At 34.7% G+C, this 59,135-nt stretch overlaps 1 non-coding gene across 1 annotated transcript; it reads left to right on the top strand.

Moving 5' to 3' along the window:
• Positions 1-16,382: 16,382 nt before the first annotated feature.
• On the top strand, positions 16,383-16,454 carry TRNAS-GGA (transfer RNA serine (anticodon GGA)). The gene has a single exon. It is a non-coding gene; the product is annotated as a tRNA-Ser (tRNA).
• Positions 16,455-59,135: the final 42,681 nt, after the last annotated feature.

The raw sequence follows: 59,135 nt of genomic DNA, 5'->3' as shown, positions 1-59,135 counted from the left end.
CGGCCTGTCCCAGACATTCTGGATATCACATTCCAGGAAAGTCAAAATCTGAAAGGGAGAAAAAAATTCGATAAAACTTGAAATAAGTTCAATTCGATCCTTAGAAAAGAAAGATATAAAAAAAAAAGACGCAATTCTTTCTTATTGTCTGGAATAACATTCAATAAGAAAGAAAAGAGTTTAATTTAAAATCTCTTCACGAGTGACAGTAATGAAGACAATTTTCTACGGACAAACGTCTCGTTTTTATCGGAACCTGAAGAACTTCACAAACTATTGTGATTTCTAAGGAAGGTTTCTTTCGCATAGAAAAGACAATTTTTCTCGTGAATCGATAAAGTAGCCGAATGCTGCCAATTTACTCTCATTCATTTGTAAGCTAAGAGAGAAAATGCGATCCAAAACACGTGTAAGTACAACTGGACTTTAAAAAGATCTACCCGGTTGAACACTTGTAAACATTGGCACTTTTATTATTTCTAGAGACCGATTCCGTATCCGGTATCTTATTGGCATTAATTGGTCACCAACTTCCACTTTAGAAAGTAGTAGTTCAGGCGGAAAGATATTCTAGGTCCAACTTAAGTCAGCACAAAAACTCGTGAATGGTCCAGGGAACAGGTCCTGTTGTTGACACCGAACAGGGACGATTCCCCACATATTTTCATACAAAAGAAGTTTCTGCAAACCAACTTTGTATGTGGTAAGATCGGATATCTTACGCCACAGATTGCATATTCACAAAGCAATTCCATTCCCGTACTTCAAATGAAGCAAATATAAAACAACGGTGGAGCGATATGCGAACGATAAAGAAGCAGCTAAGGGAATACCGAAATTGATGCAGTTAGTGGAAAAAGAAATAAGGACATTGCATATTGAATGTTGCATATAATAATGTTGTATAAAGTTGTTTATGTTACCCTTTATGCAAATTTTTGATGTATCATGTAGTATAAACGACATTATACAATAATTATATACCATTACACAACAATTATATACCATTACACAACAATTAAACACCATTACACACAATTAAATACCATTATACAACATTTAAATACCATTATACAACATTTAAATACCATTATACAACATTTAAATACCATTATACAACATTTAAATACCATTATACAACATTTAAATACCATTATACAACATTTAAATACCATTATACAACATTTAAATACCATTATACAACATTTAAATACCATTATACAACATTTAAATACCATTATACAACATGTGAATAATTTCTTAAGTCAGCCAACTCGTTGGACAGTTTGCCTGTTGTGGCGTTGTATTTGTATTTAAATACCATTGTACAACAATTCAACATCATTATACAACATATATTATCGATAATTTGAAATTATTCACATGTTATCCCCAAGTCGTTATAGTAATAAAGGTAAATATCAAATCGATAGTAAATACTGACGTTTAATGCTACTAAAAATTCAATTTCATATCAATTCATTTACAAAACGATATTGGGGATCAGTCGTTGTCTGAAAACTACACCCTAAGCAAACTATGTAAACGAACGTATAGCGAAGTGTGGTAGAAGTTGATGTGTTGTTAAGTCGATTGGGTGGTTGTTAGAGTCTGCAATATTAAAATCGTATTCGAAGGATTTTTCAAAAAAAAAAAAAAAAATGTTTATTCTTAGTGAAGGAGTTCTTACGTTCATAGTTTGCTTAGGGTGTAGTTTTCAGACAACGACTGATCCCCAATAACGTTTTGCAATTGAATTGATATAAAATTGAATTTTTAGTAGCATTTAACGTCAGAATTTACTATCAATTTGATATTTACCTCTATTACTATACCGACTTGATGATAACATGTGAATAATTTCAAATTATTTACGCTAAAAATACATATTTTATACCATATAGGACTAGATAATATCTTGCATTACTAACTTATATTCTATTGTATATTTCAAGAATAAAATGTATCAATATATAGTTTAAAAATTTGTGAAAAACATCTATATCCAATCTTTATATTTTAACTTCATATTAAGATCTCTCATGTATTTAGAATTCCAACATATGCTAATAGAACTTCGCTAACGAACAGGAAAAATACTGATATGTATCCGTACATATAATTCCACGCATTTCCACGATCGTTATGCCAAAAGTTCATCTTAAAATTTGAAGTATCCTTCAACGACCGTAAAGTTTTCGAAAACTCTCTCCGTAGTTCTATAATGATGTAGTGGCCGTAGGCCATTCCATATTTCCATATATAAAGTGAATGAGGAAAAACGAAGAAAGATAAAAATATTGCAAATATTTATTCCCGGCTTGTTACTAATAAAAGATACATACCTTAATATGAATATTTGATGATGTCTACATTCCCATCGACAGTTAATCTTCTGTTTATTGGAATTTGTATCATAAAAAAAAGGAGAAAAATTGCATTTCTGGATCATTCGCGACATCTCTTTATGAACTTAGAAGAAACTGACGAGATTTTTATTTTTTTTCTCTATGAAATACAAGATAAGAAAATAGAAAAAACTTTGTACATATAACAAGTATATATATCTTCTCTCGAAGGTTTCACTTAACTTTAAGTTGTCTTTTGCAGTGTATACCTAGTTGTGGAAAATACACTGACAACTTCATATATATATATTTTGGAAGTTTTCAACATCCAAGTAACATGACTTACAAGCAGCAGTTTTTCCCCTTCAGGGAAAAAAATACACCAAAAGAAAGAGAGTTTTGACACGTAAGAAGACAGATTTCCAATCGCAGTTGGCTCTTCTAGCCTCCTCTTACTCTCAGACCTTCTCTCTAATACTTCTTGCCATATTTGGTACCATTTCTTTTACTTATTTTTCTTTTGCTTTGGTAAACACTTCTCTGGAGTTTTTTTCTTTATTTGTTTAAGTACGTTTTCGAACACGTATCAGAACGGAAGCATTAAACCAGACCGACTTATAGATTTTTAGTTTAATATAACATATGTCAAGAAAGAACCGTGCGAAAACATTTTTGTATGTGCAGTTTTTTGAAAATTCGGTGTGTGTTTTATTTTGCTATCAGAACTCTGAATGAAATGCATACATGTACTTACAGTGCTCTAAGTAAGTATTTTTTTTTTGTTTTATTTAGAGTTATTTTTCTATATTATCATCTATAACAAACTTAATGGGAATTTGTACACAATCTCTTCAATGTAAAATAAATTCTTTACGTGGTACAAAACCGTTTCTATTAATTAATTATTTATTATTGAAGAACCTGCGAAAGGCCACTGGACTCTAACATTACTTAGCACAGACTATACAAACAACAATCAATAAAAATTGGGGAGAAGTAGAAGGAAATCATAAATATAAAAACAATGAAACTGATCAAACGCGAAATGCAAGGCAAGGAGGAAAATAATGTAAGCAAATATGACATAAATTATAAAAAAATAATTGAAAATAAGTATAATATCAAAAAGTATTCGAAATAGAAGGAAAATCACAAAACAGTGATTACCAGGAAGACTCAAAAAACAATCAAATATTCAAAATCGCAATATACTAGGGGGAAAGTTTCATCGAACACATAAAATGAGAAATTCACCCAAATAAAACAAGTAATCTAAATTCCCATCAGCACTATTTTGTCAAGGCGAAAAAAGTCTAATGAATCGAGTTTTATAGTGAACAACTTCAATGTCAGAGAAGTTCTGCCAATCCTTGAAAAATAATTTTATTGATTATTGTAACTTTATACATGTAATTTTTTTTTCGACGGACCTGTCTACTACGGTAACCTCCTAATAACGGCTACATTTACAAGGTCCCGTTAGTGGCCGTTGTCTGGAGGTTCCAAAGCATTAAAAATTTATTAATAGCTTTCTCGATGATGATAACACTGCTCAACACTTATTTTGTTCCGAAAGATATTCCAGTGATTTTTAGGAGCTGATTTAGAATCTGGCATTGGTTTTGTCAGATTAGTTCTAATTTTTGAGATACGTGGAAAATTTTATTTTAATGGTAATACATAAGCAGCAAACAAATCACATTGAGACTGTGTGAAATGTAAACCTCTCATTAATAAAAATTTAATATCAATGCACAAAGACAAATGATATCTGATAATGATATTAATGTGACTGAAAAGCCACTTCGACAAAACCAACACCAGTTTTGAAATTAACAGGCCCAATGTACCCTAAACCTAAAGCCATTAAGATTTCCTTAAGAACATGAAAAATATTTCAATTTTTTTCATTGAGCACACACAGCATCATTTGTCTGAACATATTATGTGAATCTTTACATTATGTAAAAGTATATCCAGTTATAATATCTTCCAGACATGAAAATATGCCTACATTATTAAATTAAATGCGTGTGTCTAAAACAATCGACCATGTCAAATATCAAACTGTATAGAACAAAATATTTATTTATGAATATTTTGATTATATTACCCGAAAAGTATTTAATTTATTATTTTCATTTTTAATACATATGTATATATCTACATTGAACAAACATTTTTTATTGAATATTTTAAAAATATCCAAGTTCTCAATACAACTTACTTAAATTGCTCTTCTTCCTTTTTTACATACCTAAAAGCATACTTATGGAATTCAGACTTTTTATTAGAATACCCATTCAGTACGGATGGAAGAAAGCCCGTACTTTATGATATCTTTCTCGCAAAATTGTTATTACAAGCGGGGAAAAAAAACCATTTTCATCCGGATTTTTTATTCGTCCGAATTGTTTTCCCATTCATTTGCTTTTGTACGTTCCAATGGTACCCCATTAATCTTCTTTATCCAAAAAAATCATGCTCATTTTGTTCCGCCTACATAAGGAAAAAAAAAATAAATATATTCTCAATTCATTTGATGCTCATAATTTCGAAAGTCTAATTTGATAATGCAGTTATATTGGCTCGATTGAATTCTATCAAGAATTATGCTTAACTCTTTGCTGCGATCGCAAAACGAGAAGAAGAATAAGAAAGGAGGGGGGGATTAGGGGAAGAATGAAATGAAACGTATAAATATATATTTTTGTTCCAATTGCTGGAAATTCCTAATCTGATTACATACATTCTTCTGACATAATTGCCAGAAGAATGATCCCATTGTTTTCTTTCTTTTTTTTTATTTAGTTCGGAGAGAAAGAGAAATCCATGTTCCGATCTTGACTGGTTTATTTCGTTTTTATTTCTTGTGATGGATGTACGTACCGTAAAAACAAATCAATTTACGACGTGGGTTTAATTCTTGTTTTTTAGGATTATGTTATGTTGGTTTTATTTAGGAAAACGCAAAGTCGGCGGTGTATTACGGTATTCGGCGACGTTATTCAAATGATATTTAGTAAGAAAATATGTTTTCGAAATGTATAAAAGCTATTATGGTCCGTTTGTTTTTAATGCCAAACGTTTTAGTTTTTTATTATATGAACTGATCTTTGTTTTTTGAGGGAACTTTTTTTTTTTATATCGTGAAAAAATTTAATGTATTTGAATATTTGCGTTTAAAGAAGTATTAAGTTAGATAATATACTGAATGTTCAGTGCAGTTGTTTCTTTGTTGCCGTCAACGACAAAGAGAAATCGATGTCTCAGTTTCCATATTGTGATTTGATATCGAAATATTTCAATTGGCGGTATGCAGTATTTATAGATGAAGAGTCTGATTCAATGTGCGTACGAAATTTTAATATGCATATGTCACGGTAAATATGATGAATCCGGTTATTATGCGTAATTGCCGAGCAAATTGGTAAGTTTGATAAATTTCCCTGAATTTATCATTTCTGCTGGCGTCTATGTATAGTAAGCCCTAATCGTTTTTTTTTTTTTTTAATTTGATCAATTTCCTTAAATTAATCATTTTTACCGGCGGTTATGCGTAATAACCAAGCTTCCCGACGTTAGTAAATATGATAAATCGTGCTTTATGATATACTATACATGATAATTCATACATGCATTGTATCATTATATCGGGGTTCAACTATATTCATTACACATGTTAGACTCATTTGGAATGTTTTTCATATTTATCAAATTCAGCAATTACACCAGGATAATACGCATAATCACAGTTATAGTCGATAAATTTCAAGTACTTGTCAAATTTGCCAACTGCGCTTGGTTATTATGCGTAATCTTCGGTAAAAATAATTTCTCTTGGTTTTTATTTAAATGCACCAACGCCACTTGCGGGTATTACGCATAATCTCCGGTTAAACTGATAATGAATACACATTTCAGCAAATATACATTAAATGGATGAGACGTAATTAACGATTGTAATTAGCCGGGTGGTTGTCGGCGTACAAACGGCACACGTCCAAATGCCTCGAATCCTAAGAACTGCGTCCAAACGGCCACGTGCAAATGTCCTGCTGCGTATAATGTCCGCTTGTCAACTGAAATCCTTGATCATAATTTGATAAAATCCTTAATCATGATACAATAGAAACTCGATGGCAAAAAGCTTTGCGCAGTTTTTTTTAAAATTAAAATGCTCAAGAATGTTTTTGATTCACCATACATCACCATACCTGTGAATAATTACGTTTTGTTCTATTAATCTCAGGAACGGTTACTTGTTCTATCTCGCCTCATATCGCGCAAATATATTAAAAAATTCCCCACTTTATATACGTGTGTCAGTGTGTATTAATTTTTTCGTTTTTTTGGTCTTTTATATTATGTTTTTGTGTTTGTGTATGTTTTTTTCTCTTTGTCACTACTGTTATAACACTGGTGCCTGTTGTGAGTGAATAAGTAAATAAAAAATAAATTTGTCTGAATCATTTTTTAGAAATACGTGTGAGTCGGAATATATATATATATAGTAAAAGTTTTATATTTTAAATGAGTATATAATATAATATTTTAAATTTACTGCAAACAAATAAAGTGAACTGGAAAGATACAGCAAAAGTAAAATTCAAAAAGGAATGAAAAATTCAAACAATAATTCAAAAAGGAATGAAAAATTCAAACAATAATTCAAAAATGAAAAAGTTATAGCCATTGTCTAGGGCTCTCATTAGGGGGGGGGGACACCCTGACATTGGCTTAACACAGAAAGTTTCTGAGAGCATTTGACCTCCATAGCCTAATTATATGCTCGATCCCCCCGACGTTCTGCTGAAGTACCATTCAATTCAAAAATCGAAATAAAAGCAAAACAAATGGTTTTTTTTTGTAAATTTGAAAGAAAGCAAAGTACCAGTCAATATAAAAATATATAAAATGGACGCAGAAGGTGTGCAAGTACATACCACGTGTTAGTCCTACGCGGGTTGTGTTCAAAGTGAACAGTTATAGTTATTGGTGTGAGGAGGAAGTACGCCCAAAGAGTAAGGAGGAAACCCGTTGCATATTAAGATTTTTTTTGAGATTATTTAAGCATTTTGAAAATCGTTGGCATTATTACATATATGTTTGATGCGAGGAAATTGGGAAAACACAATGATATATTTGCTGATATTTGAATTGTGATTGGTTAGAAAATTAACTTTGAAATTAGTCTTTTCTTTTGTCGTGGATACCAGTGTGTGGAGTTTCGACAAAGAAATTTTTTTTTCCTAATGTACATTTTTCTATATAGACATATATATATATATATATATTATTTATTTAGTTCACAAATACAAACATATAATACACAAACAATACATACACACACATATTACAATCAAACACTTTGTAGCCTCAAGGGACTCAAACGTCCTTCCAGCAGGCCTAAAGGAATACGCTATAGAGTATATATATATATATATATATATATATTGCAACAGCATATTATTATATTTATATTTATTAGATATGTGTTCAAATATATTTTCGTTTATGTATATACCTGAGTAAAGTTCATAATTAAGTTGCTTATCGCGACAATATAATATAATTATCGTACATCATTTCTCTTTTCGATTATTGTATTCTTTACATGTACATAGTTCAATATTGTTTCTATATACTCTTTCAATACATTCATCTAAATGGTTTCGTAATCTATGCGTTATTAAATTATTATCTATTATTTCAAAAATTGATTTCTTAAGAATAATTTCCCATGAATTTATAGGTAGTTATGTATGCGAGTTGAAAAATCTGAATTTTTTGCACAAAAATGTGACTAACAACTCCATCCATTATTTTAGGAATCATTGTTTATGAATAGAATTTGTAGATTTGAATCATGAGCCAATGGGTAAGATGGTGTATGTATATTTTTGTATCACAATAAAAGTAAATAAAACGAATTGAACAGTAATTAATACAAATGAATCAAAATGTGCGTGTACACTATATATTCAAGTATTGAGTCTTGTTGACGCTTCAGATTACCTAATGTTAACTTATTAAGCTGACAAAAAATAAGTTTGGTGATGCTGAATTGATAGAAAAATACGACACAAAAAACAACCTCTCCTTAATCAACAATAAATATAAGTCGTTTATAACGACACCAAATATTCCGCGAGATTTTCACGTTATAAGCGAGTTTGACGTTTCCAAGTTTTTTTTGACGAAAAATTTAAATTGATACAATCAAATATTATGTATAAATTGTTGTTTCATCATGATTAGTGATGGCCATATTTAATTCAGAAAAATACAGGACTTCGCTAATTGTAGCTAAAAAGTCACCAATTGCTTGAAAAATTAATAAATATTATTTATAAGTTACCCGTGGCTTGGCAAGAAATACAGTTCTAGAGCAAGTTTAAAGTGGTTTAAAATGCATTTTTCTAGGAAACAAAATTGAATATAAAAAAATTGAGATAAATATATTAATATTTGCACTCATATTAACACATTATAACACAATTTATAAATTTAGCAGATCATATTCATCCCTGATTCTAGTAAATGTCATGAATCAAACCAAGCTTCGTTGAATGAAAGCCATAGAAACGGAAGCAAATGCGAGAGGAAGTGTGTCATTATATCCGAGGCCGTTACGTTATCATCAAGTTTATATAGAAACGAGTTTTGTTAACATTTTTATCGATGAATATCGGCCCGGACCAATAGTTATTTTCATTACAGACGAGGTGTTTTTCAATCGAGTTTGTACGTACATTTAAAGGATATATTTTCTCAGGAGATAAACGATAGATGGCGTTACAAAATTGAGTAGAAGGATGCAGAAAAAAAATTATGCCCTAATAAATTTTAATACTTTAAAAAAAGTAATTGTCATAAAAATAATTTATTTTAAAGTTTCACACGAATTTCACAAAATAATTATGAAAATAAACCTTTTATTACCAAGTGTTACAAGTATTGCAAATCCCAAACGCCAAAAACGCACATATTGAACAAAATATATATTAAAGTATGCCCCCTTCTCACAAAACAAAAATACCAACATATAAATTTTCGAAATCCAAATATATTCAATTTAATAAAATATCTCTGTAGAATTCAATGCGATAACAATAAGGGTTATGATAATATGGTATATGGGAGAGAATATTGCAAAAAAAAAATCCTATAACATATATTTCATTTCTAAAGTCAGTTCCTCGAGAAGAATAATAATGGGAAGAGGCAATGAGAACTAAAATATAAAATAACAATTTTAATCGCTGAGAAAGAGTAGTTATATTATTTCTACTTTTTTCTTTCACAGAGTTTGTTTCCATGGCGGTTTTTTTGAAAAATGTTAGTGGAATTCGATATTTTCTATTTCTCTCGTTATATTTAGTAATTCATTTTTTTTTTGTCTGTGCGCTCACGCTTTACACAGAAACAGTAACGTTATACTCTCCGGGGATAAGGACGAAAAAGAAAATATTATCCAGGACGTACCTTGAGCTGATCTCCACCGAATGCACCTCAGATGAATAAAAATTCTTCCCGTATAATAAAACTAAAAACTTTATAAACGTAACCTGAATTCGTAATTAACACCCCTCACAAATAATAATAATAACAATAAAGTACCGTCGTAGATCGTAATTATATTACGGCGAACATAAAGTCTATCCTGTGTGAAATGAAAATAAAAGGGTGTAATAGATAATAAAATAGGAAATTTTTCGTGTAAAGCGTTTTCGTTAACTTTCCGTGAAATTACACACCCGATTATTATTATTCCGATACTTACGGGACCCAGGGTATTTCGAATAACGGAGAGGGCATGTCTCTAGATGAGGACTAGTTTCAAAATCAGATCCTTTTTTATCGATTTTCGGATTATGCCATTTTTGGTTTTTCTACAGATCTATCAGTAGGAAAAGTCATATGTAAAAAAACATCCACTAGAGAGAGAGAGAGATGCTAATTCATTTTGCGTTGTGAAAGTAGCGGTTATTTGCAAGACAAGATGAGTAAAAGAATCAGTTTCAAAAGCAGATATATCAAGATGTGTGTAACTGTAGATACATCCCATAGCTTGGTTACGAAACCAGATAGATAAAAAAAAAATTCTCTCTCTCAAAGTAATGTTTACTCACAGCTAAAAACGTTTCTATATTTTAATAACAATTTTCGAAAATTAAAAAGATAAAATTCTTCTGCAAAATGATACAATTAATTAGTTTGAGAAACATCTTCGAAAGTGTGATCTAACTGTGTTTGAAACTAGACACAACTGACATTATTATTGGTAATTTTCAATTATACAAATGTTATACAGGCTGGTTGAAATTGTTTGCCCATAGGACTATGTTTTCAACTGTTGACTTTAGTAATATACTTCACATTATTAAAGTATTCAAATGACTGTTTTGCAGTTTGTTAAACTGTTGTATTTTTTTCGGAGGGGGGGGGGATAAGGCCGTATACATAAATAAAATAAATTTACTTTCTGCGCAGTAGTTGCGTGCTATAACTTTCTATATATTGGTGAAATGTAGATCCGGCTCCGGAAAGTCATACGCAGAAAATTCAATATTTTTGAATACCTACAATTTGCTATCTGCCGCAGTAATATTTATTTAATTGTAATATTTTATAATTTTTTTTTTAAATTTACTTCTTGGTCCTGAATAGTTATTTTATTTTTTTTTTTTTTTGACAACTTTGTCCTAAACGGATGTGAAAAGTATCTGAAACAGTAACAGAAGAAAAGTATTTATCTATTCTAAATAAAGTTAACCTATAGTTGAGAGCGTATTATTTATATATAGTCCTAAAGAATAAAACTTTTAAGCCAATACAAAATTGCCAACACATTGATAAGTCAAAATAATATAATATTTTTAAATTTTCATTGTATCGATAAATATTGCGTTAGCAAGTTTCAGCACATGAGAATTGTATGAAAAGGTTTTACTTATTTTTATATCTTTATGTATACGACAAATCAAAAAAATTATGATATTTTAAGAAACTACATGTCATTTGAAACCTTTTATAATTGAAAATATGTTTCTCTGGAGCCGATGATTACAAAAATGAAGTGAGCAAACAATTTGAATCATCCTGTATATCTGATGGTAAAACTGATAAATTTGGTTATTATGCATTATTGCATTTGGTTATTTGGCTGTTATGCATTATTGCAATTGGTTATTTGGTTGTTATGCATTATTGCAATTGGTTATTTGGTTGTTATGCATTATTGCAATTGGTTATTTGGTTGTTATGCATTATTGCAATTGGTTATTTGGTTATCATGCATAAATTCGGTTATGAAAAATTTTGGCAAAAATTTGGTTATTATAATACACAACATTTGTATATTTTTTTACAATTGAACCTATGCCTCTAGGATCAACGGTTCGCTAATGATTTCAGGTGCGTGTTGTTAGCTTTACAACCTGTATAACAAATGAAACGTTTTGGTCTCACAAAGGATGATCTGTCCTTGGATGAGATAGAGGGAGCCTCCGGATAAGAGGCACAAAATTTTCAGTCCTTTGATAAGTTTCATACCGTGGCTTGAGTACAAATGAGTATGCTAAAGTGAATAACTCATTATAAGTAAATATAAAATGTGAAAATTAATTTAAACTCCGATGTAATAAACTTGAAGAGACAAAAAACTTAGTTTTATCCTACCAAATAAGAGACACCATCGTATGGGATGGGACCAAATTTTTTCTTCGCTAAATCTGAGTGTTCAATATAGCTTGGTTTCACTATAATATCAATTTAAGAAAAAAAAATCCGGCAAAATTGACGAATAATATCCGTCAATTTTGCCCACTAGTACAGTAAGAGGTTTTGACGAGAGATAACCAAGATTCCATTATGAACACCGTTTCTCTGAAATTTATATAAATTGTATCAGGGGAAAAATATCGTAAACTTTCATGGCGAAATCAGTATTTTCCCGTTGACAATAATGTTTATAAGCGGATACGGATGACTGGAATAAAGCTTTTCGACATGAACGTAGGAAAGTTTTGCCACGTAATTCAGCTGCGTAATCAGAGGATAAACTTCCGGGATATATCTCGGATCCTTTGGCCTCAATTACGCTCCGGAATGCGTGTAATTGGATCCAGAATACCCTTCGAATCGGTACGAAGAATTTCATGGTTTCGCGTGTAGGTGATCCGATAGCCACCAACGTTATCTGAGAACTCAATAACATATAACGTTGAAATATATTTGCATGTATTAACGAGATAAAATTTGTTTTTCCGCCTTTGCTATAAAGATAAATATTATACGTGGATTCCAATAAATTGTAGGAAGCGTGTGCACGCAAACAACCCATACGGGTGGGGATCATTTTCTTTCAAAAGATAGACGATGTGGTTTATAACTAATAAAGTTTCATGATTCGAATAAAGTGTAACGATTCGTTTCTAAATTTTCAGTGGATGTTTCAAATGTTTTCCATATTTGCAAAGTTTCTCCCCAGACCTTCAACATGAAAATTCAAGCATTTACCATCTTTGCTTCGAAATAGGAAACGCAGATGGAAGCACCAGCTAGAACAACTCTGATAACATAATTACGTTAGGATTGTGCATGTATATGTACATACACTCCCGCAACGCGTTCTGACATCTACTGATTCGTTAGAAATTCCTCTCAGAGGAATGTGATCATTTGATTATTTTTGTCGCACGACAGCCATTTTCTGCACGCGAGAGCTAATTATAGACCGAGTCCTATAGTTTATTACCGATTTCGAACGGCAGCGTTCGGCCTTTTGCCCTCATTTTTGTACTCATCGAGGGGTTTGTTGCACTAACCCCTCGATGTGGGACTTGCTGCTATAGAATTTTTTTTTTCTACGGTCATGTTGCTACCATATCTGTTGTACCTCCACGTGTTGTTATTATCATTGCTATTATTTTTTTCATATGCAAGAATGTAAACCTCAGGGGCACTAAATTTCTATTCGCTAAATGTTAATGGGGTAACATAGAACATAGGTGGTTTATTTATTTTTATTTTTTTACTTCATTTATTTTATTTATTTCATTTTATTTTATTTTATTTCATTTATTTTATTTCATTTATTTTATTTCATTTATTTTATTTCATTTATTTTATTTCATTTATTTTATTTCATTTATTTTATTTTATTTTATTTTATTTCATTTTATTTCATTTATTTTATTTTATTTCATTTCATTTATTTTATTTTATTTCATTTTATTTCATTTATTTTATTTTATTTCATTTCATTTATTTTATTTTATTTCATTTTTCCCCCTCCACAATCGAGTCTGATATCAGGCTCTCCGAGACCGTCCATCCCTTTGGGAAAGAACGCAAACCATCCCAAGATGGTCTCTCTGGGCGTCAGAGGTCATGTCTGTCTGTCTGTCTGTACCTCCACGTCAGAAAAGTGTCCGAATGGACAAATCGGGTATCGAACTCACGACGTCTCTAAAGAAGAACACGTACGAGGTGCATGTACAGTTAAAAAAGTAGCAGTGGTAGATGTTAGAATTGAAGGAATCTCTCATAAATAAAGGAAACTGTATAAAACATGGCTATTGCATTTAAATAACATAAAATTTTAGATAATTCATAATTGTACGAACTTGAAACTCGGATCAGAATCCTTAGGAATATCCAAATAACGCGTAGACCTCAGATACGTCATTCATTCTGCTGGGGGTTGTATAGTTTATAAATAAGAAATTATAGAGATCTTTTCATTTCGAGACCCTGAGAATTAGAACTAGAATGTGGTTACCCTGTCTCTTTTCATCTCAAACAAATAAAAAAAATAACATTTCTAAGTGCAATATTCGCTGAGCTATTATAATTCAAATACTATTTTAAACGAGAGAAGGAACAGCATATGTAGCGTAGGAAGAACGAACTTGTCCGGTAGTTTATGAGTTATTTCCTACATTTTCAGTGATTTTCGAATTCAAATACCTAAGCGAATATTTCACTTGAAAGTATTGATTTTTTTTGTTAGACTCTGGACAGACAAGGCAACAATTTACTAACTGAGTTTCTTTTAGGACGGGGTGGACAAATAAAACGTTTTTCTATTTCCATTTTATAAACTGTGCAAACCCTTGCAATACAAATGACGTATTTGAAGTCTGCACGTTAGTTCTTCACTTTTTTGAATTGAAAGTACGCTTCTCGGATCAATGGTTCGAGAGTTATTCCGGAATAAAGAGACTTTCCTGCAAAAAACATAAGCGACCTATCTGCTGATGAGAGATGGAAAATAAAACAAGAATAATCTTGACCTCGATAAAGTTGCAATATCGCTCCCGCGTGGCACCTAGAAGAAAGGATAAAAAAAACATTTACTATTACAGATGAAATTCATCCGCTCGAGAAGTGCTAAATATTGCGAAAGTTATTATTGTGGTAATAAAATATATATAATTTTTCAACTTGTGGTAACGCATCGCTGCATTTATTAATCGAGCTGTGAGGAGAACCAATTTGATCCGGGTTTTGTGATCCTCGGAAAATTCTCACATGTGGGCAATCTCTCCATCGTCCATCTGTTACTCGTATAAGAAAAGTAAGAGACACACGCAAGAAGAAGGATATGTAAGGAATTCACTTTTTCCCTTTGAAGAGCAGGTCGCGTCACACACACACATTGCTTTTTACTACTATACTTGCGATACATGGGAAAAACTGGTGAGAAATGCATTAAGCAAGACATCCTGGAACACATTCCTGGTTCTTTTTTCTCATCTTGAGCTCCTTTTTTTTGCTCTCGTATCTTTTATTTCTCTCTCGACTGTTGCTTTTTTGTCCCTAAAGTAATTCTTTTTTTCCTTCTTCTTCTTCTTTCAACATTTATTATTATATATGTATTTTTTTTTTATTTATCACTGTTACAACGTGTTTCCCGCAATTTCTGCATTTTTCTCCGCTCTGTTCCCTGAAAGAGATGAATAAGAAAGAAAGAAAAGAGGAGAAAAAGATGTTTAGGAGATGGCGAAAATACTTCTACACATGAGTGATGTTGTCTTTCAAACAACTTCTGATATTACGGAATATTTTCTTTTTTGTCTGTATTCTGTATCCGTAGGTGGTGAGCAGCAATTTCTCTGCTAGCGGTAGTGTTCCGACAACTATTGCTTTTCTTTTTTTTAATCTCCGTTCTTACTTTCTTTTCCTTTCCTTACATGAAAAGGAAGCTTTAAGAAATGAGAAACAAATGAAAAGATGAAAAACAAATATATATATATATTGTAAGGGAACTTTGTGAAACACTTAGGTTTTTGTTTTTTTTTCTGGAACATGTAACTGAAGAATATGGAGAATACTGATTTTGGATACTTCCTTGGGGGAAAAAAACATGCAAGGAAATGGTATAAGGTTCATCAAGGACTTTGGTGTACCGATATGTGGTGATTTAATAATTAAATTTTAATACAAGATGTACAGAAAACTGGATGTTGTGAAGATATTTATTATTTGAGATGTTAATTTTTTAAGGAAGAAAAAAACTCATCTCTGCCTCTACCGGGAGTAGAACCCGGGTCCCTCGATTGTCGGACGAGTGCTCTGACCACTAAAGAGGAGATGGAGATTTTCCTTCGCTAGAGCGTATATATGCCGAACGGAACCGTGCGATGGACGGTGAAACCGATCAGCTAATAGCTCATGGACGACGAGCCACCAGATGGCTATATATATGACATAGCGAAGGGAAATCTCCTCTGTAGCTTAGTGGTCAGAGCACTCGTCCGGCAATCGAGGGACCCGGGTTCGACTCCCGGTAGAGGCAGAGATGAGATTTTTCCTTCCTTAAAAAATTAACATCTCAAATAATAAATATCTTCACAACATCCAGTCTTCTGTGTATCTTGTATTAACAAGTGGAGAGCGACATTCATGCCATATATATAGCCATCTGGTGGCTCGTCGTCCATGAGCTATTAGCTGATCGGTTTCACCGTCCATCGCACGGTTCCGTTCGGCATATATACGCTCTAGCGAAGGAAAATCTCTATCTCCTCTGTAGCTTAATGGTCAGAGCACTCGTCCGGAAATCGAGGGACCCGGGTTCGACTCCCGGTAGAGGCAGAGATGAGTTTTCTTCTTCCTTAAAAAATTAACATCTCAAATAATAAATATCTTCACAACATCCAGTCTTCTGTATATCTTGTATTAACAAGTGGAGAGCGACATTCATGTCATAAATTTTAATAATTATAAAAGCTTCTTAGTTCCTGCAAAGATGAAAAACAAATGTATATATATATATTGTAAGGGAACTTCGTGAAACACTTATGTTTTTTTTTCTGGAACATGTAACTGAAGAATTGCTATGTTCGATATTTGTATAAACTGGTGTTTTGGATATTCTTTGCTTGAGAGTTCGTCTGGCTCTATAGATTTCTACAAAACGTGTCTATTGCTCTCCTGAGCTTTCAAGATCTGCTTGTACTTTCCCTAAGCTTCCATAATCTGTATGCGACTTCTTTCCTGAGCCCTCAAAACATGCCTACGTTTTCCTGGAGAATAATTATCATTTACAAAATTATTAAAACAATTCACTTGACCTTCGAAGATACGCACGTGCCTTTCCCGAGCTTAAAAAATATGCAAGATGTTTCTGTTAGCTTCATAAATTTGCATGTGCTTACCCGAGCTTTTATAATCTGCAAGTGCGTTTCTCGAACTGTTCTAATTTGCATATGCTTTTCGCGAGCTTTCCTAATCTGCATGTGCATTTCATGAGCTTTCATGATATGTATGTACCTTTTCCAAGCTTCATAATTATTCCTGTATTTTCTGTGAGCTTCAAAAACCTGCATGTGCATATTTCGAGCTTTCCTAATCTGCATCTGAATTTTTTAAAACTTTCTTAATCTGCATCTGAATTTTTTAAAGCTTTCTTAATCTGCATCTGAATTTTTTAAAACTTTCTTAATCTGCATCTGAATTTTTTAAAGCTTTCTTAATCTGCATCTGAATTTTTTTCAGCTTTCCTAATCTGCGTGTGTCTTTACATCGCTTTCATAATCTGCATGTGCGTTTTCCGAGCTTCAAAAATATAAAAAAAAATTTCGTGAGATTAAAAAAACCTGCACGCGTGTTTCTTGAGCTTTCATAACCTGCATGTACTTTCTCTGAGTGCTATCGAAATCTTTCCACAACACCTCATTTTCTGAAAATCCGTATATGCTATTTTCTTCTGCATTATTTTCTTACTTTCTGCGTATGTATTATATAAATATTCATAAGTTCTCTAGGTTCTTTATTTCTCATCTTTTCATGCTTCCATTCCCGGTGGGAATCTGTGGCAGGCTTATGTACGTTCAAAAAAACACGTGCAAAAACAAAAACTGACTTGAAATGTGTTGTTCTCTTAAAATGAGTAGTAGACTTTTTTGAATTACTTGGGATCCTCGATCATTTTCAAATAATGCATAAGGCGCATGCGCACCTCTCAATATGCGTAGAAGACATGATACCCTTCATGATCCGTAGAATGCTTTCGCATCTGTAAAAATACATAGGAGCTGGGCGTACGTCTTTAAATGTGTAGTAGGTATTGAAGCTTCTTTTGCGTTTTGTTGATGATTTTACTCGTTTTTCCCCGTCATTGCTGAGCATTTTGCATGTACCTCCATATGTATATAGGTTGAGGACCGCTAGTGTAGACAAACTGTATTGCCCCATCTTCATCAAGATTTACAATTCGAAAAAAGTTAAAATATTCATGTAGTCGTATCGCAATAAAAACCTTTCATGATGAAATGGTTTAATTTTTTCAGGAATTTTTATAGGAATATATTAAATTTCCTATTCACTCAATCACTTATGACTTCAAATAAAAAAGCCAAAGCACATGCAAGTGATAGGCACGTCAACGGCACTCGAGAAATAGAAATGCATCAATCAAACTTTTCTCTAGTAAAATTCGATAAAACGAAGTATAAATGCCTATGAATAGCTTCAATTACACGCAATATAATTAGCATAGTGAAACTTCCCCCCAGCGTAACTGTGCCATATAATTCCGTGGCCATATTAACTAGTAACTGCTGCTACCGAATTGTTGACCCCGTTCGTATTACCACGTTTCTCCTCTCGTTAAAAGCACAGCCTGGGTAAGGAAAAGGGGTAACTTTGGATGATGTCCTGCTTTCGACAGCAAAGATTAATGATACCGAAGACCAAATCGATAGTTTAAGCTCTTTCTCTCTTCTACTGCTCTTTCTCTCTGTATATACGTAAGCTGACCCGCTTTTGTTGTTGGTTGCGCCTTGTGCTTGACCCGCACTCAATATTTCATGACCTGCTAGAAGAACCTGGGGTCTCCCTTCTGTGACAGAGAACGAAAAAAAAAATATATACACACACACGCACAAATGTATAGAAAACCTTCCACTGGCTTGGATAATATACACGGAATAGGAGCTATTGCTTTCCGATAAGTTAGGCCAGAAGTTTTGTTTTCCCAAAATTACTTACACGATAGAAATAGAGTTGATGCTGCAAATGATATCTGACCTCTTATGCACACATAAATGAAAGGATAAAAACTTGCAAAATAGCAGTTCCGTAAACGCAGGCTACTTTGGCCCAGAAATTCTTCTTTTTTGCCCAAAATATTAAAATAATGAAACGTACTCTAATTACTACAGCTACTAAACCACATATGCACCTCGTGCATATTTCTCTGCGGAACTTCTAACGAATTAGTAATGTGTTGGAATGTGTGTGTATACGTGTTGTGAAACTTAGCGTGATATTTTTTCCTGCGTAAATGCTTGTGATAATGCTGCCATCTGTCATGTATTTGTCGAATTATGAGCGAAATGTAATATTTCAATATTTGTACCTTGTAGGCCCTTTGCTCTCTGTTGCGAGACTTTTTAACTAGGAGATCGGCTCGCATTCAAGCCTCGAAGTTGCGAACCAGAGAAAACCAACTTAAGCCGACCATCACTGTGGCACCGGTGGGGTTCTAACCCAGGTTCTCGCGGGCACCACAGTGGCTACTCTAATTACTGTCGAAGGAAAACCGTTACTAGTTACTAGTTTTTGTAGTTTTGCAGAAAAAGGTTACTAGTTAAAAACATAATTTAATGCTTTTTACTGTAGTATGATTGAAATTTCCTCAATATCTTTAATTTTTTCCCCTACAACATTAATTGAAAATTTAAGCTCTTGTAATCTCAAAAGCACGACCTACTTCAGCTCAATTTGATGAGCAAAAAAAGAGGTGAATTCTTACAAACCTTGGTTTGTGGGTAAATTTAAAAACAAAATTATGATTGAAAAATTATGTTTATCTCTTAAATGTCTATCCCATTTGAAGTTGTTTGAAGAAGTTTCCAGACTGGGAAGATGGCGTATAAATACAAACATTAGCCTGGAAGTCGAAGTTATGCAGACTACCAGACTACAGCAATGACCGTCTTCAAGACTGTTTGAATACAATTAGAGCTACTGAAATAAATCGAATGCAAGCTGCAGATAACTTTAAAATACCTCGAAAAGCACCATTAAAAACAAACTTAAAAATTCATTTTTTAGCAAACCAGGTTATCCCGAAGTATTTAGCCGAGGAAGAACTGACTAGTCATGATACCAATTATGTGTAATTATGAGTTCCTAATAGTCAAGTCTCCAAAGCCTGTTTAAAGCGGTATTTTTGTAGTCAATGTGTGAGACAATAACATTGTTAATTAAAAATAAATAAAAAATATTTCTATGATCAATGAAAGTTAAAATATCAGTTTTCTTTAAATTACAGTTTGATTACGAGCCACCAGTTCCAAGAAATACCCTAGCTCTTAATTTATTGATTTAAGATATGAAAAGGTAAAATGAGCCCGAATTATCCACATATAAGAGTAACATTGACCCAAAGTGATTTGTTCTAATTGCCTTAAGTTAAACAAATTTGAAGTTGTTTTTTAAGGGCTCTAAAAATTTGTTATAATTTTTTGCATTCAAATATACATAATATAAGATGGACATTTGATAAAATAAAGGTTACCAGAACTTAAAAATAATAATATAATATATTTGGTTTATTGGAAAGTGAATTTGAAATTTTTTTAGAATGAGCCAATATAGCCCGCGTTTACGGTAATAATAAATCACCGCAGACAACTATTTTGCACAATGCAATTTTATTTCTCAAATTTTAATGTATCGAGATAAAAGAAGTAGGAATGAAGAGAAATGCTTCAATTCCAAAGGAAATGTTGTTTGCCAAGGATGTGTGTGTATGAATTATTCAAATGCGTCCAGAGGTTTTATCTAGTTCTGGTTTTGTGCCCCTTGTACTCCCCCCCCCCCCTTCCGAGGAAGTACTAGAAATAGTTTCCTGGAAGAAAGGGGTGGAATGAAGATGGCAAAGAGAGGAAGAGGGTGGAATTTTACTTTCTAGAGGCAAAAGACGCTTGGTTTCTTGAGGAAATGCTCTTCCTCCGACGCACTCCACACTAACATGCCATATACTTCTCCCGAAGTGGAATTCCTGCTCCTTATCCTCTGCCTCTATCTGGCAAAGTCCAGAAGAATAGCAATTGTTCTAATGACTTTTATGCAAAGTGTATGAATGCTTGTCCTTGTGGGTGTGTGTGGGAGGGGGGGAAGGTTATATATTATACAGTTGAAAAGATGAATCTATTAAAGCTGAGGTTTTTCCAACGATGGAGAATGAAATTTTTAGTTTTTGATATTGATCGAATGATATGTGCTTGGAAAACAGAAGCTGTTATCATTTATAGTATCTACCTGCGTTGCGTGAATATACATTGTAATTCCCTTAAACGAAACTTAATTCATAAAACAAATACGGAGATATTTAGAAACTATGCAATAAACTTTGAATTATTTCTCAATGATATTAATCTGACTTTTAGTGTGTCTGTCTAATGGTTGGAATCATGAACTGTATATTGGAAGTAATAGTTGGCGCTTCCCATACCGAAAGGGCTCTAAACATTTTTTTTTTGAAATAAATAATCAGATATTGATCTAATGAAGGGTTGAAAAATGCTTTATTTTTTTTTTATAATTACTTTTAGTTATTCATTTTCGGTTTTAATGTTTGAGAGTAAGAGTAAATATTCTTTTTTCTTTACATGTAATTGATCCATTCAATCTATTTACTCAAATAAACTGTGTGCTTGAGTAAGCCAAAACGCAGTAAACATTTATATAGTTAATTTTTTTTTCAACTTCAATTTATCAATTCCATTTTATACAAAAATTCAAAATAAGAAAATAAAACAGCCAAGGGGTGAGGAGACCCATTGGTTGGCACATTGTAAATTTATAATGAATAGAACGAACAAAAATACGTATTGATGAAACAAATAGTTGACAAACAAACGAATGAAAAACAGAAGACACATAAATAAACAAAAAAGAAAAATAGAGGAAAAAATTTAAAAAGTAATTGTTAGTATAGAGAAAGAAAATCAAATGTCAAATGTCTGAGAAAGGAGTGCAGTTACATGAAACACGTTACGTGAAATTCAGATTGGTAGTAATAATAAAAATCAGAATAATAATGCATCGCGTAAGATTGAATTGAATGGAAATTTTTAACTGCATATAAGGAGCGTTGAAAAAGTCCAAAGAAACTCGACGCCATTGATTGTAGGTATTGCTTCATGCGTTTGTTTTGTAGGGTGATAAATTAGTAATGTAAAGAATATCGGATGTAAAGAGTTGAAAAATTTTGCGATGGGAGGTAAATAAAATTCTTCTGCGAGAGTGTTTTGTGAATCGGTGGCAGAGAGTAAATATTGTTAAATCTGTTTTAGGAACGGGATTTGCTTAAAGGAGAAAAACAAACTGTCGTTTAAAAATAATAAAGGTACATTTGTAGAGGTCGAGCTGACATGGAAGAAGTATTTCAAGCCTGTGGAAGAAGTTGTTTGTGGAAGGGGTTGAAAAGTTATTTGTAAAGTATTATTGCTCTTTGAGTTTCAATGTGATTCTTCAATTTTATGTCCCATTTTCAAACGTACTTCAAAAATAGTTTTTCTATAAACATTGTAAACATTGTAAACATTGTGAAGCTCAAAAAATTTGCTTCCTCATGCCAGTGCACATGTTGCGCCTTGCTAAATACGGCCATGATTGTATGAGGTTTGGTGGCATTCTGTTTGAAGAGATTGTTGTCAGTATTCACACGTGCCCCCCTTAAGTGGCGGCCATTTTAATGAATGATTGCATAGTAAATTTTTCTTAGTGAAGACACCTTTAACATAATAATTTTAACCCTTAAATGCTGAATTTTTTTCTCAAGCTGATAATTCTTTTATATATTGGTAATGGCAAAAGTAGCCAGTGGTGAAAATGGTAGACAATTGGTTATCACAGGTAAGTATCCAATGTAAATCATAGAAAAGGAAGCTTGATGTAGGCTATCAGGAACTATTCCCGATTGTAAAAGATTTATGTGACTTCTTTACCCCTATCGTCTTTTTGTGATTATTAATAGTTTTTACACTTGTTCACTGACGATGCCAATGAAGGTTCATTGTCCCAGGGGAACTCGGGTGCATCCGGGAAGAGTAACCATTTATTGTCATTTATTGTAGCCTGACAAAATCCATGTACATAGGCAGGTGCGTTGACCTCCCCATGTACGTGGATTTTGTTCAAGCTACAAAAAATGGTTAAGCTTCCCGGAGGCACCCTATTTCACCTGCGCCAATGTGCTTACATCACCTAGTGTGACAGAGCCTGAGTTCCTTGGCTCTGATCACTATCATTATCATTGGTAAATGAAACAATTGAAAGCCGGAAACATCACTTAAAAAAACCTATTTCGAATCGTACTGTTTGTACAGAGCCTTATTAAAGACGTGCAGATACTCAAAAATCGAATATTAAAAAATTGTGTTGACGTAATATTATTTTGCAAATATATAACTACAATGTTTGTGATTAAAACCTAAGTAAGAAAAAAAATGGGGTTGGAAACGCATGATAAAAAAGAAAAGGAAAAAAAAAGCGAATAAAACATTTTTCAACAAGCTAGTGAAACACAGGCACTTATGTTCTGCAACAAACAAAGGGCTATTGTCGTTAACTAGCATACATACCAGCAAACTCGGAATACGAACTGTAAAAATATGACCTCACCTTATATGCAAAGAAATCCTGAATTTCTATCCTGAAACTGGATGTAGTAATTAACATTTAAAGAAGCCTTTACACAGATGCAAAGCTACGCATTTCAGGGTTAATATTGATATCAAGAGCGGCAATATATTAGATAAAGTACAATATATTACATGTAAAAAATGATGATGAATAAATTACTGGAAAATCATAATAATGATCTTTATATTATCAACGGTTCTTCTTTTAAATTTGAATCTTTGATTATTAAGAGTTTATTCAAAAATAATAGCTTAAATTATTTTTTTTTTAATTTTTCAAGTGTTTATTTCTTGGTGTCTTTACGCATAGGTTTATTTACGAAAGTTTCCAACAGCTGACTGATACGAAGATATATTTAGGAAAGAGAGAAATTCAACTGTGTGGAATCGAACCCACGTCCTTTCACTTTCCGGGTGAACGCACTAGACTACAAGCCAACGATATCTCAATCTTTCCTTGGAGCTCATGTGCACTGAACGTGGTCGTACCCGGGAGAGTGACATCATCCTCGGATAGGCTTATTTAGGTGTGTACAATACATGAGCAGTTTCACACCAATTGCCAATTTCGAGTTGAAAAAGAAAACCAGAAGTTTAAGTTCAGTTAAAACAGAGACCGTTAGAAATCATCATTCAAACACAACACTCATTCGGAAAAAAAAATCAGCTGTAATATATTAAGAACTGAAATATTACTGTACATTATTTACCGTCGTAACGAAACCCCGAAAGTTTTCTCCAACTCCCAGCCCCATCTCGTCTGTAATCACCTCAAAATTTGTAAATCATGACAGTAGCCAATTGTCCGGGGAAAATATGTTTGAAAAGTTTTGTATGTTTTTTTTCTTCTTTTTTGACACAAAATAAAGTGCTGGAGACTCTGCCAAGAAGCTGGGCTGGAAGAGATCACGGCAACGGGATAAGTTCAGTGGCAAAGTTCTGGCGGTCATTCATTCATGTACTTTATTTTTAAATCACGATAATTTAATAAATACGAATATTATATTCTTGTATTTGCATGTGTTTAAAAGTAATCCAAATACACATCTATAAAAAATTGATTATATGACTAATGTTATTATACATAATTACCATAAACTTCGTCCAAATATAATGCTAAGTACAAATTTAATCACAAATCTAGTACCAATAATTATTATTTTTCGATTTCACTTTTTTCTAGATTTAGGGCGTTTAAACTTTTAAACCCTTTAAATTACAAAAATGCACTTGCATTTTATAATAGCTTTAGTTAATTCTTATAAATGTGTTATACTATCAGTAAAATCGGTACTTAAATTAATGCGGAACTATAATATGAGGCATTGAATCTCAAGAATGAAGATTTATTTAATTACGAATGTTACCTATCTGAATAATTAAATACATAAATCAGCTCCAGCGAGGAAATTGAGAGGAAAACTCCTCAGAGAACGGTACTAGTAAAATTATAACGGAGTTATAATTGAAATTTAGGCATAAACACGTTTACTGACTAATCCTATATAAATAACGAATGCATTTTTTTTAGTTATTTCCAAGCGGTTAATAGTTCATGTCTAATTCATTCCAATAAGCGCTATCTTTCCGTCCCGGTTTTTTTTTCACTACATCGTGATGTCATTGAAACCAATTACTTAATACCGACTAATTAATTGCATCTACGTGCAATGAATCAAAGGCGATGGAATCTGCAGAGGAATGAAAGGTTTGTGAAATTTCTCTCTGCGCTAGGAGATGAGCCTCCTACTACATAAATAATTTTTCATTATGCCACAATAACTTATGCTACACAACACTGTATATGTATGCACGCGTTAAGAGTCTCTCTTTCTCTCCCTAGAGTTACAGAGAGGAGTGGGAGAGAGAGAGAGATTCGCCTCTGAGCTTCCGTCAATATAAATGACTCTATTAACGCTGCTCATGTTATTTAATAAATGGTTGACGCTCGACGATCCGAGATCCCGGCAATCAATTATATTATGCAACATCTACTACTACTAATACTCGCTTGCGCCTGCTACCTGCTGTTGCCTGGACCGCATTAAAACCGAACCCTCTGGATTTCTTGACAGGTAGCGATCATCTCCCCCCCCCCCCCTCACTTTCTCTCTCTCTGAAGGGCCTGTGGATAGTCTTTGCAAACCAACATCCAACTTGCATATTGACCATCACTCCTGAATACAAATTGGAAGGATATTAAAGGCAGGAGCTTTAGAAGAGGAGGGTTGGTTGTGCCTACATGTTCGAAATCGGTTGCTGTGTGTTTCGGTGGTTTGACGGATACCGCGATTCCTTCCCACAACCCCCCTCTCTCTTGCCGAGGATCTGTTGCATAGTAATTCGCATATGATTAACTTTAGCTTTACCGTGGCCGAATGGCAACTAAATAAACGTATTATATCATGTATACGTTGAGAGGGAGTTCCTGTATTTTCATGGGAAGTGGAATCAATACCGTATTGAAGGCTTCGCTCGATTTGCAGTTTAAGAGGGAGAAAAAATTGAACAGATTGATTAATTGGTAAAGTGGTTGGTGGGATCTGCAGGTTGGTCCAAACTCACTTCTAGGGATGCTAGTGCACATCAAGACAAATAACTTTTGCAATGTAACCTTGGGTTGAAATACGATTATTTAGTCGGAAACGACGTTGGCAACGGGAGAATCATCAAGCAAGCAGCAACATATTCAGGGCAGTGGATTAGCCGTTTCGGACTTGTGACATGGTCTGCATGCTTCCCGGACCTGGACTGCTCCACTGGACTGCTTCTTCTGGCGCCACCTGAAATCATTAGTCTTGGACACATCAATGGACTCAGCGGAAGAGCTTGTTGCCGGGATTCTTGTTGCTGATGACTATATTAACTCGGCACCCATCCTCTGCGAGCGGGTATGGAATTCCTTCATTCGCCGGTGTGTCATTTGTACAAAACTACCCTCGTACGTCACTTTGAGCAGCTACTGTGAGTGCTCGCTCAGAGAAAATGAAACATATTAATGTTTCATTTTCTCTGATAGCTTACGATATAATAAATTCATTTCGAGCTAAGGTTCCATTGCAAAAATCTTAACGTGTACATTCACCCTTAGAAGTTCATCGGAGGAGTTTGACCACCCTGTAGATTGAGTGTCTTCAACAAGTTGCTAGAAATTACCTAAGTGTTTGCGCCCGATGTTTGGAACTGATCCTACTCTTCATCAAGTTGGATTCAACGACTGCAATTGGTTCTAATTGCATTCATTCGATTTTGAGCTTATGACAGTATTGCTGTATGGGTGCTTTTTAACTCCTGATGATGATGATGCTAATAGATGGTGCTAAGCATTCGAAAATTCGAAAAATGTTTAAGGCTTCTGGTTTAGATGATCATTATGTGATTATGGATATTTGGCAGTGTTTATTTAGCGTATAAATTTTTTAAACGGTAGACCAAAAAACACTAACCCCCCCTCCCTCCCTTCAAAATGTCATATATTTTTTCATAAAGGAATGCCTGGAACAATACAAATATTAGAGCGGAGGCTGCAACAGGCGTATTTCTCGCCCCCTCCATAAATAGGACGAAAATATGACCTGTATTTCACACACGGAACTTTTTTATATTCACCGGCAACTATGACCATCCAGACTTTTTTAATTAAAAAATCAGATTTTCTCTAACCCTTTCCACTGCATAGTAGAAATCAATGAATTCTCTGTAATATTTATAAAGAATATCTTTTTTCTTATGAAATATTGTTCCATCCATTCATGTGCAAATATACATATACTGTATATACACCACCAAACACATACCAACTCTTGCTATATCGCCATGTAGCAATTTAATACCGAACGAGAAGGGGTTGCAATGAAGGCGCCATCTATCGTTGCTCGTTTCAGGTTCGGCAGGGAAAATAACTTGCAATTTATGTTCTACCCTAGGAACCGAACCACTGGATATGATACAAAATATCTGGACTTTGCAATGCTGAAATAAGAAGCTTTTTGTTTTTTATATGGAGGCGAGATATATTTCCAATGCCACTTGAAGGGTTAGCAGTTCTGCAATAAACTGATGAGACATTGATACACAGAGTATAGATAATTTATCTTTCTCTGCCACGAAGGCCACAGCTTCAACTACGTGTTCGTAAAAGAGTTTCACCGGTAAGGCATATGTTACTGTTAACTGAACTAAGATAAACATCAGTTAACTAAACATCATACTAAACAGTATGATGTTTAGTAAGGAAATGATTACTGCTGGAGATATTTATGAACCCTACAGTGAACCTATTTATGAACCCTACAGTGAACCTATTTATGAACCCTACAGTGAACCTATTTATGAACCCTACAGTGAACCTATTTATGAACCCTACACATTTGTGTGTATTTTCATAGCCTGATTTCATCATGAGAAAGGGTCCTCTTGGTCCTCATAATTTCCGGCCCAAAAATTGTAAACAATTCACCGAATCGCCAAATATGCTGTCAGAGTTCGCAACAGGACCCAAATTCTTGCTTTTGCTTAGGTGCTCTTCGTGTCAGAATCTGGTCCTGTGCATTCTACTTTACTGAAACACATTGGTCTATCACCATAGTGACAATTTACTATTTTGTTTTTCCTTCTGAGAAAGTTATTTCTGATGAAATTATATGTTTTGTGTCTTATATGTCTACAATTATCTGTGTGTAAATAAGGTGCTGCCGCCTAGCCACAATATCAAAAATGAAAGATGTTTTATATATATATACTAGGGGGGCTCTGCCCCCCTGCCGCCTTTGGCGGCCAACCCCCCCCCCCCACCACTTCTCTCCCGGACATATCTTGTTTATTTCGTCCCACTTCATCAGCGTGCTATGGAAAAGGGGAAAGGGACGTGTGAAAGCACCAGCCTACTGAAGAAGCGAATTTTAATGAAAATAATAATAAAGCAACAAAAAACAAATGAGATTCATCAAGTATCCCCAGAAAACTTCCCCCATGGGGGTCCCCAGATTCAATTCGCTGAATTTCAGTGGGGCCCCACACTGGATATATCTTGGGCTACCGATGTGTTGCAAATTTTACAATGTTAAACCACAAAAATCAATGAGATACATTCAGGGGCACCGAATTACAACCTGCCAACATTTCCATGAAGCCCTGACCTGCAAGCTTGTCGGACACCCCCCTGTGAGAATTTTTCATTTTTATCAATTTTACAACGAATAAAATCCAGGGCCCCACATCCAGTAGCGGGGACACAATACGCAGATTTTTAGTGGGGCCCCAGACTGGCTATATCTCGGGTTTCGGCTGTGGCAAATTCTACAACAGAAAAGAATGAGATTCATCCAGGGCCCCCAAAATGAAACCTGTAAACATGGGGCCCCCCGACTTGGAAGCTTGTCGGTCATCCCCCGGTGCGAGTGCCATGAAAAATTTTCATTTGTATTCGTTTTACCAACGAATAAAATCCAGGGCCCCAAAATGAAACCTGTAAACATGGGGCCCCCGACTTGGAAGCTTGTCGGTCATCCCCCGGTGCGAGTGCCATGAAAAATTTTCATTTGTATTCGTTTTACGAACGAATAAAATCCAGGGCCCCCAAAAAATTACCCGGGACACCAATTCGCATACTTTTGGTGGGGCCCCAGACTGGCTTTATCTCGGGCTTCCGCTGTTGCAAATTCTACAACAGAAAAGAATGAGATTCATCCAGGGCCCCCAAATTGAAACCTGTAAACATGGGCCCCGACTTGGAAGCTTGTCGGTCATCCCCCGGAGCGAGTGCCATGAAAAATTTTCATTTGTATTCGTTTTACCAACGAATAAAATCCAGGGCCCCACATCCAGTAGCGGGGACACAATACGCAGATTTTTAGTGGGGCCCCAGACTGGCTATATCTCGGGTTTCGGCTGTGGCAAATTCTACAACAGAAAAGAATGAGATTCATCCAGGGCCCCCAAAATGAAACCTGTAAACATGGGGCCCCCCGACTTGGAAGCTTGTCGGTCATCCCCCGGTGCGAGTGCCATGAAAAATTTTCATTTGTATTCGTTTTACCAACGAATAAAATCCAGGGCCCCAAAATGAAACCTGTAAACATGGGGCCCCCGACTTGGAAGCTTGTCGGTCATCCCCCGGTGCGAGTGCCATGAAAAATTTTCATTTGTATTCGTTTTACGAACGAATAAAATCCAGGGCCCCCAAAAAATTACCCGGGACACCAATTCGCATACTTTTGGTGGGGCCCCAGACTGGCTTTATCTCGGGCTTCCGCTGTTGCAAATTCTACAACAGAAAAGAATGAGATTCATCCAGGGCCCCCAAATTGAAACCTGTAAACATGGGCCCCGACTTGGAAGCTTGTCGGTCATCCCCCGGAGCGAGTGCCATGAAAAATTTTCATTTGTATTCGTTTTACCAACGAATAAAATCCAGGGCCCCACATCCAGTAGCGGGGACACAATACGCAGATTTTTAGTGGGGCCCCAGACTGGCTATATCTCGGGTTTCGGCTGTGGCAAATTCTACAACAGAAAAGAATGAGATTCATCCAGGGCCCCCAAAATGAAACCTGTAAACATGGGGGCCCCCGACTTGGAAGCTTGTCGGTCATCCCCCGGTGCGAGTGCCATGAAAAATTTTCATTTGTATTCGTTTTACCAACGAATAAAATCCAGGGCCCCAAAATGAAACCTGTAAACATGGGGCCCCCGACTTGGAAGCTTGTCGGTCATCCCCCGGTGCGAGTGCCATGAAAAATTTTCATTTGTATTCGTTTTACGAACGAATAAAATCCAGGGCCCCCAAAAAATTACCCGGGACACCAATTCGCATACTTTTGGTGGGGCCCCAGACTGGCTTTATCTCGGGCTTCCGCTGTTGCAAATTCTACAACAGAAAAGAATGAGATTCATCCAGGGCCCCCAAAATGAAACCTGTAAACATGGGCCCCGACTTGGAAGCTTGTCGGTCATCCCCCGGAGCGAGTGCCATGAAAAATTTTCATTTGTATTCGTTTTACCAACGAATAAAATCCAGGGCCCCCAACCAATTACCCGGGACACCAATTCGCATACTTTTGGTGGGGCCCCAGACTGGCTTTATCTCGGGCTTCGGCTGTTGCAAATTCTACAACAGAAAAGAATGAGATTCATCCAGGGCCCCCAAAATGAAACCTGTAAACATGGGGCCCCCCGACTTGGAAGCTTGTCGGTCATCCCCCGGTGCGAGTGCCATGAAAAATTTTCATTTGTAATCGTTTTACCAACGAATAAAATCCAGGGCCCCAAAATGAAACCTGTAAACATGGGGCCCCCGACTTGGAAGCTTGTCGGTCATCCCCCGGTGCGAGTGCCATGAAAAATTTTCATTTGTATTCGTTTTACGAACGAATAAAATCCAGGGCCCCCAAAAAATTACCCGGGACACCAATTCGCATACTTTTGGTGGGGCCCCAGACTGGCTTTATCTCGGGCTTCCGCTGTTGCAAATTCTACAACAGAAAAGAATGAGATTCATCCAGGGCCCCCAAAATGAAACCTGTAAACATGGGCCCCGACTTGGAAGCTTGTCGGTCATCCCCCGGAGCGAGTGCCATGAAAAATTTTCATTTGTATTCGTTTTACCAACGAATAAAATCCAGGGCCCCACATCCAGTAGCGGGGACACAATACGCAGATTTTTAGTGGGGCCCCAGACTGGCTATATCTCGGGTTTCGGCTGTGGCAAATTCTACAACAGAAAAGAATGAGATTCATCCAGGGCCCCCAAAATGAAACCTGTAAACATGGGGGCCCCCCGACTTGGAAGCTTGTCGGTCATCCCCCGGTGCGAGTGCCATGAAAAATTTTCATTTGTATTCGTTTTACCAACGAATAAAATCCAGGGCCCCAAAATGAAACCTGTAAACATGGGGCCCCCGACTTGGAAGCTTGTCGGTCATCCCCCGGTGCGAGTGCCATGAAAAATTTTCATTTGTATTCGTTTTACGAACGAATAAAATCCAGGGCCCCCAAAAAATTACCCGGGACACCAATTCGCATACTTTTGGTGGGGCCCCAGACTGGCTTTATCTCGGGCTTCCGCTGTTGCAAATTCTACAACAGAAAAGAATGAGATTCATCCAGGGCCCCCAAAATGAAACCTGTAAACATGGGCCCCGACTTGGAAGCTTGTCGGTCATCCCCCGGAGCGAGTGCCATGAAAAATTTTCATTTGTATTCGTTTTACCAACGAATAAAATCCAGGGCCCCCAACCAATTACCCGGGACACCAATTCGCATACTTTTGGTGGGGCCCCAGACTGGCTTTATCTCGGGCTTCGGCTGTTGCAAATTCTACAACAGAAAAGAATGAGATTCATCCAGGGCCCCCAAAATGAAACCTGTAAACATGGGGCCCCCCGACTTGGAAGCTTGTCGGTCATCCCCCGGTGCGAGTGCCATGAAAAATTTTCATTTGTAATCGTTTTACCAACGAATAAAATCCAGGGCCCCAAAATGAAACCTGTAAACATGGGGCCCCCGACTTGGAAGCTTGTCGGTCATCCCCCGGTGCGAGTGCCATGAAAAATTTTCATTTGTATTCGTTTTACGAACGAATAAAATCCAGGGCCCCCAAAAAATTACCCGGGACACCAATTCGCATACTTTTGGTGGGGCCCCAGACTGGCTTTATCTCGGGCTTCCGCTGTTGCAAATTCTACAACAGAAAAGAATGAGATTCATCCAGGGCCCCCAAAATGAAACCTGTAAACATGGGGCCCCCGACTTGGAAGCTTGTCGGTCATCCCCCGGTGCGAGTGCTATGAAAAATTTTCATTTGTATTCGTTTTACCAACGAATAAAATCCAGGGCCCCAAAATGAAACCTGTAAACATGGGGCCCCCGACTTGGAAGCTTGTCGGTCATCCCCCGGTGCGAGTGCCATGAAAAATTTTCATTTGTATTCGTTTTACCAACGAATAAAATCCAGGACCCCCAACCAATTACCCGGGACACCAATTCGCTTACTTTTGGTGGGGCCCCAGACTGGATATATCTTTTGCTTCCGCTATCGAAATTTTTCAACGTTAAAGCGGCAAGAAAACAATGAGATCCATCAAGGGCCCCTGGAAATGAAAACTTTTTACTTATACGTGAAATCTTCCCCGGGTACCCCGACCCTGTGTTGGGAGCACTGCTGTTGTGTGTGTATATTATACATATATATACCTCTCGGCATGAACCTCCCCCCCCCCTCCACAAAGGAAGGGCTGACAGGGGCCACAACGATTCTTATCACTTTTTGATTTTTCACACTATAAATTAATCACAGAGGGGCCCCTGAAAAGCTGGTTTGGGGGCTCGAAATCTAAATTCCAGCCTAAGGGCTCTGCTGTAGGATGTAGGAGCCTCTTGGTACATGCACATAACATGGTCCCGATGGGTCAAATGGGTCCCGATATGTGAATATCGACCCAATATCGATATATGATATCATATCGATATATGAATGTGAATATCGATATATGAATCGAACCCACTTCCGTAACAGACTTCCGTCACTCGGTTGCTTAGCAACAGGCCCTTTTCGAGTTTGTTTGTGATTTTATATTATAGAATAGATATATATAGTTCAAAGTGTACAGTTCAATTTTGAACATATTTTCTCATTGAATGTACAAAATATGGTTTCATTACGTCATAACAAAGGATCAAATACATATGTAGTTAGAATATATGGGTAAATTCTATGGAATGAATAGCCATTTACGAATTAGTTTTAAAGTATCAGTACAATAAGTAACCGCTGTGGTGGTCGAGTGGTCATAATGACGGACCCCACCGTCGCCATAGTTGTGGTCGGCTGAAGTTGCTTTCCTGTGGTTTCCAACGTCGATGCGCAAATGCGAGACGATCTCCCCATTAAAAAGTCTCGCCACAGAGAGCAACAAGCCTACAACGATTAATTATTCAATCATTACACTTCACTCATAGTTAGAAAAACTGGTGGCAGATGGCAGCACTACACATAACAAGCATTACACGGAAACAAACTTCACGTCGGGTTTCACTACACGTACACACACATTCCCGCATGTACCAATTCGTTAGAGGTTCCGCAGAGGAATATGGACGAGGTACATGTGTGGTTTAGTAGTAGTACAATAAGTGAATTATTCACACTAAGGGGGTTATAACGTTATTCAGGTATTCATTTATTTAAGATCTGACTCATTACCGCATATTATCTAAGCTGATATCATTACCGCAGATGTATGATATATTTAACCAATCCATGTCGATGTTCAATCCTTTCACCTGCAATTGTAGTTTAAACTATGTCGGTAAATACGAACGTAAGCGACCAAGAAATCAGTATCACGACAAGAGTGCTTTTTCATTCGCTGATATTGGGACAGCATGATCTATAAGGCGATTATGCAGCAGATGAAGGCGGAATTTTCTACAATTTATTATCCGAGTGCGAAAATCAAGATTTTTTTTAACGAGAAGGCCCTTATAACAAAACTTTTCCTGAGATATTGTGTACTCTTGTTATAACATATTTCTTTAAAGGTTTTAATAACTGGCAGATGCGAAGGTTAATTCAGGAAAAAAATTCGACTGTCTCTACGAGTGGCATGGTGGTAAGATGCTTGTCTACCACCGAGCACGCTACAGAAGCAACACACTTTTCTCCTTACAGCTTGCATTTGCATGCATTGAACGGGACCTTACATGGACAGTCAGACCTAACTCAGCCAACAGTACATCTTCTTCGAATCAGCTAGTTGTTTAAATCCTCTTATGAATAGCAGAGACTGACATAATCTTCACATAACTCACCATCTGGAAGTAAATACGGGAGCTATATTGGCTTTGTTATGTCTGGCTGTTCCGTCTCGTTCAGTGCATGCAAGCTTTACGGAAAGAAGTTCGTTGCTTCTGCAGTGTAGTGATCTAACGCGTTCACCCGATATGTGAGAAGACATGGATTCGAACCTCTGTAGAGGTAGTCGAATTCCCCCCACCCCCGAATTTATCCTCCATCAGCCAGTTGTTAAAACTTATGTACAGTGGGAAGTGAATAATCTTCAGAAAACGGACTTCAACTGCACTTCGTTAAAAAAAAAATATCAGAAAAATACAGCTGCATTTGTTTTTACAAGCAATTCGCAGGAGAACTTCATTAAGCAGCCTATGTGTACGTATTGCAGTTTTTCTCTAGTCTTCGCATTATTGACAAAAAGTCCTTATATATACATGTTGTGTGTGCGATATCTACGTGATATCTTCCTTATATATCCTCCGTTAGAAGATAAATAGGACTCGGCAATATTTGTTCCGGTATGGAACTTCGGTGAAGTGAGAAAAAAAAAAAAATGCATACATCATATATATATATACATATATATGTACAGTAGAGAGAGAATCGAAGTTCACCTTCCCTAAAGCAGAAAGGACCCACTTACGTTGTAGGAGACTGACCCTAAGTAGGAACTGAAGATATTAGTTACGGAACCATAATTAAAAGGCTGATATATGTTTTCCTTACGTCTAAGGCACGATACTCAATAACTCTTGATAAATGTGTATAAGGCTTGGACAGAAGAACTCCTTCCTCTTTTCGGGGCCTGAATTGACTAGCGGTAGGAAAAAAAGAGAAGCCAAAAGATAGACGAAATAATAATAAAAAGCGAGAGAGAGAGAGAGAGAGACTTTTTCTCCTAAATGATAAATCGCCATCCTTCTATCTGTACGTTTCTAATACATCACGTTCCAGAACTTTCTTCTCGAATGATCACAATATTTTCTTCTTCATCTTTACTTATTCTACTTCTCCCTTTCCACAAGTTTCCTTCTTCTTCATCATCTCCGTCCTTATTCTCTTTCACATACAACACACACACAACCACACGTTTTTCCCGTATCCTCACTCTTTCGGAATAACGTGGCCGGAAGGTATCCATAACAGCCGTTGCAAAGTCACTACGTACATAAGGTCTAATTGACGCAAAGAAAATGGGAATATATTATATATTGCTGTTATGGAAGCAAGCTGGGTGACGAGAAAGCTATATCTGGAAAAATACAGATAGAAACGAATCTCCCACACAATTTCGATAAATATCTTTTTTTTTCCCCTTCATTGGGATATTGAATATTTTTCTTTTTCTTTTTTTGGGATGATAACGAGGAAGTTTAACTTCGCATCGAAATTCAACAAATTAGATCGGAGCTTGTTAAAGATCTTCGCTAACAGCACTTAGGAGAAAGTTTTTTTTCCTTGGAAAACCCTCGAACCACCGAATAAATAAGTGCAGCATTCTCGTGTACATGATATTTCTTTGGAGTCTTTCAGCACAAAAAATCTTAAAATTATTGCCACTGGCAGGAAAAATGTTTTCTTAACTCATATTATTCATAAAAATGCAATCGTAATGGTATCTAGATCAAAGTAATGCGAATCCAACCTCTATATCTCTATGGTTCACCCCCATTAAAATGTATCAATTTTTTTTTACAAGAACAGATGTAAATTACCGTTGTTGGGATAATTTTAATTGCAAAAAACAAATCAACACAGCACTTTAATTAATTAGAGGGGATTTTTAATCAACTAAAATGGTTAATTAAAATATTGTGTGCGCCTTGATTTTAATATTATCTACCCCTTTATATAAGTACCGTATATACTCTGGTATAAGCCGTGTTTTTTTTTGTGGGAAAATTCGTTCCCCAAGTGGAGGGGGTGTCGGCTTATACTCGAGTCAGTTTTTGATTAGAAAATATCGACCCCCGTAATCAGTAGTCATTTCTGTAGCAGTGCTCGAGAAACCGGCATTATTGGTATGGAATATGTTCAAACTCCACGGAACCGGTAATGTCAAAGCCGAGGCAAAGAAATCGAAAACATCATTGGCTTTGATACCAGGTTGGTTAACGTCGGTTGTACAGCCTTTAGATGTGAGCATCAACAAGCCTCTCAAAGATTATTTGAGGATCGAATGGATGAGTTCCGATGATAAAGAAACTACAAAAAAGTGCTGCCTTGAAGAAACCTGATATTGGCCTACTGTGCCAATGGGTACATGAGCGTGGAATTCTGTTTCCGCCGATCCTTCGAAAAGTGTTGCATCAGCAATGCGATGGACAGAACTGAAGATGATATCCTCTGTGAAAGTGACAATGGAGATGACAGACCAGATGAGGACAAAAACGAAGATCCCGCGCCCCATGATGAACTGTTGGATTGCGATGATCTTGAAGGCTCAGAAGAAACGGATTAAATAGTTTGAATCATTTTCTATTGTGAATTTCCACAAGCTAATTCATTTTGCATGAATATATATATAAAAAAAATTCTAACAAATAAACAGTACATAAGGTCTAATTGACGCAAGGGAAATGGGGTATGCTGTATATATTACAGCTACGAAAGAAGCACGCTGAGTGACGATGAAGCTATATAAGGGTAAATATACCGATGGAAATAAATCCCACAATTTCGATAAATATCATTTTTTCCTTCATTGGATACTGAAGTTTTTTTTGAATGATAACAGCAAGTTTTTAACTTGAGAGATTTTTTGCTTTTGCATCGAAGCTCAACAAATTAGATGGCAGCTTGTTAACAGCATTTAAAGAAAAGCTTTTTTTTCTTTGTAACTTCCTCGAACCACCGAATAAATAAATACAGCATTTTCTTTTAGATGATATTTTCTTGAAATCTTTTAGCAAAGATATTAAAAATTATTGGTATTGTTAAAAGAAATATATTCTTCTCTCCTAATATTTAAAGAAATAAAACCATAATGGTATCTAGATCTAAGTAATGTTAATCTAACACCTGATATAAATTTAATATGAAACACAACCAAGATATTCCATTTAATATGAAACACAACCAAGATATTCAATTTAATATGAAACACAACCAAGATATTCAATTTAATATGAAACACAACCAAGATATTCAATTTAATATGAAACACAACCAAGATATTCAATTTAATATGAAACACAACCAAGATATTCAATTTAGTATGAAACACTTATGTTAATTTGTAATAAATCAGATGTATTTGTAACTGTTATGAGTATAATTTTGAGTATAATAACTGATGTGAGTATAATTAACTGTATCGAAGTATAAAAGTACTCTGTAGAAAAATCCTGTGGAAACGTTTCTGAAAACAGCGTACCGGTGTATTTGCGTTGGAAAAAGGTTGTCAAACTTTTACCACCTGTGACTCTCTTCGCTCAGTCATCGCTTATCTCCAACTCCACAAAATTATATCGAAAAGAAGCCCTTCATAGCACTGAATATGCTTACATTAATATCGGCAGCTCCTACGAGCGCTAGGAACACTTTCAGAAACACTGCTAAAGAGTTTAAGTCGTCTCAACGATAAACAATGGTTAACAAGGATGGAAACCTCTTTGATTGATGACAGTAAGAGTATTACATAAATTTCTGCTTTGACACGAACTATTTATTTATAAATTTACCGACATGAACCAAAGGCTGAAAGTGGTTGACGTAGCAAGTCCTAAAAGAGGAAATCGCAAAAAAAAACAAAACTGTTTCCGTACTATAATGTTCCATAACTATGTGTTCACCTGGTGATCTCTTCGCACACTCTTTTGAACTAATGAGAGGACTGGCAGACACTTTTCTCGTTTACCACAATGTAAAGCATTGCTCATTTCATACCTTAACGTAAAAACGGTGTCTAAATTATTTGGCACATTTTACATCGTTTACTCGCTTTTGATCGTCAACTAGACATAAAAAAGTAAAAAAAATATAACTATTATTCGGTCGGGAAAAACATATTTACACATGATTTACATGAAAAAAAAACACATTTACAAATATCAATGATAATATGGAAAGTAAAAACAGTATGTGAGTACGTACTTGAATTATTGAAACATATATTACATTATGAATAACATTTCATAATGTCATATTTCAAATATCGCCCAGATTCATCGGTCATTGTTCTTAATAAATTCCAACACCGATTACGAACAATTTATGCTCAAATATCCATTGCACAGTTTCAGACTCAGTCTTGGACCATAATAGGAAGATACGTGAACCAGCTGCATGAAACCATGCTCCCATCGAAGAGATTTCAAAATCACTTCAACGCTTGCTAGAAATTTCAATGCGATAAGCGAAACACCATATATCGATGATATACGATAATAAAAATTATGAAGAAATAGTTATACAGTATATATACGGCACGTAGTAAAAAAAATATACATGTATATAACATTATCGTAAAATGAATAGACACGTAGTACTCTTTCCATAATATCCTATAGTCTCTTAAGAGAATTCGAATGATCGATTTTACACTGAAACTTCGTACCACATTCTCCTGACTGTAATCCTCTTAATATATGTGTGTATTAAAAAACAAAAAACATCGGGAAATTCCTTAGTGTGGATTATATGCCACTGCGTATTATCAGCAGCTTTTTTTTCGGAGTGTGAATTGAATATTTAAAAAAAAGGTCAATCCCAAAAAAAAAGAAAGAAAAAAATCAGTAATTTATAGATGACTTATGAATATAAATATGGAAATCGAAATCCGTACAATTGGTGTTTTATTCAACAATGTCAAAATCACAATAACACCGAAGGTTCAAACCCTTTAACAGCAAAATGCAGAAATAAGCTGTTTTAATCGTACACCCTACATTTTATAAGTCCCATTTTTGTGTATTTCTAGTCATTTGCTTTTGTACAGCACTCGTAAAAAAAATTTAGTAATAAAATTAACTTTTTTTCTGTACCACACCTCTCCCTCTTCGTTCGATTAACTTTTTCGTGAAACTGAATTCAAGTGTGTAGCAATATTCCTTCAATTTTTTATACAGTTTCGAACTATTTACAAATTTATGTAACACCTTGTAGTTATTATTATACAAAGTATCAGAAAAAACAGATGACTAAAATGGTCCCCCCCCCCCCAGAGGTTCTTAAATTAGAGGAATATAGAGAACCACCATCACAGCTATATCGAAATTAATCATTTCATTTACGAGAATTATAGTTTTAAATAGAGTTACTACTGACACATACACATCATATTTGACAGACATACATTGTAGTGTAATGTTGGCCTAGTATAAAGCGGTACTACTCCACGGAAAACACTAATCCCTGGACCTTCACGCATGCGCTCACATTGAGTTAATGCTTTCTTTGATTAAGGGTGGTTCATCAAATGAATTCGTAACTCACTAAAATATACATACAACCCAGTCTAAGAGATACAGATGATTATGCTTGAATTTAGAGATCTTTTGATGAATAGAGATATTCTCCGTCCAAAGATTATGAATTATTCAGGAATCACCGGGAAAATCTTCCCGGATGTTTGCCCCAATACGCCTCTGAGCACCTTGCTTTTCTCCATCTTTTCTTCCCGTATACACGCACTTGCCTGGCTATGCATCGTCTTCGGGTGATGCTATCCCCCCCCCCCCCTGTATACTGGTTCAGAAAGGAAAGACGAATTCCACAGCACAGGGCCTCCCGAAGAAGGAATCAATATTGGTTTTTCCGAAGGAATTCTTGGTGGACTGAGAACTAGGCTAGTAAAATCATTTCTGGGCTATAGAATGGCTTCGGGGATTGAACATATTACACCTATGAAAGGTAGGAAATAGCCGGAATCGGGTGCATTTTCTCATTTTGAACGGTACCTCTTATAACTGGGTAAGATAATTTGATATCAACTCTATGAACCGGTAACTGGATGGTTTTATTCATGCTACTGATAAGTTGAACAAAATTCAATTTTTTTGCTGAACTGGAATAAATAAAATGTTCTGTGTGTACAGTCGTAGTCAGTTTTAATTAATGATACAGGTCGATACGACACTCCGGATATTTTGGCTACAACCGGAGGCCATGCTCATTCCCATAGACAACTCGTTAATCATGAAACACAAAGGTCTCGGATAAAATAAAATATAATTGGTACTTTTGCGTTCATTTCCAGAAACTTCTTATAATCTGAGCCATGACCACAAAGATGGGCCTGACAATGCTCAAAGCTGTAGCCCGTGGATCAGGAACCATGCTTTTACCTTACACTATTTTTTGTTTCTCCCCCGCCCCCCGATGTATATTAATTATAGGACTATACTTATGGGGGGCCAGCCAAATATCTCAGCTGCTGCATGATATGGGGGGGGGGATCATGATATAATCCCAACACACATTGAAATTACATTTACATTACAAATTACATCACAAATACATTTACAATTTTTGTTAATTGCATTTTTAATTGGGTTGCTATATTTTTGAAATATATAACATCCATATTTTATGGGCATCTTTTCCTCAGCCACCTCGTTGGGCATTTTGCCGGTTGTGGCGTTGTATTTGTATTTGCATATTTGCATAAATGTCTGCTTGTCTATCCATAAACACGAAAAAAAAAATGTCTTTCGATCACACACACATTGTTGGATTTTTTTTCCCCATTGTGTACCGATAAATATCGAAATTGTTCCTAAAAGCTGCGTATTTCCATTGATATGTAGTTTTAGCATTCATTTAAAACTATAAGTGTTTTCCCTTCCAGGGATCAGAATTAGTAACTCTATGTGATTTTATGCATATATATTTATGCATTCTTTATCTCCTCACATTTGCCTCTCGTTTGAAGATTTCCACTGTTCAAATCTTTTGGACAATCTCTTGAAGATTTTATATTTCATTTCAAAATGAATGGCATTGAAATGAAATAATTTTATTTACTTATTATTGAGAAAATCTCGAAAACATTTTTGTAAAAGGGGAGGGGGGGAAAATCCTTGATAGATGTTTTCTGTTCCTAGTAACGTTGAGAAAGGGTATTAATGTGAATTGCTTGCTTTAATTAATGGAGTTTCGTCTCTAATTAATGAATGAGGAATTCGCCATAGAAAATAATAATATCCACTCATCGTTCTGGATTTTTTTCCGGAGATTTTTCTTTCATCCAGATTTCCAATTTAGCTGACGAGTTGTACTTAAATTCTATTCCAATCTGCAATAGATGGTTATGCTGGGTTTTTTTTTTTTTTTTCATTCGACTTATTAAAATATTCTGATTAATGAAGATGGTAATTAGTTGATTTGTGCGAGAAAGCTATTAGTTCAACTATGACCTATAGATAACATTATGGTTCAATGTCGATCATCATTAGAAATTTCAAACGAATTTATATGCTACTCGATGTATAATACCCGGTGATGTGACCGGATTTTCTCCATGTACTGGCAACACTGAAGAAATGACAAACCATTCAAAAGAGGATAAACATTTCTCAAAAGTATTGTTAGAGGAACTACGTCAGCAAAATTAAACATTCCAAAAATTATTGATGAGGCCACCGAACCATTAATGCCCCACAGTTTTTTGCCTGATTCCGGCATTTGTCCAGCTCTGACGACCTTTCAAAATAACAAAGTTGGGTTCCCGTTTCGTACGTATGCAAAATGTACATATGAAAATTTGACGAAGATTAGTTTAAAATTAGTTTAAATGCATATAGATGTATCTTGAATACACTTGTGAAACTTATATTTTTGTGCAAGAAGTGCGGGGATTATTAAAGTGGTATCTGTGTCGTATTAAAGTCGTTCTTACGCAAATACCATTGGAGCTAGTACTTATCACCCAAGCCCAAGAGAATCATTCGACGATTGATCCTAACACCCTATACTACCAAAACAACTTCTTATCTTGGGCCCAAGTTATTCAAGCCTTACGCCCCCCGCCCATCCCCCTGCTGAAAGAATTCCAGTTGTGCAATGAAAGCAGACTCCTAGGATAAACGACTGCTTACAACAGACCACATACACACGAAATTCTAAACCCATCAGAATATATGGCATCCGACTCATTCATTGTTGTGTTTTGAATTGGCTTGGTGGGTCAGCGTCAGCATCTTCAGTTGAGATGCATTGTTCTGAACGGGTTTTAATCTAATGCTATTAAAAACGAAAGAATGCGACTTAAGCTCACCACGAGGATAACCTCCGTATACGTTTCGGCAGAGATTCAAATTACTTCTACTTAACCGTGCATGCAAGCATTCCTCCATACTTTGTAGACATTTTTCTGAATAAACTGAAGCTTACGTAGTGACAGAATGTAAAGAAATTTTTTTTCTGAAAAAAAGGAACCTTAGTGAAGAAATGCATTCCACAATTTGAGGAGGAAATGATTTTACAATTACTTCAAGAAAACATTTCGCAACTGAAAAATAATTTCAAAATCGATGGCAAAATATTTCTGAACCGATTAGAAGTAATTTCAGAATTATTGAAAAAGTAATAATTTCAGAATTATTGAAAAAGTAATAATTTCAGAATTATTGAAAAAGTAATAATTTCAGAATTATTGCAAAAGTAATAATTTCAGAATTATTGAAAAAGTAATAATTTCAGAATTATTGAAAAAGTAATAATTTCAGAATTATTGAAAAAGTAATAATTTCAGAATTATTGCAAAAGTAATAATTTCAGAATTATTGAAAAAGTAATAATTTCAGAATTATTGAAAAAGTAATAATTTCATAATTAGTGGAAGGAATGATTTTGAAATTATTGAAAGAAACAGTTTCGAATTTCTGAAAGGGGTTAGTCATAATCATTCATAATCAAAAGAAATAATTTCAGAATTCTTGGAAACAGTTTTTCCGCGAGTCATTAGAATACACAATTGACGAAAATTTTAGTTTTCTAAATTGTCGTAAGAAATATTTTCAGATTTAAACAATTTATAAAACTATATTAAATTTATAATCAAAATTATCTAGAAAATAAATCACAAATATTCCCAGAATAAATGTGAGAAATATTTAATGGATAATAATTATCGTTCAAATATTTCTCACATTTATTCTGGTAATATTTGTCATTTATTTTCTAGATAATTTTGATTGATTGAAAAAAAAAATATTTTCAGAAGTAAAGTAGATTTATTTTAAAAGGAAAAATATTTTCACAACTAAAGAAAATTCGTATTTAATGAAAATATAATTTTCTAATTTAATAATTTTTTTTAAATAATATAGCCCCGTTCACTCGGAGCCCTGACACCATTGAACTAGAGGTGAAAATCAAGAAATCTCCCTACGGCCAGTGGCGACTACACCTGCCCGCTCAACCAAGTGGCCACTCACGAAAGTGGACAAACAAATGAAAAATCCCAATCAATTCCAATTGCTCATTTTCTGTTTGGTATGGTGGTAGCTTTACAGGAAGGGGGTGCGCTGCAGCTTTGGTGGTCGAGTGGTCATAGTGACGGACTCGCGTCGCGAGGTCCCGAGTACGAACCCCACCGACGACACAGAGGTCGTCGGCTGAAGTTGGTTTTTTTTTGTGGTTTCAAACTTCAACACGCGAATGCGAGCCGATCTCCCCTTTAAAATGTCTCACCACAGAGAGCAACAGACCTACAAACAGGACAAATATAATTTAATCATAACACATCACTCACTTCTGAAATACAGCTGACAGCACTGAAAAATCAAACACAATACTACAGACGCACTCAGACTGTTAGGTACTCAAACACATTTACAAACTTTCCGCACAACTCACCAGGTAGTAAATTGTCCATAGATGATGATAGACCTGAGTTGTGCTCAGTTTGAAAGAAAAATAATCGGAAAAGGTGGGATGTGCCCTGAGAATCTCTATTCATCCACTGTTAAAACCTGTTCTCAGAAACATTTCTTTCTTTTTTTTCAAACCCTTATCGGTCAAGGATGAGATATCTCGTGCCAATGCGACAGGGAGAAATTCATTCCAGCTCTCCCTCGGTCTTTTTACCTGTTTCTTCATAATTTCGAAGCTCTAATGTAACCCTATTGAAGGAAGGTGTTTTTTTTATCTTTTTTTTTAGCGATTTTTTCTTCCACAAAAAGATTTAATTTTAACCATTTAAAGAATGGTTAAAATTTAAGAAATTCCCAAAATGTGTTCAAAAATCAGTCTGTAACAGTTTTGGCAGTAGATATACAGTGCGTCACAAAATAAAATATCTAAACTTTCATATTGACACCCTGTCTTAAAAACAAAATAAGAGAGTTGATGAACGTCTCTCCGGAGGAAACAAAATATTCCACGATTTTAACTGCGATATTCGCTGAGGTATTTGAGTTCAAAAATCGAGGAAAAGTTGGGAAAGAATAGTATAAATAAGGGAAAGGAGTGTTTTTCGTTAGCTTATTTTGTTCTTTGTCAACTTTTCTTCGATTTTTAATTGTTTTTAAAATAATAACGTGACCATCACGTATTCCCAAGAGATCTTTACGATCTGTGTAGGGAATTTGTTAGTGCGTTAGTAGACATTCATGCCCAGATCGAGATTCGAACCCAGATCTGCACAGTCAGAAGCTATCCACCTAACCACTGGACTGCCAGACGGCATATTCAAATATTTCTGCGAATATTGCACTGAAGAAACGTGGATTGTTTTTTCTGTTGGCTTCAAAAGAGAGAAGGCAACAACTTTGTAATTGGGTTTATAAGGAAAGTGTATACATACAAAAATTTAGATTTTCTTTTGTGACCCATTGTGTTTTCACTCCAAAAACCGCTACACGGTGAATTTGGAACACATTTTGAGAGTTTTTAAAACTGTAATGATTCCTCTACGAAGAAAGGTTTGTTACATAAGGACGGACTTGAGACTTACGGGACATCTTTTATATATGAATCACCAATAGTGAAAAAAGAAATGTTCATTTCATATAATCAGTGTCTCTTCACGTAAGTCGTTTGTACTTTTATTAGATATCACTATGAAGACAGAGCGAATCGTCGGTAGAAGCTCATCTTGCATTATTTTAGGACACATTTCCAAGAAAAACGAGGAGAGTAATTCTCCAGTTTATCCTCAGAATCTGAAGCTCCATCTATTGCTCTTTTTTTTATGTATTCTCCTGTTCTCCCAACATCACGTTCAGTCTGACCTTTTTTTTTTCTTTTGTTTCTTATTCTACCTAATGACCAAGAGCTCTTTTTTTTTGCTTCTTGGAGCGATTCCCTATTCTTAGGGCTAATGAAATAACGTTGTCTCAAGCGTGGACCCTTTTCGGTCATTAAGAGGCAACAGGAGGTTTTGAAAGGTGAAGCTCACACATTATCGGACCCCTCTGAGCAAATCTCTCGGTGAGCGAGCGAGAGATTCCAGGGCCCGAGATAAGGTAACCAATCATTAGTTACTTATTTCGGCAAAAACTGTTTTATGCTGGATTTGCTCTTTCTTCTTCTACTCTCACATTTCCTATTTATTTTAATCCTTCTACTTCAGATTGTAATTGAATTAATTAAAAGAACTCAGTTGATCAGATTTCAAATAAGATCGACTTTTTTGCTTGTAAATTGACGACTTTTTCAGCATCAATAAATTTAATTGCATTTGACATCACGTAGCAAGCAGTTAACACGATCGTGTGAAATAAAGTAGTCTAAAACAGCGTTTTTCAACATTTCTGAACTCGTCAGTAAAATTTCTGAAATTTTGGTGGACCACTAACTTACAGTTAAATGAGTTTTGTGACCTGAAAGATTCAGATACGTCTCGTATTATAAATGTATGGAGGAAATGAAAACTACTACAACTATGAATGAAACTACATTTTTTGGCCATTCCGACTTCCTTATACAATTCTGTCTCATTTTTCCAGCGAGTAGTGAATTCGAATACGGTAGATTATCTCAACTATCCGCCCTACTTTGGTGGAAGGGCAGGCAGGATAACAAAAAGCCTGAATGGCTGGAGATCTATAAAAATGGTTCTATAATCCATACCATCAAAAACATCCTTTTTACACCAAAACCTGTTCTTATCCATTTTTTTCTGACCTCTTAGTACAAACTAATACTTTATAATGTACTGTACGTTCCGAAAAAATTTATTAGAGAAAAAGATGAAGTCCAAAAAAAAATTATTGTATATACTTTAGGATAAATTATTCCCATATCCTGCAGTAAGGCCCTCGGGCTATGATCTGTGGTGGGCCCTTCTACAGAGGATTTATAGATTTATAGCATCAAAAAGTAAAAATGGTAGGAATCATTCCGGGCTGGAGCCCTGCTAGACTAACCCATGGGACAGTCCGAGTTTACATTATGAATGCATAAACTGTGAAAAGAAAGAAAAAATCAACGTAAAACGTACATTTAGCGCTTACATAACTAATTAAACTTATTTTACTGTTCACTGATAAATGATTACAAAAATGTGAAAAGGTAGGCCTAAGATAGGTTAAATATGCGCTATTAGGATATCTCAATTTGCACGCGACACATAGGAGAGTTGTGGCAGATGCCCGCTTGCAATGCATTGGCAAAGTAAATTATTTCTCATTTTATTGCGGAGAATTATTACTTTTTAATAGCCCGTATAGTCGAGAGTCTACTGCATTTGAATTAGCAACCCACCAAGTTAGTAAATGACGATAATTTTCATAACTTAGAGATGGTATAATGATAATTATGGCTTGAAACATGCATTTTCACCTCATATATTCATCATGATCAATGTTTGTTTTTCTTGAACCATATTTCAGTTCTTTGCAATTTATAGTATCCAATCATTTCCCCCATGTACAATATTGGTAGCAGTTTCAGCAGGAATTGGTAATATTGCTGACTTGTAGAAACATTTTTTGTGGCGAACTGGTGATCTCCTAATTTTGGCGTATTTGAGAGATCCAAATTTCCCGCATTTTTTTCGATGAAATATGGGCATCTAGTCATGATTTTAATTCTTGTGAGAAACATTTTTGTTCATTGTGAATCGCAGCAGCACTTGCATTTGCCCAAACCTGAACGATTCCAGCATTAATCAGCAAATTTGTCGTAAATTACATTTTTCAGCAACTTTTGCTTGATATTCTCGTATTTAGGATCACAATTTCTCAAATTTTTCTCGATGAGACACAGTTACCTGAAGTCAGGGGTCATCATAGTATGGCCCGCCGGCCTTAATTGGCCCTCGGAGCTCTTTAAGCTCGCCACGATCGTTTTTATAAAATGATTGAGAACATTAAAAAAAATATATTAATTTTATATTAAATGAAAGAAATGATTTTTCAGAAAATTCCGGAACAAATTCATGAAAATTCAGAATTACTGAAAGAAATAATTTTAGAAGTTAGGGCAAATAATCAAGAATCATCTAAAGCATAGTCTCCCAAACTTTTTGTTCCATCGCCCCCTTCATCAGAAATGTTTTTCCTCTCATCGCTCCCCCCCCCCCCAACTCAAGTAAACCCATAGGATCCTATGTTAAATCAGTAGGTTCTATCGCCCCCTTGGACCATTCCATCGTCCACAAGGGGGCGATATTGCCCACTTTGGGAAACACGGATCTAAAGCCATTTCAGATTGAAACTAATCAGAATCAATTAATTTAATTAGTAATCAACAAAAACGTTTTCAGAATTATTGGGAAAACTTGGTATCAGAACTAATCAAAATTGATAATTAATAAAATAAATAATTACCGATTACATAAAGTTTGTTATTTATTTAAAATCAATTATTTATTTATTTAAAATCAATTATTTATTTATTTAAAATCAATTATTTATTTATTTATTTAAAATCAATTATTTATTTATTTAAAATCAATTATTTATTTATTTAAAATCAATTATTTATTTATTTAAAATCAATTATTTATTTATTTAAAATCAATTATTTATTTATTTAAAATCAATTATTTATTTATTTAAAATCAATTGTTCTTGTCCCTGTTGATCTCGGGGCTCGACTTGTCCCCGTCAATAAATTGCATGGGTTGGTGACCCCCAAGCTTCGTGGAAAGTTTCAATTTGGCGGACCGTTTCTGAAAAATTGAAGACTTCCGTCTTAAGTTTCATGACCTACTTTTTTAAATTACAGTAATGTTACTTGCAATAGTCCACTGAGCTATAAGTAAAGTGGAGTGAGGACTGCGCGAGCCGTCGTCCTACGCGACCGCATCACCCTTTTGGAGCGAACCGGGCAAAACATTTCCTGACCATGTTAATGCAATGGGGCAATTCCAAATACGAGACATGTACATTCCACTTTTTTTCACTTCTCGGCCAATAATTATGTATTCTTTATCTTCAAAAAAATGTATAAAAATGAATACTTACTTTCTTACACGAAATACCCTTTCTTTTCCAAAACTTAAGAAGAACTATTTTTTTTATAAAATTACATGCTGAAATAGCAATGTTTTGCCCGTCTCGCTCCGTCACGCCCACTTTTGTATTTCTCCGCGTCGGCTCGCGATCGTCTGTGTTATTGAATAGGGAGTCTTCACTCCAGTTTACTTATAGCTCAGTGCAATAGTCACAACAATTTTACACAATGTTCTTGATAACACATTAGAATTAAATTATTAAGTCTGCTTGCGGACCACCTGTGTAATTGTCACGGACCACATGTTGAGAAACGCTGGTCTAAATGTTCACCTGTAGAATTACCTTGTCGGTAAAAAAGCTGTTATTTCTCTTGCGGATTCCAGTTTACTTTTGTGAATAACGAACCAATATTGACTCCCACATCACTGGCATTGACGAGATATCTCGCCTTTTAAAATCCTCCTATTTTAGCACTAACAAATCCAGATATTTGTTAGCTAATTTCTCAAAGAAACACACATTCTTCTTTCTCCTTTAATTTGCTCCTGCTGAAAATCGGAAGGAGAAAAAAGACAACTTAAAAAAATGTGAGGAAAAAAGTATGGAATTTAACAATAAGGATTTAGTTTATTACTGCTAAACCGGGAAAATGGTTAATTAATATTATATTCGTATGTTTGTAATGAGGAGATTACGTAGAATGAGGAACATGGATGAATATGTATACGATATGTATAGCAAACCGAAATCAGCTCGATGCAAAGTGAGTGGATGTTTATAAGCTTCTGCATCTGTGATGGATTTGGATCTAATTAATCAAAGTTGTATGATTGTGGTTTCCCAGTTGGAATAGTTTGTGGATGGTATATGCTGAATATACTGGTGAAGAAATATCGTAATACACACACACGCATAGTGTTTCTCGTCATCACGGAAATAACATTATGATTGGAATATAACATAGAAAATGAGAAGTTCATGTATCGAAAGAAACAAATTTATACAGGCATAAAAAAATGGACACAACTGGCACAAAATCTTTGCTCGTCGGACAATATTAGATTCTTCTAGCCCTGGTCCCTACATTCAAAACATATAATTATTCAGTACGAATTACTGGGAGTTTCCGATTTGCTGACTTTTGATGACAAGGGGGGAGGGGGGGTTGGATAATGCTTACGTCATCAACCACCTTTTATGAAAATATGAGTTAGGGTTCAAAGGGGCAGAGCTGATGACGAAATTTTGCTGACAAGGGGGGGGGGGAGGTCAAAAATCGATAAAAATTTGCTTACGTAATACTACTTGAACGGACCCTATAATATAGGCTATATTCTTATATATTATATAAGTAAGCCCAAATTCTGAAAAAGATTTCAAATTTGGCAAAATAAGGCAAATATAAAAATAATTTTCACTGATATTTAACTGTCAAATTTCACCCCTAATTGATCTCAATTGCAATAAATTTCAAATCAAATCAAATCAAACGTATTCATTTACAACATACAGAGATTTAAATTAGTTTAAAAAAAACAAAAAACAAAACATATTTATCATCCAGAGGCTGTGATGCCTGTACGGAGGATTGAAAATTTACATGATAATTAATGAATAAAATATATAAAACATACGACAAAAAAGACACAAATTTCAACACGTAATACAATTTTTTTTCCAAGAAAAAGATAAACATATCACCTAAATATTCATCAACTCCGAAATTAGTGTTTAAAATCAACAGCAGGCGGCACTAGTAAAAAAAAATCCTGCCCATACGCATCAAAAAATTTTCGATCGCTGTTTCGACTGTTCACCAAATTGCTCATAATTTTTATTCTTGATTACTGGTTACTTGAATAATATCTTTGAGAAATTACAAAATCTCCCCCCACCCCCATCACCTAGAATGACGAAAATCAGACTGAGGGCAATCGACGTGTTTCGGGTAAACGCTGAAAATTCAAAGCTATCCATTTTGAGTGCAATCAACCGAGCCTCAGGCTAACGGATATATGGTCCAGGATACGGAGATTCACCTAATGATGTTTTTTTCCCCCTTTTTCGTCAGACGAAAATTTCTATTACAATATTTAAAAGTATAACGTCTCAATAATGACTTAAAATAGAATAATATATATATTTTTGTGTGTATATAGGTGATTTAAAATTCCATACCAAAACGAAATTCTGCCGCTTGCCTACCCCCAAGAGCTGATGGTGGGATTACAAATGGACGGACCCAGACAGGCCCCCCACGAAAAGAATAGACAGTGTTTTCCAACGTCAGTATGCGTATGAATGTGTGGGTCTTGTGACGCGAAAGATAATTTTGACAAAAACGAGGTACTGGTCGTGGCTTACAGAATTTAGCCTGCAATTTCACATTGTCACTTGAATAAACGAAGCCGCAAGGTTATTTAAAATTATCGTACAATGATAATTTGAATTAAAATTATTTAACTTGAGTAAACAAATGCTGGAAAAAATTAAAGTTTAATTGATAAAATTTGATACATTGACCCGCCATTCGTATTTTTGCAAATACACCAAAGAGATTCCTCTTTGACTAAAGGCGATCGAAGTTTTAAGGCGGAGAGGGAGTGGCACAAGAGGGACATCTTCGAGAGAATTTTCTTATTACCAACCTTCAAAAACCATTTCAGTTAACAGAAACTCGTTGAAATAGCATAGAAAGGGAATTTTCTTTGGATATTTTAACTGTTTCATACAAAAATATTTAAGAAAAATTTTGTAGGAAATTTTACCCCTTTCTCTACCCGGTGCCCCTGTTTTTGAATGTTCATTTCTCCGAGTGGCCCAACACAAAATTTTTTACAAAGTGACCCGTTGTTATACGTGGTAAAATAACTGCATTAAGACTACTTAGTGGGTTTCCTATGGCTACACAAACCATGTATTTCACCTCGAGTATTGTTATTGCAAGGGTTTTTCTTGGGTGAAAAGGCCATTTAGAAAAATTAAAAAGAATGTTTTGTGTTTGAGGATATAAAAATTTAAAAACAGTCCATCCGTTTGGGTAAGAGCGCAAACCATCCCAAGCTGGTCTCTCTGAGCTGTCAGCGGTCATTTCTGTCTGTTGTTATGTTAAATTACATGAAAGAAATACAAGGTGAATCCGTAATTCCCATTGTGACATTTTAATAGCGAATCGTTGACACTAGAGGCATAATTCCAATTAGAAATAAATATCCGAATAACATGTGGATTCAGATATGTCATTTTTTTTATGTTGCAAGGGGCAGTATAATTGATTAGAATATAAAAATTAACTCTTTGTACGGACACCCTGTTCTGAAAAACCCAATTAGAAATTTGTTCAAATTTGAAGCCAACAAAAAACTTCCATGTTTCTCAAGTGCAATATTCACTGCGATATTTGAATTCGAAAATCTGAGAAAAGTTGGGGAAGAACTGCATAAATGAGGTAACGAAGCGTTGTCCATTAGTTTATATAGTTCTTTTCCCAATTTTTTCTGATTTCTGCATTCAAATATATCAGTGAATATTGCAGTTACACAAGTGGAATTATTTTGTTTGCCTCCGGAGAGAAAGGCAAAACACTTTCTAAGTGGCTTTTGGGCATAGGATGTTTGTATACATAAAAGTGAATTTTAATAACTAATTTCCATAATTATAACAACCCCCCCCCCCCTTGAAACATGAACGGCGTATGAGTTCTACACGTTATTTGGGTGATTTTTCCAATTGGAAGTATATCTTTATAGAATCAATGGTTCACCAGCAAAATACAAAAGGTTAATTAAGTAATCGTCCTGTAGATTCTCGTCCAAATACAATAATATACTGACACTAGGAATCCAAAATGGTGACGTATACCAGAAGCGTAATCCGAGAACTATGTTAACCTCTCCGTCACAGCAAGCCAAGGTGAATTTAGCTGCACTGACGTTATGCATGTTATAGAATAAATGATATCGAGATCAGTGATTGCCTTATATAGGCCAGTAATAAATTATGGTTTGGCATCCACATGTTCGAGACCCACGTAATACATAGCAGCACGGCAGCTGCGGTCACCTTTCTTGATGTGAAGCAGAGAGAGAGAGAGAGAGAGATCGACTTAGTCGGGGCAATATCACTGTCACCTGTGTGTGTTGTTACACCCGGCTGCGATGAACGGGCAAAGCTCTAAAGTTCGAATCACACCGATAGCGTAATAAGTTACGTCGCGCGTGGACCTTTCAAGTTTCCATTATAGTCGCTTTCGCTCTCAATCAGTATGTGATGTTCTAGGCAAGTAATACTAAAACCAATATACAGAGTTGGATCTCTCATATCCGGACTCCTCGGAACTTAGAATTCTGGATTATGGAATCTTTCGGATTACGGATCCAGTTTTGTTTAGTTCACAAGTTTTGATATATAAAGCAGTACTATACATATTTGAGCACTTTTACTCATATTTCCTGTTGGAAAAAAAATTAACAAAGCAATACAATATATACAGTCGAATCCCGTTTTAACGAATACCGTGAATACCGTTATAGCGAAAATCTCGAATCTCGAACGCAAATACCTCGAATTCCTTTATAACGAAATCTCGTTATAACGAAGTGATTTCTCCTGTCTCTTGGAGTTCGTTATAACGGGATTCGACTGTATGTGCGTATAGTAGAAGATAATCTAATTAAAACCGTAATTTCTTGTTTACATACCATTACTATGCAGTTCTCCGTTAAAAGAAAAAAATACACACACAACACACAACTCCTTTAATTATTCTTCAAACATTTTCTTGTAGTCATTGCTTGATTCTGGGAGAAAACATTGAAAATATGTTTTTTGTATCCAAAGATCTTAAACAGTACATTTTCCGCTTCCACGTTCTCCGCGCAATATTCGTACTGCTTTTCCGCGTTCTAGCTTTTCAAAAGTTACATTTTCTTACGTATACATAAAACATGATGTTTTCGTTCGATAGCTGCCACATCTGTAGACGTTTTCAGCATGTTCGGAAATTCACAGAAAATAATAGAGAGCGAGACAAAAATTCTAAAACAATAATTTAAACTGTACAGGGCGGAGAAATGAAATGAAAAAAGGGAAAGTTGATAAAAGATTACCCTTTCTAACTGATCATATTCATTAAGACAAACACAGTTGTTATCATTGTATCCCAGAAAAACGAAAACTCCAGTGGACCCCAACAGGTGAAACAAGAAATAAATAAAATTGCCGATTTATTAGAAAAAAGAAGAAACAGACTTTGGGTAAATAAAAAACATCAAAAGAGCTCCCGGGTGAAAATAAAAATAGTTTCGGAAGTGTTCCGGGTTATGGGTGCCCAGACTTAGGAGGTTCTACCTAGTAGATTAGAAAGCGAAAACGACTTTCAGTATTAAAAACAAACATTGGGATCAGGAATCATTCTGAGATTCTGTGGGGAGTGACACTCCTTTTGTTAAGTGTGAAGACAGTTGTCCGTCATTGTTTCGCAATTGAAGAGGTGTAATTTAAGCCATAGCAAAGTGATAGCTTAAACAAGTATCACTTGAGATAAGGACTAACTGTTTTGAAAACGAAGTCTTAAAATTTTGAATGGTGGAACAAGCGTCGTCCTTGCTGGATGTAGGCTCTGCAGATAGACCCTTTATCATACCTATACCGATTAGAAAACAATAGTGTGCTAAGGAAATTACTTTCATAGGGTGCAATAGAAAATACTTCACATTTTCAGGCACCCGTTTTGGGATATGAAACTCGTTTTACCCCGGCATTCATGCTGTTCTTTCAAACTATTCTGTTTTTTTAAATCAAATTTCTCTGCGAATATCATACTTAGAAGAAAAAAAAAAAAAAAAAAAAAAAAAAAAATATATATATATATATATATATATATATATATATTGGCCTCAGGAGAAGCAAGACAACAACTTTCTAATTAGGTTTTCGAGCAAAGGATGCTCGTAAAATGGTTAATTTTTGTTTTATTTTGATAACTATGCAACCCCTTGCAATATGTATGCCGTATCTGAGGCCTACAAGTTATTTGGATACTTTTTCTATTTGGAAGTATGCCTCCAGGATCAACAGTTCAGAAGTCACCTAATAAACATACCGCAAACTACCCTCTTACACACTTACACAAAACTTTTGACTAACTTCAGTGCATTTTAACCCATAACGTTAAACTACACCTTCCATATTAGATTAAAAACTACACATGCATGTATTAAACCTTAAGGAAAAACAATATCCATAAATAAAAATGCTTAAGGGGAAAAAACATCCTCATTATTTCTCAATATTCACCCGAAAAATGCCAATTAAATATCGAGACACAAGAAATAAAACACTCGACATATAGTATACATAGCTATGGAGATTCAAGTACCTGGTTAAGAAAATTCAAATAAAAATTTCTTCGTTTTTTTTTTTTTTTCTGTCAATTATATTTTATTGTAACTTTTTATCATTATCATTGCTTTTATTCCTCCTTGTAAGACATTACATACGCACGATTAAGAATTAAAACAAAATGAATGTTGCATGAAGAAATTTCGAATTTAAAATGGGATTCTTTCCCGGAGTAATTAAGAGCAATGTATGCGTATTTGAGTCAGAACGCTCCGAGAATCCCAATCATTAAATTTTTGCTTTCGAAATTCCACTCTTGCATTTTTTTTTTTTTTTAATCCGTTCCAAATGAACGCAATGAATTCGAACAGAGAGAATAAAAAAAAAGTCATTCTAATTATTTTGAAATAAGGGACACATACAGTAAGGGGAAAAAAAAAGAAATTTAGCAATAAATTTAAAATTAAAAAACACTTACGCCCTCGAGCAGAGATAAAAACGATACGTGAATTTTTGGATTCGCGGCCATTAAACGAAAGTATTAAATAGCAGAACAATGACGATCGGTTGGTGGAAGAATTCCAAATATATATATTTATTTATTTATTTATAAAAATAATAAATTAAATACATCGTTTCATTTTATAACATTTAATTAATTAGTTTCCTTTTTTTTGAAATTTATTTTTTTTTTTTTTAAATAAATTATTTCAAAACTGTGGAATTTATTAAGTATATGTAAATAATGTGATATATATATATATGGGAGAGATTCTTTTTCTTTTGTAGAAATTCTGTAATGCATGAACTTTTAATAACATATTTTTGTTTTTTTTAGCATCTTATTCTTGGGAATCCAAGCGTGTGCAGATGGGTTTACTGAAACAGAGGAAAGGATTTCAGTTAATGCTACAATCTACTTGTTGGTATATAATCGAAAATAATCCGTATTACGAACTCAGGTGCTCGTTTGATCCTCTTTATTGGGATAGAGACCTTTTCTGAAATGTTTTTTTTTTTGCTTTTCTACAGTGTATCTTACTCGAGTAGTATTTGAATATTATTGTGATCCAAGTTTTTTTTTTATATCTCCACTTGGGATTCCTCCATATACACACGCTATTTTATAGAGAGGTTTCACTGCATACCTATTGATTACCCCATTAAGCGATAGAATATTTCGAGTATTCGCCGCCACAATTTGGAACCAAAACCAACATCACAATAATAAATAATAATATTATTATCTGAAATTTGATAACGAATATCATACAATCTTGATATTTCCATTCGCAAATCGAATGGCTTCTATTTTATTTTTCAAATATATTCCATGAACTCTAATTTAATGGGGATTGGTGCATGATCTTGGCTTCCCATGCTTTCCTATAGGGAAAATCTCCTTCGTTTAAGGAACATTAAAAATTGTTCCTATTAAATTTAGGGACTCAATTTCTTTTCTCAGATACTATGGATATTTTTATACAATGTAACATGGACATTTATCATTTCAATTGTTGGTTTCTTTTTATTCGAATTTTAACTTTAACAACATGCAACTTGTTGAAAAATAATCCTAATTTGTACACATACTTTGTGCCATAATTTTTTTTTTAAATAATTTTAATACAAAATCCTCGTCTTAAAGTATTTAACACGAGGATTAGTGTTGAGTGACAGTGTTAAGAGACACACTAAGTTTCAAGACATTTGAATGAATGGTTTTCGAAAAAATGTTCCTTATCTAAGAAAAAAACTTGGTTTCTTGAGAAAAAAGCATTTTAGTGGAAAACATTAGCATATGTAATGCCTGCCAGCAGTTTTTACTAAAATATTTTTTAAATATTTATATTACAGGTAGAGCCAAAGTTCGAGCACAGTTAGACACAGAAAGTTTCATGATATTTGACATTGAAAAAAAATCTAAATTTGTTTTTTGAAAAATTTGCGTGCACCAACCCCTTTAAATGAATTACAAAAACAAAAATAAAATTAATTTAAAGAATCCAATTAATAATATTCAAATACTTGCACGATTAATTCAATTCATTAAACGAAAGTATTGAATAGCAGGACAATGTCGCTCGTCTGGTAGAACAATAGAGAAATACTGTATAAATTGTTGTTAAAAAAATAATAAATTAACCGCACATCGTTTTATTTTGTAACATTTAGTTAACTAATTAGTTTCTTCCCTTAAATTTCTCTTCATTTCTAAAAATAAATTATTTTAACAAACTTTGGAGTTTATTAAGTAAATGTAAATAATGTGAATAATAGGGGAGAGTTTTTTTCTTTTGTAGATATTCTGTAATGAATGAATTTTTAATCATGGATTCTTTGTTTTTCCTTTGTACACTATTCTTCAAAATCCAACCGTGCGGAGATGGGTTTACTGAAACAGGATAGAATTTCAGTCAATGATATTATGCACTCGTTGGTATATAATCCGTAATACGAACTCGGGTGTCCATTGATGCTCTTTATCGGGAGACTCAGGACAGCTTTTTGATAAAGTTTGTTGTTTTTCTAGAGTGTATTACGATATTACTCGAGAGGTATTTAAAAGTTATCGATTCAATTTTTTTACATCTCCACTTGAGATCGCCCCTTCTGCGTTCGCCATCGTATCGAGGTTTCACTGTATACCCATCCATTACTGCATAGAACGATGGATATTTCGAGTATTCATCGACACAATATTTTCAACAGAGATCAATATCACCATAACTTATCCGTATTCAAATGATTTGATGAGAATATTATACAATCCTGGTAGTATTTGAATTCATGAATCAAATCGGTTTTATTTTATTTTTCAAATATATCCCAAACACGGACTCTAATTCAAATCAATTACAGAAACAAACTTCAATTAATTAAAATAAATTTAATTATATTTAAATACTTGAATGTTATTAATGCAATAAAATCAAACGACAGTATTAGATAGCAGAACAATGGTACTATGTTGTCAGGAAATTTAAAATGTATATATTTATAAAAATAATAAATCAATTGATTTATTTAATAACATTTAGTTAATTAGTTTTTTTTTTGAATTTCTCTTCATTTCTCAAAATAAATGATTTTGAAACTACGGAATTTATTGTAAATATAAATAATGTGAGACATTTTTTTATTTTGTACATATTCTGTAATGCATGAATTTTTAATCATATATTCTTTGTTTTTCTTTTGCAGCTTATTTTTCGTAATCCAGTCATGTGGTGATAGATTTATTGAAACAGGAAAGGATTTCAGTTAATGCTACAATCTACTTGTTGGTATATAATCCAGAATAATCCGTATTACGAACTCAGGTGTCCGTTTAAATCTTTTTATCTGAAGATGGGAGGACACCGTTTCGAAAATGCAAGTTGTTTTTCTAGTGTATTACGATCTCTCTCGAATATGTTCTCAGATATTTAAATACTTTATTTAAAAATTTATTTTTTAAATATTTTCTTTTCGTAATTGATTTGAATTAAGTAGATCGTGGAATACATTTTGAATCGTGGAATACATTTTGAATCGTGAAAAAAAAAATCTATTTCATTCGTGAATGAAAATATTAGGATTTTATGTTATTTGTCAAAATTATTTGAATACTGATGATTTATTATTATACTGGTTTTGGCTGCAAATTGCTGCGATGGATACTTGAAATATCTACCGTTTAATGGATGTATATGTTAGTTTTGAGTGTCTGTTTATCTTTGGTCATTATATATATTTTTTACAAAACTGTGTAAAAAAAGGGAACTAATGGTATACGTATATATTCTTTTCAAAACTGGCAGCACTTTACATGACACACGACAATTTCTATTTCACCTATTATTGTTAGGATGTCTTATTTTCACTATAACACTGTATTTAGCTTTGATTTTCATTCTCACACGCGTCGAGTACTAACTTTGTTTTTTTTTATTAGTGGCATCTGTTGTCTTTCTTACGTGTTTATAACCAGTTTGATTCTTCAATCCCATCCATATATCATGGAGACCTTTTATCTTCTTTCTTCAACTCATCGTTATACGTTTTAGAACTAATATAGTACATTTTCTTGTCAGTTTGCTACATTTTCTCAGACGAAACTTATTTTGGAAGTCAAAAATGTTAGATAAAAACA

The sequence above is a fragment of the Pholcus phalangioides genome, unplaced genomic scaffold (genome assembly GCF_987345545.1).
Source record: "Pholcus phalangioides strain wild (caught in Gottingen) unplaced genomic scaffold, Ppha-v1.0 ptg000001l_1, whole genome shotgun sequence".
In the NCBI taxonomy this organism is placed as follows: Eukaryota; Metazoa; Arthropoda; class Arachnida; order Araneae; family Pholcidae; genus Pholcus; species Pholcus phalangioides.
This window is presented reverse-complemented; position numbering and strand designations above follow the sequence as displayed.